General features: G+C 39.8%; 2 protein-coding genes across 5 annotated transcripts; one reads left to right on the top strand and one right to left on the bottom strand.

Moving 5' to 3' along the window:
• Window positions 1-13301: 13301 nt before the first annotated feature.
• zbtb34 (zinc finger and BTB domain containing 34) lies at window positions 13302-58035 on the bottom strand. Of its 4 annotated transcripts, none has more exons than XM_043720233.2 (3): window positions 56192-58035; window positions 55599-55916; window positions 13302-19698 (listed from the first exon to the last, which is right to left on the bottom strand). In XM_043720233.2, the coding sequence occupies exon 3, from the start codon at window positions 19671-19673 to the stop codon at window positions 18144-18146; it is 1530 nt and encodes a 509-aa protein (XP_043576168.1). In that variant the 5' UTR covers window positions 19674-19698; window positions 55599-55916; window positions 56192-58035; the 3' UTR covers window positions 13302-18143. The 4 variants fall into 4 exon arrangements, with proteins under 4 accessions (XP_043576168.1, XP_087854526.1, XP_043576169.1 ...); XM_087998400.1 differs by having other exon boundaries at window positions 55599-55689; window positions 55802-58035; XM_043720234.2 differs by lacking the exons at window positions 55599-55916; window positions 56192-58035 and adding an exon at window positions 43628-43703.
• A 1934-nt stretch (window positions 58036-59969) lies between these two features.
• On the top strand, window positions 59970-72085 carry cfap144 (cilia and flagella associated protein 144). Its single transcript, XM_043719699.2, has 4 exons — window positions 59970-60122; window positions 64618-64677; window positions 64789-64892; window positions 71838-72085. Exons 1-4 carry the CDS (start codon window positions 59990-59992, stop codon window positions 71928-71930), a joined length of 390 nt encoding a protein of 129 aa, XP_043575634.1. The 5' UTR covers window positions 59970-59989; the 3' UTR covers window positions 71931-72085.
• Window positions 72086-72089: the final 4 nt, after the last annotated feature.

Below are 72089 nucleotides of genomic sequence, written 5' to 3' on the forward strand. Positions count from 1 at the left end.
AATTCAAGGTCAAACTTTTTCGGTTTAAAAACTCACTGATTGAGACAACAGTGCCTTTAGCTCCTGATGTTTGTATCATGACTTCCTGGTATTTTATCGCAAATACATATAAGGACATCTGGTCTCATCAAAGCATCATTCTTATTACTATCCATTGTGTTCACCCAAACATATTTTTTTTAAATCAATCGGTTTGGGGATGTTACAACACACTTTTGGAGTAGGTCAGACTTGAACCTGGCTCGTCTGGCCCAGAGATTGAGACAGTCTAAAATGATTTAAAGTCATATCAATTTTGCAGCACAAATCAATGGAAATACAGCAGCAGTCCTACTTAGCGTGAACAGAGGGCAGCACTGAAGAACAGTCGTCATCCCCACGTTTTACACTTGCCAGTTTCTCATACATGTTAGAAAGAATTAATAACCTGCAGTTTATTCTGTTCATTCTCTCTCGCTAATTTTGATGTTATATTGATTTCATTCTAGATGTCTTTATAACTTTTTTGCTTAACAGAGATTTCATCATTTGTCCCACCACCAAATGAGCCGTTTAGATAGGAAGCATTTTTCTGCCGTTTTTGAATTGAAAACACTTGCAAATTAATTTTAAAAGCTCACTATTGCTAACAAAGTCACACAGTTGAGTACGAAGATGGGAAATTTTCAACGCGATTCGTGAATGGGGCGGTTAGTAACAATGAACCTCACAATATCAGCTCTTGGACAAGTTGCAGTTTCCATTGTGAATAATTGATTCAGATTCCGAGGACATCATAATTTAGAGAGATAATTGAGTATCTCACAGAAACCAGTGAGCTGCTTCAACCACGATGTAACAATTTCTGAGCGATTTCTATTGCCGAATAGGAAGTAAGTCTTCCTTGGAATGACAAATATTGACCGATTCTGATGAAAATTAACATTTTTTCAGGAACGTTTGGAGCATTCCGGTCACGCCATGCTTCCGATTTTTTTTTTGTTGATGGTACAATAGAGCCAGAGGGTGGTGCACTCGAGGTGATAAACTCTGCCTTTGGAGCAATTAAACCATGCTGACATGCACCAGTTAGAAAGTCCTCCCCTGCCACCCTCAGTCATTAAATGAGTAACGTGATCTGAAAATATTCCAAATGAGACGGTGCAAACATATTACTTAAAGCTCAATATTCGTGCGTGCACTGAAGTTAAGGAAACAATGCATGGAAGAGAGACAAATAAAAATCATTCAAGATTGCCTGTTCTTAATGCAAACGGGCTTCCCCTGCGTGACTGGCATTTAACGTGATTTAGTCCATGTGCCCTTTGAACACCAGAAATTACTATAACCGCTGCGGAGGGAAGGCGCATCATATGACATCGAAATACAGATAAGATGTTATGATACCCAGATTAGTGGTTAGGTGATTGTGAACGCTGATTAAGTAATTTCTTAGGAAAGTGAGTCATTTCCAATGATGTGCTCATTGCTGCTTCTAGTAGGGTCGGACCTACACCCTACAGGTTGCTGCAGTTCAAGGTAGCAGCTCATCTATTTAAGGGTATTCAATGTTAGCCTAGACAGTGATGCCTATATCTCATACCTGAATAGGGGAGGGGTGGGAATGCCGGAAATTCAGAGCTTAGGGTCATGGAAGATGAAAAAATATTGAATAACATAATCGGGGATGTACAAAAATATAACACTAAGATGGAAATACCCAATCTTGTTTTTAAAACTACAAAGCAGTATGAGTCTAAGACAGATTTTCATTAATTATCTATACTTTGAGTATTTTGCAACATATTGGAACTAAGAACGTTCAAAGTAAGACCTTACAAATTCATGATTTTGACGTTTGTCTGCAAATGGACCAACAAGAATTTTGAAACAAAAACTTAAATCGCAGGAAAGACCTTATAGAGGTTCATAATATCATGAGTGGCATAGAAAAGATGAAAAGTAAAGGTCCTTTCCCTATGGTTGGGGAGTTCAAAACTGGGGATATTAAGGGGAGAGGAGAAAGATTTAAAAGGGACCTGAAGGGCAACTTTTTCCAAACAGAGTGGTTCGTACGTGGAATGAAATGCCAGAGGAAATGGTAGATGCAGATACAGTTGCAACAGTTGAAAGCCATTTGGACAGGTACATAAATAGGAAAGGTTGATAGGGATATGGGCCAAATTCAGGCAAGTTGGACAAAAGGATCTGTTTCCATGCTGAATGATTAACTATAAGCAACCAGGGCTCCTGCACCCAGCCGTTAGCAAATCCTATTGAAAACGTGTACCTTTGACTTCACACTTCAAAAAGGCTTTTCCCTCTTGCTTAGAATTGTAGAAGCAAAACCCAAGAGTAAATAAGGCAACAGTGAAGACAGACAGGAATGTATTGCTTCCAACACAAGTATAGACTTGTCATACAACTACAGGTGATTTTAGTCATAAGATAATGCCACATTAAGTAGCAACATAAAAATTTAAGTGGTAGAATAAAGTCTTCAGGAACCAGAGCTATTGCTTGAATCACTTGACACTGAGCTAGGAACAAGATACAATGATAATTAATACTATTGTATATGTTCCAGGAAGGCCGGATACCCTGATTAATACGAAAATCAAAAGTGAAAGGTCAAAATATACTAAACCATAACATTTTCAAGGACAATTTCCAAAATACAGAATGTATGTAACAATTATAATAGTTAAACACTTCAATAAGCATACATAATGTCACATTATGAGAATAAACATTGAATAATTCAAAACCAAGTTACAGATAACACCATTTTGATTTAGTCAAGTCTTACAGTTTCGTCTAGGTTTATGTAAGTCTGTCTCATTGCTGTCTATGAGAGCACACAGGTAAAAATGACGACTGCAGATGCTGGAAACCAGATTCTGGATTAGTGGTGCTGGAAGAGCACAGCAGTTCAGGCAGCATCCGAGGAGCAGCAAAATCAATGTTTCGGGCAAAAGCCCTTCATCAGGAATAAAGGCAGAGAGCCTGAAGCGTGGAGAGATAAGCTGGAGGAGGGTGGGGGTGGGGAGAAAGTAGCATGGAATACAATAGGTGAGTGGGGGAGGGGATGAAGGTGATAGGTCAGGGAGGAGAGGGTGGAGTGGATCGGTGGAAAAGGAGACAGGCAGGTAGAACAAGTCATGGGGACAGTGCTGAGCTGGAAGTTTGGAACTAGGGTGAGGTGGGGGAAGGGGAAATGAGGAAACTGTTGAAGTCCACATTGATGCCCTGGGGTTGAAGTGTTCCAAGGCGGAAGATGAGGCGTTCTTCCTCCAGGCGTCTGGTGGTGAGCCAGCGGATAAAGGGGCGCAGTGGCAGTCTGGCGCACTGACCTCTACACCGCTGAAGCCAAAACACAACTCGAGGACACCTCTTCCTACCGCCCCTTCGACCATGACCCCACCCCCCATCACCAAACCATCATCTCCCAGACCATACAGAATCTCATCACCTCAGGAGATCTCCCACCCACAGCTTTGAACCTCATAGCCTGGGAACCCCACACTGCCCGGTTCTACCTCCTTCCCAAGATCCACAAGCCTGACCACCCTGGCCGACCCATTGTCTCAGCATGCTCCTGCCCCACTGAACTCATCTCTACCTACCTCGACACGGTCCTATCCCCCCAGTCCAGGAACTCCCCACATACGTTTGAGACACCCTCCACCTCCTCCAAGACTTCTATTTCCCCGGCCCCCAACGCCTCATCTTCACCTTGGATATCCAATCCGTCTACACCTCCATCCGCCATGACCAGAGCCTCCAAGCCCTCTGTTTATTCCTCTCCCGACGTACCCAACAGTACCCCTCCACCGACACACTCATTCGTTTGGCCGAACTGGTCCTCACCCTTAACAATTTCTCCTTCGAATCCTCCCACTTCCTCCAGACCAAAGGGGTAGCCATGGGCACACGTATGGGCCCCAGCTATGCCTGTCTCTTTGTTGGCTACATAGAATAGTCGATCTTCCGTAATTACACCGGCACCACTCCCCACCTCTTCCTCCACTACATTGATGACTGCATTGGCGCCACCTCATGCTCCCGCGAGGAGGTTGAGCAATTCATCAACTTCACCAACACATTCCACCCTGACCTTAAATTTACCTGGACCATCTCTGACACCTCCCTCCCCTTCCTGGACCTCTTCATCTCCATTAATGATGACCGACTTGACACTGACATTTTTTACAAACCTATCAACTCCCACAGCTACCTGGATTACACCTCTTCCCACCCTACCTCTTGCAAAAATGCCATCCCGTATTCCCAATTCCTCCGCCGTATCTGCTCCCAGGAGGACCAGTTCCACCACAGAACACACCAGATGGCCTCCTTCTTTAGAGACTGCAATTTCCCTTCCCACGTGGTTAAAGATGCCCTCCAACGCATCTCGTCCACATCCTGCACCTCTGCCCTCAGACCTCACCCCTCCAACCGTAACAAGGACAGAACGCCCCTGGTGCTCACCTTCCACCCTACCAACCTTCGCATAAACCAAATCATCCACCGACATTTCCGCCACCTCCAAAAAGACCCCACCACCAGGGATATATTTCCCTCCCCCCCACAACCCATCCTGGCACCTTCCCCTGCCACCGCAGGAACTGCAAAACCTGCGCCTACACCTCCTCCCTCACCTCCATCCAAGGCCCTAAAGGAGCCTTCCACATACACCAAGGTTTTACCTGCACATCCACTAATATCATTTATTGTATCCGTTGCTCCCGATGCGGTCTCCTCTACATTGGGGAGATGGACACCTCCTAGCAGAGCGCTTTAGGGAACATCTCCGGGACACCCGCACTAATCAACCACACCGCCCTGTGGCCCAACATTTCAACTCCCCCTCCCACTCTGCCAAGGACCTCCTTCACCGCCGCTTCCTCTCAACCAGACACCTGGAGGAAGTACGCCTCATCTTCCGCCTCAGAACACTTCAACCCCAGGGCATCAATGTGGACTTCAACAGTTTCCTCATTTCCCCTTCCCCCACCTCACCCTAGTTCCAAACTTCCAGCTCAGCACTGTCCCCATGACTTGTCCTACCTGCCTATCTTCTTTTCCACCTATCCACTCCACCCTCCTCCCTGACCTATCACCTTCATCCCCTCCCCCACTCACCTATTGTACTCCATGCTACTTTCTCCCCACACCCACCCTCCTCCAGCTTATCTCTCCATGCTTCAGGCTCACTGCCTTTATTCCTGATGAAGGGCTTTTGACCAAAACGTCGATTTTGCTGCTCCTCGGATGCTGCCTGAACTGCTGTGCTCTTCCAGCACCACTAATCCATGAGAGCACACAGACTCAAGCTCGCCATGGAAGTTTTGTTTTTGTGTCAGGTGTTCTGTCTATAATGACCAACCTCACTCCTCTATGACTGTCTCAGCATGGTCTGACTGCTTTACATGTGAGCTCAGGTCTCTTGCTCTGTCAGGAGCTTTTGAAAGCAACTCAAGAGACAGTATTTGAACATCTTACCATGACACTCGTACACAATCCAAGTCTCTTGTATATACAGCAGAATAGGCAGGACTAATGCCCTGTAGACTGATTGTACAAATTTGTTGAGCATTGTTGCAAGTTGAATACAGTACTGTTTACAGGGGGAGGTTTGATGCAAACCCAGTGCTCAGCAGAGACAAGCATGTCTTCAGTTTGCTGAACATGGATGTGAAGCAATTGAAATGCAACAGCTTGCCTTGACATCCTTGTTGGGGGTAAGTTATCAATCCACTTGTCTCAAAGTAAGGCATTATCCCCTGCAGAAACTAAACATCACCAATCATTTTACAACACTCAGCACACTTAGTTCATGCACCAATCTTATCCCAAGTTTCAGGCACCAATTGTAAGACTGTTGGGAGCACTTTAATTATTAGACCCAAGTTAATTACATTTATAGATTGAATCTGAAAGAGTCATTTAACAGTTTACTGTTCCTGACTAGTTATAAAACCATTCCAGGTACAAATGTTTTCAGAAGTTTTACAAAATGGATTAAGTTTATCCTAAGCACAAAAAGAACACTTAATAAAAATCAGGGTTTAATAGTCTATCCACTTCGCAATACTAGTTCATGACACTGGCTGACCAGGTACAGGTTTGTTGTGTTGACTGAAGCTTTATTTTTGGTCTTTGACCTACCGTTTGTTCGACATCAAACATTAAAATCCAGGCATTACAAACCCTTGCTAGCCACTACTCATGTGCATGATCAAAGGCATCCTGAATTGGTTTATTAGTGCATCAACAGTTCACAATCATTCTCAGACTGGCTAAACAGTATATGCTCAGTTCCAGATGGGTTTCTTTAAAAGTAATGGCCATCTTAATGGCACCACATTGTCTCCTGAATCATGCTTTGACATGTATAATATCATCCTTTTTATAGCAACTTATCCCACTTAATTTTACCACATACACAAGCTCTAATATGCTGAGTACTGTTTTGGGTACTGTAACAGGGCTGTGTTCAGGTATTATACAAAAGTTTATTTTCAATTTATAGGAGTGTTTTCAGAGTAATATGATTACACACTTATTGTGTCTGAAAATCTTTGAATTTGTCTAAGTTGATGGCGTGTTCATTCTTCTTCATTTTTGTTAATTTTTATTGTTAATATCATTTTATTGTTAAAGCAAAATCAGCATTTATGTTTCAGCAAGTGATCACTTGTCTTACAAACAGTACAAATCAAAACATGGATCGATCAAGCTAGGTTCCTATCTGGGATTTGACTGGTTGGGAAATAACATCAGTGGGATCCTAACAGACCGTAAGCCTGTTACAAAACTGATCCATTTGAAAACATAGCTAAGTCTGGGTGAAAGTTGCATCCACTTCAAAAGCATTCTCACATGTTCACCGAAGTTTACGTAAGCTTGAGTCATAATCAGCAATGAACCTGACTTATGACCTACACCATATGGCTTTCTTCTGTTTTACAAACAACTTCAATTAAACATAATATAATTTAATTCTTCACTGGCAAATCCAGTCAGAATTAATTATTGGCAAGTAACTTAATCTTATAACTCCTTCAGTTAAATATTAAAAGGGTGACTATCCATCAAGAATGTATCTTTTTTTAAGGTTTGCTAAAAATGCAAACAATTTGGCAAAGTACTACACTTACGTTGAAAATGTGAAAAACATACAATATGTTAAAAGTACCTTTCGGATAGGACTTACCATCTTACCACCAAAAAAAGACAACCCAGGAACATTGTTACCACTGAGGCCTTATTCAAACCTCAGTGGTCACATTTGCCCAATAGATTATCAAAGCAATCCTGACACCCTCTCTTCTCTCTCTCAAACAAAATTAGAAACCAAACGTGGACCATAAAATCATGAAATTAAATTGTATTAAATATTCAGGCCTTCCTTAGGATGAAAATGGCATAGGAAAGATAAGCAATTGTGGTCAGAAATGCAATAAACAACCAAAATGCTTTCTGACAATATCAACTATACAAAAACCTTAATCACAACAATTCAACATTACTTTCATCCATTTAACAAAGGTAAACAAAAATGGAGTCAATTCACACACAGTTCCTTGATATCATTACAATTCTGATAATTGGTCTAAATTCAGTGTCGAAACATCGGGATTGTGCTGGGAAAGTATTGAAGAGACCATTAAGGGATACACAAATTCAGAGTGGTGACAGTGAAATTGCAAAATCATTGCATCGCCTTGGTATTTATGAGGGAGATTAATATGGCACTCATAATTTTTGGAAGAGATCAAAAAGGATAGAAGGCCATTTAAGATATTAAAAGGGGTGGGAGCAGAGTAGATGAAATAAATCAAATGCATCTGGGCATATTAAAAGATACTCAGGAGAGATAGTGGAGACATCTAATAAACATATACAAATAAATTCTTTGGTAAAGTGAATACTACCACAAGACTGCCTGAGGCGAATATGATTTCTATATTTAAAAAGGAAAATATAACAAGTCCAGGAAACAATAGAGCTACCAGATTAATGTATGGTTGAGCAAAGATAATAGAATCCATATTCAAAGATGTAATAAGAAACATCCTGAAATAAAAAGAAGTGAAGGCAATTTTTGAACAATCTACTGAATTCCTTTGAAAAGAAGTGCTACCAAGGATAACATAGCCAAAGGAATGTGTTTGGTGTCATAACACCAAACACTGTACAGACTGATAACTTTAAAAAGAAATTCAAACTTCCAATAAATAGCTGAAAGAATGATATATCATGTTTTCAAATTTTAGGATGCTTACTGCAATAAATGATGATAAAAAAACAACTGTGGTTTTTGGAAATCTAAAACACAAAGTGCTGGAGAAGTCCAGCAGCTGTGGAAGCATCTGTAGAGAGAAAAGCAGAGCCAACATTGAGTCCAGTGACCCTTGTGTCAAAACTAAAAATTCTAATCATATCTTTGTGGGCATTAAACCAGAATCATTATCTCCACTTTTCTTATTCTTAGCCCAACCATTAAAACACACCTTAATAAGAGCAAAATACTGCAGGTGCTAAAGTCTGAAAGAAAAACAAAATGGGGAAAAAACTCCGGTCTGGAAGTATCATTGAAAAGACAAACATAGTTGATGTTTCAGATCTGATATGACTTCTCACTCCAGTGAGCTGTCAGATCTGCCGAGTTTCCCTAGACTATTGACATACACTTCACTGGTATACTTCATGCTGCCCTTTTGCAGGTATTTAGTTCTCCCAGGATTAGTTCTGGTGGGTTTATTCCTGCCTTTTTTTTTCAAATTGGTAACTTTCAATCTTAGATTTGTATTTCGCAACCACTAAAATGTACCACTGCGAACCTTGTAAAGAACACCTTTGTCAAAGTACAAATCAGGGAATTAATCACTTGTGATTGTGGTATTGGAATGCATAGACAGATAATTGAACATTGTCCTTTTAAAACAATACACAAAGTGCCATAGAATAGTGGATAATTTACCCTTTCAGAATGGATTTCAGAAAGCCAGGTGACTTCGGTTTGTGGTTTCTGCAAAAAGACTATACATCTGGGAAGATGTTTAAAAAAAAGTGCAATTGAGGTTTCCAAATGCAAATCAACTACCTCTCTCCATCTCAGTGAGAGACATTGAAAGGACGACAGCTATTGGGTTAGGTGGTCTCATGATAATGGAATGTCAAATAAAGTTTCAGTGAGATGATCATATCTGATAAGTAGATGGGTGTCATTCATGTTTCAAATCCAATCGTGAATCAATCTCCATACCTGTTGACTCCATAAGAAAACCCAGCAAGGTCATGTGTAACTAGCAGTACAGAAGGATCATAACCAGCATAAGGAATACAATCCACTTTAGAAGTGATGTTTTGAGCAGTAAAACAAAAAAAGATGCTAATTCAGTTCAACTACAAGATTATCTTCTTCTTCACTATAATTGTCTCTGAACACACCAAAAACCTCCATCCATCTCCAAGGAACCAAAGTTAAATCCTTCAGACCTGTAAGTGATTTTGTTTTGTTATGCTATTGGTAATATTGAGTCACGTGACATCTCACCTCTTCTGTGCATGTTCTGTATTTAGGAAGTGGGTGTTTGCTCCATACATTTTTGGTGTCACAAATAACAAGAAATAGGACAGATCAGTAATTCGGTGCCACAAGTACACATCACCATTCAAAGAAATCATGCTGATTTTCTACTTCAATACCACTTACCTGCATTATCTCCCTATTCCTTAAGGTTTTTAATACATAAAAATTTGTCAGTCTCAGTCATGAACAACTAGGCATTTGGTATGCTTTCCTTTATTGGTCAGAGTATTGAGTACAGGAGTTGGGAGGTCATGTTGCGGCTGTACAAGACATTGGTTAGGCCACTGTTGAATATTGCGTGCAATTCTGGTCTCCTTCCTATCGGAAAGATGTTGTAAAACTTGAAAGGGTTCAGAAAAGATTTACAAGAATGTTGCCAGGGTTGAAGGATCTGAGCAACAGGGAGGCTGAACAGGCTGGGGCTGTTTTCCCTGGAGCATCAGAGACTAAGGGGTGACCTTATAGAGGTTTACAAAATTATGAGGGGCATGGATAGGATAAATTTTCCCTGGGGTCAGGGAGTCTAGAACTAGAGGGCATAGATTTAGGGTGAGAGGGGAAAGATATAAAAGAGACCTAAGGGCCAACTTTTTCACGGAGGGTGGTACGTATATGGAATGAGCTGCCAGAGGATGTGATGGAGGCTGGTACAATTGCAACATTTAAGAGGCATTTGGATGGGTATATGAATAGGAAGGATTTGGAGGGATATGGGTCAGCTGCTGGCAGGTGGGACTAGATTGGGTTGGGATATCTGGTCGACATGGACGGGTTGGACCGAAGGATCTGTTTCCATGCTGCACATCTCTATGACTCTATGAACTGCTACAGCCTCCTGGGATAGAGATTTCTGAAGATTCACCCGAATGAACAAATTCTTCACGTCAGTCCAAAATGCACTTTATTCTGAGACTGCCTCCTCTGGTTCCAGACTCCCAGTCAGGGGGAAAAAAAAATCATCCTTTCTTTTGATTTTCTCACTTACAATAAAGAATGCATGTGTCCATTCCTTTTCAACAGAACACTCAGTTCCTTCTCAAAAACAGGTTAAGTCAGGTGAGAGGTGAGAAGAGGACCATTAACCTATCATCTCCCAGCCAGAAGATCCACTCAATACTAGAATGACAAAAACTTGGTTTTAAAACAAATAAACTCCTACACCATATATTCCGGTATTTGGAATAATGTGGATAATAGCTTATTAACGTATTTGTTTTTATGTGATAGCCGATTGAAGTGGCTCATTTCTCCTATGCTACAAATATTTGCTAATTAAGCATTGGGGGAAAATGGAAACCTTAGAATTTTAAAATATAAATAGAAAATGCTGGAAAAATAGGCCGGGTCAATGAATATTTGTGGAAAGCAGGTTACACTATTTCAGGAAGCAACACTTCAACAACATGCAGTTAAATAGCACATTTAATGCTGAAGGTGGTCCCAAAGCATTTCAGGAAGACATCAAAAAAGAGACCAAGCCATTGGAATAGATGACCAAAAGCTTGTCTGAGCAAAGATACAACCTTAAAACATTGTAATCTGTCTTTCCTCCATAGATACTCATCTCTTGCATATTTTCAGCATTTTTGCTTTTCATATTTTTGCTCATCCACTTTACTTGCTCAAATGCCACATCACGTGCAGAGTAATTTAGCATTTAAGTTTAAAAATAATTTGATTCTTCCACTTTGGGACACAGGTTAAAAATAAGGAGGAAAATCAGGTGGAATTTAAAATCTCAGAGGAATGGAATTGTGAAATGTATTATCAGTAAGGAATTTGAAGCAGGTCATTTATAAAGATTCAAAAGCTAATTAGATAGGTTTCCAAAGAGAAAAGGAATTCACATATCTATAGTGTGCATGGGCAGGTGGTGTTGCTCTAGTTAAATCTGAATGCCTTTTTCTGTTACAAATATGATGTAAATTAGAATTCAATAAAACAAAAGATAAATATTTGTGAAGTTTTAATCTTGTCTATTGCAATTTTCCTCATTATCACCAAGATACATAAAATTCTGCATCATAAGTTATATATTTAGAATTTGACTTGGGGAAGCTATTTAAATTGAAGATAGCATTAGAGTATTTAAGAAATTCATGGTTAGAAAATTGCTCACTTTTCTAATACATCATGCAGAACATAACTTCCAACTTCCATACTCTCAACCATTACAATGATTTAAATTACAGCACATTTATTTTTAAAACTTTGCAATGATTAGTAGTTTTATATATTGTTGCCTGATTATGTTCAACTTCATCCAAATAAAAATCCACTGCACGCAGCACCACCTCTGGACAGACTAAAGGACAGCTGAATTATCCGGGGGCCCAGATCTCAGCTAAAACATTAAAACTAAAACCGTATCTGCTCTTTCAGGTGATCATAAAAGGTCCTATTATGAAGGGCAAGAGGGGACTTCTTCCTGGCCAACATCTACCCATAAAAAAATTATGAACACAAAGTAGTAATTCGGCCCAGTGTGTATTCAGCAGCTGAATAAACTTACCACTCATTCGAATCCACTTTCCAGCAGGTTACAGTGCTTCAGGTGCAGATCTAATGAGCTGGTGAAGATTCCTGCCTCAACTACCAATCTGGGCAGTGATTCCAGGCACCCATCCATCACATTGCTGGAAACTGCTTTCCATTTGCAAAAGCTGGACCATTCCCTTTGTTTTCAGTGATTGAGCCACTTTTGGATCCAATTCACCACATTTCTCATGTATCCCAAAGGCTTTTTCTTATAGTGAATCTCAGCAACATCATTTAAAAGTTTTAGATATTGCTATGTTGGACACTGTGTGTAAATTGTCTACTGTATCTCCTGTATTACCACACTTAAGTTTCAAAAACTGGAAAGCAATCAAAAGGTGACAAAGTCAGTTTCTTTTCTGAGAGCATTTTATAACAGCTAAAAATGCTCACCAAAACAGAAAAAAAATTAACTTCAACTATCCAGTTCAGACGTAGTCTGAAGAACATGACAAGATTAAAAATCCATGATGGCATTATAAAGAACCAGTTTTGGGGATTCATCAACACTTATATCCAAATCCAAGTCTGCATATTCTCAGTATTTCTCTTTGGAAAAAAAACCCTTACATTATTAATATAAATACCAGAGATTTGTTTGTCATCTATTAATAAAGAACTATACTCATGTACCTTAATAAATCAAAAGTTAAATATTAAGCAAGTTTCTTCTAATCATATTACAAATTTTCAAGTTTACTTTTTACTGAAGTTTGTTTGAATTTTGCTCATTCATTACATGGCAAAGTGAGGTACTTGATCATGGGAAGAATGAATAGGCAGACCCATTTAATCCTTTATGTACCTCCCTGGTTAATATAGTATGAACTGTAACTGCATCATGCTTTCCAATGAAACGGAAGTGTCAACCAGTCTATATGAATCTCACAATCTATCTTCCAGTCATTTTTTAAACAAAGAAGACATTTTCACACTTCATCTTTCATTTCTCTTAATCAACAGGCTGCACAAGCTTGGAGACAACTGTGCATTGCTGTCACAGCTGATATGTTCACAGCAGTTGCTTCCTCACGATGCTTTTATGGCTTTGTGGCGTCTATGAAGCCTGGTTATACTTTGGGAAAAAAAGTGACTTTGAACAAAGTGAGCATGGGAGATGAACATAGATATTAATCATTCAATTTACCACACTATAAGCTAAGTGGAAACCAAACAGTTGGGGTTCTATAACAGCAAAAGGTTTATTTACAAAAACAGAAACTTTCCATTTAGTACTCTTCAAACAATACAAAAGCTGTTTACAAGCAACAAAATGGAAACACAGAAAAAAGGATTATCAAAACAATAATTAAGCAGCACTGAAATATTAATTGATCACAGACACAGCTAATAGGATAAGAGAAAACATATACTTTTGAATAAATATTGATTGCATTCATGCTAGAAAATACATCCATAATGGCTAGTTATCAACTGTCAGAGCATCAGCTTTACATAGCTTCATTATTTCACTCACTCATGGATTATGGCCTGCTAAAGAAAATCTCCAGAGTTTTAATAAGTGAACAGCACATTAATGTCCTCTCTAGATACTGACAATCTAGCAGCCATTTTGTAGCTCTTTGAGATCACATCCACAGAACTTAGAAAATTAACTTGCAAAACAAAATCTGCTCTGATGATGTCAAATCATTTCCCTTATATATAGCTCTGTTACTCTTTCTCAAAAAGCTCTGTTCTAACTTCTGCAATTGCTTCATGGAACAATCAAAAAAAGCTTATTGAGATATACTGCTTAATAAAACAGTGGAATACATTTTTGGTTGCTTCTGACACAATGGTCCTAAACAGATTATACACAGTAAATATCAAAATTAAAAAAATGCACTATATCATTTGAAAATAGCTTATTTAAAACTGTGTCTATTGTGAATGTGTGTTTATTGCACTAATATTGTCTGAGTCAGGGTGTTTAAGAAAGTGTTAGGTAGATGTCCAATATAGGCTCTGTTAAAAGTCTTTTTTATATTATATACATACAGCACCTCTTAAATGCTTAATGGCAGCTAATTTAACTACCTTCCTGCCCACCAATCCAGATTTGTATGTTGCACTATTCTATGTAATTGGTACCTGTGTCTCTGAACTCAGATCTGAAATTTACCCAAGTAATGCAATGAGTATGAAATATGTTCCTGCTTGTTTCTGACTTCATTGACAGTATTATACACATTTTTATTTAATGCAAAACAGGTTAACAATGAACATTTCAAATGTCATCTTATTATGATTTCCTTTGAGCATGAATGAGGGGATGGTTGGGAATTCATCATTGCTGAGTCCAACAAGCAATTCTGTCTGAGTTCAGGCAAAGTGCAATAGGGTGCCCATTTGGCATTGTAGCTCAGAGTCTGAGAAATTCAAAATGGCAGATCAGGTTAGGCTCATAAAATTTTAGCCATGCACAAAATATACTAGACAGAACAAAAATTTTAATAAGTCAAATTTGTGCTTTATCATGATTAATACAGTTAGTTCTGTTTTAGAAATTGTCATGACAATTGCGAGCTTCTTCAGAAAATAAAATTCCAGGAATAAACTAAGAGACAAAATGACATCACCAGTTTAGCTCTTGATTCATCCAAAGTGTTAAATCAGTATGTTCTATTAAATTATAATGGATTAGCTGGATTTTAGAACAGATTAAAACTCTATAGGTTTCCTTAAAGATTACATGCATTCTAGAAAACATCAACTTCAATCATCCCATCAATACTTTGGAGTTGACTAGAATTCCAGATTGATTATATTACAGGGTTCATATAAAGAATTTATATAAACAAAAATTTGAAACAGTACACACCCAAATATTATTTATATATAAAATTGTTAATGCTGGTTCAATAAATAATTCTAACCTGATCTAACAGCACCATTTGAGGGCAAATACCCCAAGGAAGGTAGGTGAGGCTATACATAACCTCAACCCTTTTGGAGTTTGTATCCTCTTCAAACTTTAATAACCTGAAAATCTGTATGTTAAGTGTCCACTGATCCAGGATTGATGGTAATCAAAAAGACCACAGTTGAGTACATACATTTCCAATATACAACTTCCATTTGAATACCAAAAAGGGATTGGACTATAACCAGGTAATAAGTAAACTGTTTAAGTTTAGTAGTACTACTTACTTTTTCTTAAACTAGAACATCACAGCATGTATATTATGGTCTGAGAGTGGATATGATTCCTAGATGATTCTATTACCTGGCTCGTATAAAGTAATATGGACTACAGAGTAATACACACCAACAACTTTCCTATTTGAAGATGGAGAAAATCTACAGTTCCTCCATTCATTTTTAACTTTTGTATCTGCTGATACAATTTATTAGCTCAGCATGGTTAATAGATGTAGCATGTGTTCCTCAATTTATTCAGTATTCTTGCAGATTAAAAAGGATGTAAATAATGCATTATTTGATTGACAGGATTGTAATGAATGATTAGATGAACTCATAGGTCTTCTTTTAAAATCAGAGATCCAAGTGCGAACAGACCCAAAAATCTAGAATGAATACAGGACCAGGTAATTTTTTCCAGGACTTATTGAGTATACACATCCTTGCAGAAAGCTTTTTCATGATTAAAGTAAAACAACTTTCTCAAATAAATCTTTTATAAAAGTGTTCCAATTAGTACCGACTCTTTTCAAAAAGGTACAAGTTTAGCAATTTTTTTCCCTCTAAAATCATACATCAGAAGCCTCAAGGTATTCATTTATAGGCCAGATTGGGAATATATGCAATTATACCCTTAAACAAATAATTCTAGACTAGTTCATTTAGCATACCGTATACAATAAATGTATTCAAAACACTATTCAGGAGGAGTGTGCGGAAGGGACATTTGCAGGGTGAGAAGGGTTATCTTTTTCTAATAAAGATGTTCTACAATGATCTTGTGTGAATTGCAACTGTTTATAAAGTATCTGCAAGTCACATATTTACTTACTTTTAATATTAGTTTGATTAATCTTTGATCCAAAATTCAGCTCTGACTTGGAACTGAATTTAACTTAAAAACCTAGAAACTTCCCTACTGATGTCATACGAACTGACAGTCAACCTTCTTAAAGGGTCAGAAGTAGCTGAATCCAAGTGTTTCAAACCCAATGCAAAATGAAAAGAAGTTTTCCAATGATCAAAAGACTAAGATTTTTTAAATTAAACTTAGTACGAGCATTTTTGCAGACACAATTATATTTAAGTGCTGGACCGAGAACACTACTAGCACAAGATACAGCATGGTAATTTGAAATATTAATTTCATAATTTAATGAATTGTCAATGCTATATTATGTTCCCATCAGCAATCCTTTAAATGAGTTAGCCTTTTAACAAGGACATGCAGAGAAGAGGGACTCATAAATATTGGTTGAGACTGAAAGACTTTGATCACAGAAGTACTTGAATTGTTTGAATACCTTTCTATAGTAGAACATTTAACAGTCTTCTGCTAAGAATTATAATGCGCATAAATAAAACTGTTGTTGAATGGCAAATACAATGCCTACATCTATCTTTTATTTTAAATATTGCCTTGATTTCTCTCCCTACAAAACTTCTAAACTGACAAAAGTTGTGTGTTGTTGAATTTAGTATTAAAAACCTGGAAGTGCACCTACCAACAGAATAAGCAAATGACCTCAATGAATAAAATGTGGCTCGGCAAAGTAAACATATAGTTAATTAAATCCGACCTCTTCGGTATAAATTGTAATTCCCTAAATGTGAAGATAAAAGAAGCATTCCTCAATAACCAAGTTTTTAAGATCAAAAGAATAACAGAATAACTCTCTAAAACACAGAAGACACCACTGGAGAAGAGGCAATCCTGCCCCTTCACCAGGCCTACCATGAGTGAAAATAATTGCTGTCCACTTGACAAATGCCATTGCCCTGAAGATGCTGGGTACATGCCTGATCAGAGATGGGCGTATGCTAAAAGTCCAATCCTAAAGTACATTTAAGATTGCATTCATTTGAATATATTGACACGGATACATTTGATTATAAACTAAAGCCTGAAGGGCTTTAATATCAGTCAAAAAATGTGTGTAGAGGTCTTTTGCAAGAATGAATTAAATGAATTAAAATATAGTTTATCGATGAAACTAGTAAATATGACCATTAAGCATTCAAACTATTCCACACAGCAGTATAACTGTAACACTGATCAAAGAGAGACTGGATGAATGGTGTACAATTTAATAGTGCAGGCTGAATCAAGCCAATTGTATAACAAAGTCTTGCTTGGTATCCATGTTATCACAGCTACAGATCCAGGATGAAATCTGACCTGAGAATGAGTTTTGGAATATTCTTAGAAGAATGTTACATATGGACTGAACAGTAGAGGGTGCTCATAATGTGTGCCAGCACAAACTGGAATCCTCAGTCAATTAATATTTCACCAAGTTATTGATTAAAAATAAATATCAAACTCATCACAATTGCAAAGTCTGATATCTGCCAGGCTTCCAATGCTGGCCCATTGAAGAGTTCAATTCAAACCTTAGGCCACTACATTGTCTTTAACCTTCATTGATAAAATCATTTTGTGAAATGGAACACTGGACTAAATAGCATTTCTCACTGCTGTGTGAAGTATTATGGATGCTTTGGCTGGTCACATGGACTTTTAGTTACTATAATGGTGCTTCATTGTATTATCTCACGCACATTTCTTCCTGTTACCATAACTAATTATCCTGATTCTTCTCCTGAACATGGTAATTTATTTTATTTTTTATATTTATATTATACACTGTACCTTTAATCAGGCAAATACTATCTTTTCTGAAGTACTCAAAATTATCAATTTTCAGGAAAAATCGATACAAGAAAAAAATAGAACTTGATTGGGGAAAAATAGTAGTTTCATAACCAGAAACATTATATAAATGCTGAATACTTGTGCTACAAAAAAAACCCCAAAATACGAATATTGTAGCATTATTTCTAGCTGTGCACGCTTCTGGCTTTGTTATGCCTAAGCTACTCATTCAGAAATATGTGACAACGGAAGAACATCCTGCACTGCAGTCTCCATGTTGGTTTCTTCTGAGGGAGAAGGTTCATCACCTTCTTTTTGTTCTATATGTGTGTCTGTTCGGTCAGGTGACTCGACTCGTCCTTTAATTTCAGCAGCGCCAGGATGGTTTTTCCTCAAATGTTGGTTCAGAGTGCCTTGGAAAGGGAAACATTTCCCACAGATCTCACAGCGGTATGGTTTATCATCCGTGTGCCCGCGAATGTGGTATTCAAGTTGGTCTTTCCGTGTGTATTTTTTCCCACAAAAACGGCAGACAAAAGGAGTTATTCCCATGTGGAGGCGCATGTGTCGGTCAAGGCTCCCTTTCTGGTTGAAGGATTTTCCACAGTAGATACAGATTAATCTTTGATTATATGGAAACCAGTGTTCCCTTGCATCATGGTCATGGGGATTACTCTCAAAACCTTGCCTGTTCGGCCCACTATCGCCATCAGAGGACTGACTAATCACATTTTGTCCTTCATTCTGTATCTGTATATTTCGTTTAAGTCGGCCTCGGCCTCTAAAATTACTAAGCATAGATCTAGAGGGACTTGAATTTGTGATGCAACCATAGGTTGTCGATAAGCCAGCTGACTGTGATGCGGGTTGAGATAGTGAGAAAGCCTGCTGCAGTACTGGTCCATACGAGCTGACATTCACCGCCACCATTCTGTCCACATGATCGCCATCTACCATTTCTGTATGATATCCATCATCACCCACTGACGAACTATCTGAACAACTTGGCCGATCGGATTTTTCCATTTTGACTTTGACCTCTGTAATCTGAGCGCCGATTGGATTAGTCTCCCTCACTATTAACTCTGCTTGTTCATGATCACCTTCAATTTGGATTTCGTGCTCAGAAATACTACCGCTGCTTCCAGGATCAGAGTGCCTCTCCTCCATAGTCCGATTCTGAAAACTTCGGTTTGGTGTGGCCTCCATACGTGGCTCATTAGCAATTGTTGTCTGCCGTACTTGACCATAATATGGAGGAGAAATTTCAACTGGATTTAAGAAGCGGCTATTGCTGTCCCTAACCCCATTGCGATTTCCCTGATTATCATCAGTACTGACAACTACAGAGTCAATACTCACAATACTGAATTTCGAGTGAATGCTCTCCAAGATCTGAGTACATTTGTCAATTATGCACTGCATCTGAAGAAAGCTTGCAGCAGTAAGAAAGCTAACAACATCTTTCAAGTGCAACGATAGTCTTCCAGTGTAACAAAATGAAAGTAACTGTTCAAATACATCTGGATTTTTAATAACTGATATTGATAAACCACTCATGGTGCTCAGTGCTGAATGATCACGGAAATATGGGGAGCTGGCAGCAAGGACAGCCTTGTGGGCTCTGAAAGGCTGACCCTGAATATGAACAATAATGTCACATAACTTTCCTTGTAAGCGTAGTTCATTAAGTTGGCTCAGGACACAGTTGCTATACTCAGGCACATCAAACTGGATATAACCACCGTTATCCATTTCTGCTATCGCCAATCTTGAAAACCTGTGAGGGTCACAAAATGGAACATATAAAACTATTGTACACAATCATTAGGGAAACAAAATCAAACATTTACCTTGCACTAAATGGAAATTAGTAATATGATGTCAAGGTATTAAACTGTTAAAAGGTACACCTTAAACTGGTTAGTTCATGCAAACTAATTGCTCAGCTCTTAATTACTACAACAGCATGTACAAATTACCCAGAAAAGAAAATGTCTCCTAAATGTACAGCATTACAAAAAAGAATGCATGAGGCCAGGTGAACAGCCAGAATGAAGCTTGAAAAAAAAAATGCTAAAATGAACAAAAGTAGAAGTAACACAAAATCAAGAGCAAACTGAAAATATTTTTTAGAATATTTAAATCTATCTTTTATAACTTGCAAGCAAAGATAATCTTTTGTTAAATATTGTATGTTTATGGTTAAGAATAAAGCTAATCTTTCCAAATGAACAAAAGCCACTTTTGCTGCAAGTCATTTTTTTTGTTTATTTTTCCCAAATCCAAACTTTTGGACATATGTGAGGATGTATTCTAAAGATTTATAATGCTGCAAAATAATTTTGGTTTTATATACATATCATAATACAAATTAGGCTTGTCATTTGACACTTTTTTAAGCAGTGGCATGACAAAGTGAAGTCTTATGCAAATTCTGTCTATATTTGTGTCAGAAATAGCTCAGACCTGTTTTCTTTAATAGTGCAATTAAAATCAGTTTCTTGTGGTTTTAAAGGTGTTGAGACCAACTTCAACTAAAAGCCTGGATAAGATTCTTTTTCTTTGTAAGGTAGTTGGAAAAGAGAGATCACTTTATACAGCTTGTGGTTAATATATGATGAGGTTCTTTTGTTTTTATGCATTTATTCATTCAGAGAATGAAGGAGTCTCTGGCTAGGCCAGTATTTCTTGCCCATCCCTTGCCCAGAGGGCAGTTAAGAATTAGCCACATTGCTACGGGTCTGGAGTCACACGTAGGCCAGACCAGATAAGGATAACAGTTTCCTTCTCTAAAAGACATGAGAGAACCAGATGGGCTCTTCCCCCAACAATTGACAATGAATTCACAGTCATCATAATTGCAGATTTTTACAGAATTCAAGTTCCACCATCTACCATGGTAGAATTCAAACCCAGTCCCTAGACATTATCTGGGTCTCCAGGTTAACAGTCCAGCGATAGTACCGCTAGGCTGTCACCTCCTGTATTAGCTTAATTCAACCATTAGACCATAAGGCATAGAAGCAAAATTTAGACCATTGAGCCTGCTCTGCCTTTCAATCATGACTGATTGTGTCTCAACCTTATACTCTGTTACTCTTGATCCCCTTGATACTCAAGAACCTATCTATCTCAGTCTTAATTATATTCAATGACCTGGCCTCCACAGCCTTCTGAATTCCACAGTGAATTCCACAGATTCTGGCTGAAGTAGTTTCACCTTAACTCCGTTCTTTACTCTAAGGCTGTGCCCTCGGATCCTTGTCTCTCCTACCAATGGAAGGACCCTTTTATCCTCACTCTGCTTTCTGCCAGACAGCCAAGCTTCTACCTGTGATAGCCTCTGACACCACGGGCCCTTATCTTACTCAGTAGCCTCCTGTCCGGCATCTTGTCAAACGCCTACTTGAAGTCTGGGTAGATAACATCCATTGGCTCGCCTTGGTCTAATGAGCTCGTTACTTCCTCAAAATATTCTAGCAGATTTGTAAGACATTACCTCCCCTTGGTAAAACCATGCTGACTTACCATACACTTCCAAGAATTCAGAAATCTCATCCTTCACAATGGATTCCAGGATCTTACCCAAGACTGAGGATAGGCTAATCGATCCGTAGTTTTCCGTCTTTTGCCATGCTCTCTTTTAAAATAGGGGTGTCACGTTTGCGATTTTCTAGTCCTCTGGACCCTCCCTGATTCTAGCGATTCCTGAAAGATCACCACTAACTCCTCCACTATCTCTTCAGCTATCTCCCTTGGAACTCTGGGGTGTAGTCCATCTGTCCAGGTGATTTATCCACCTTCAGGCCATTCAGTCGGTAATGGCCACCATATTCAGCTCTGCCCCTTCACTCTCTTGAATGTTTGGGATATTACTTGTATCTTCCAACATGAAGACTGACGCAAAGTAATTAACTAGATAGGTGGTTTACAATGCAGAGTGGGCGGCACGGTGGCACAGTGGTTAGCACTGCTGCCTCACAGCGCCAGAGACCCGGGTCCAATTCCCGCCTCAGGCAACTGACTGTGTGGAGTTTGCAAGTTCTCCCCGTGTCTGCGTGGGTTTCCTCAGAGTGCTCCAGTTTCCTCCCACCATCCAAAGATGTGCAGGGTCAGGTGAATTGGCCATACTAAATTGCCTGTAGTGTTAGGTAAGGGGTAAATGTAGGGGTATGGGTGGGTTTCGCTTCGGCGGTCGGTGTGGACTTGTTGGGCCGAAGGGCCTGTTTCCACACTGTAATCTAATCTAAGATCATTCTGCTATAATGGTACTGGTGTAACCCTCTGCAACCTCACACTATAGATAATGCGCTACAGCACAATAAGAAACTGCTACAGAAATCACACTGTAGAAGACTGCACTATGGAAAACCCAGTATTCCAGTTCAGCAGAAAGTTCATGTTATGCAAACAATGACCAAAATTCATCAATCGCATTATAGCCAATTTGCGCTGACAAAACATGTGTCAACAACATTCCTGCAATGGCTAGTGTTATCACGAAGGACTCTCTTCCTCAACCTTTCTCCTTCCTGAGATTCTCAGATTAAACCACCAACTAATGAGAAGGCAGCCCTATAGTCCAGTTTACCAGTGCAAATGATTATTTCAACTAAATATTTGAATGGCACCACAAAACTATACTACATAAAAAGTGCACAAGGTAGAAAATAAACCTTATCACATATTTAGCATTAGCATTATACCAATGCATCATAAACAGCACATCTAAAATTTAACCACAGCCTTGAAGAAACCTTGACTGCTAAACGCAGCACTACTTTAAATCTCTGTTCTGTTCAACTGTCGCAAAAGTTTTTACATAATTTCTCAAGTAAAATTCTCAACCGAAATAGCTCAACACTGAAAGTTTACTGTTTGGAAAGTACAAAGGTTATATTGTATAAGGTATTTGCTAACTAGGATATATCTACACAGAGGAAGATGTTGCGCCTCAGCAATGATAGCTCAAGTGAATAGTACCAAGCAATCTCAAATCAATTTAAAGTAGCCTGGCAGGCAGTTCTTCCAAACGAAGCACAATAATTTCATTTCTGGCCATTCATTCCCCCCCCCCGGGGAATTCTGTACCATCTAGGTAATGTCCCATTTTTAAACAGCTTTTACTCATTGCACAGAGATTCAAGTTTGAGTTCTGAGGAAGGATCATTCGATCTGAAACGTTAACTCTGATTTCTCTCCACAAATGCTGGCAGACCTACTGAGCTTTTCTAGCCTTTTGCTTTTGTTTCTGATTTCCAGCATCTGCAGTTCTTTTAGTTTTGATTCAAGTTTGAGGCTGTTTTAAGTCCTTCAAACTATCAAAATCAACTGCAGATGTGAGCACTGGCAAAAGATGAATCATCAGGCAAAAAGAACATAAATAAATGCAAATTTAAACCATGTAGCCCTTCTCACCTGCTCCGCCTTTCAGTACGATCATGGTAGGTTGTCTACTTAAATCTCTCACTATTGCCACACTCCCCAAGTTCAAGAAACCTGCCTTGCATAAGCACTTCTCCAAAGTGTTCACATAGCTGAAGTCTCTCATTCTTGACACCACAGTGAATCTTCTGCATAAAAGTATTAGAAATGGGAACATATCCCTCTAGGTCTGCTCTATCATCCAATGTGGCCATGGTTGATAATCTGCCTCAACTCTTTTCCCACCAATGTCCATATGCCTTGACCTCCTGAAGGCCAATAATTTGTATCTCAGCCACATCCTCAATCCTCTTAGGCAGAGGGTTTTCAAGATTCACAACCTCAATTTCTCATTTCAGTCCTAAATGATTGGTGCCTTATCCTAAGCCGTACCCACTTGTTCTAGTTACCTCAGCCAGGGAAACAACCTGCACATACCCTGCCAAGCCACTTCAGGTATCCTTCATTCCTATGCATTATGCTGAATTTCTTACGGTAAATCATAAGACAACTCTCGCACCTTTGTAACCAATCTATGAATTTTTATTTGTCCCACCTCCAATGTAAAAATTTCTTTAGATATAAAGGCTCTATGTATGGTCTAGCAAAAATCCCAGCATGACTTCCATATTTTTGTAATCTAATGCCTTTGTTATAAAGGCCTACATGCCACGTGTCTTCCTAACTGCTTGCTATATCTGAATGCTATCTCTGTGCATATCGTTTGAATGCATCCAAGTCCATCCAAATATCTTTCACAACTACTTTTTCTATTCTGACCACTAATTCACATTATGCTCCAACTGTAACATTGTTGCTGACTCAGTAACCTTTCTATATCAGTTTGCAGCCTGTGTCCATCCTTACTTTCAGAGATACATTAGCACTTGGAAGCAGCACAAAAAGAGAGAGACATGGGGAAGAGGCAAGTGTCCAGGTGAAGATGATATAATCAGAATAACCATAAATCAAAATACACTTTTTCTTTGATAATACTCTCCTTGAAAGAGATAATTAAGAATGTCTTTAGCACTCCTTTTAAGAGCATCAGAACAAAGCAACTGATTCTGCCATTCAACTTGATCACAGCTGATGCTACCTCAACATCAACTCCACTTTCCTGCCCTCTCACCATAACCCTCTAACCCATTACTAATTAAAAATGTCTATCTCTTCCTTAAATTTACTCAATGCCCCAGCATCCATGCTGGAGTAGTGAATTCCAGAGATTCATGATCCTTTGAGAGAAGTAACTTATCTCTGAATTAAATCTGCTGTCCCTTGTCCTAAAATTATGACCGCTCATTTCAAATTGCTTTTATACTATTCCTTTGCAGTATATGCCAAAATTCCATTTGCCTTCCTTATAATCTGCTGTAAATGCTTGCTAGTTGTCTAATTTTGGCCCATTCACCTAAGGATGTCTATTTGTAATTTTTTTTACTGCAACTTATTTTACTGTCACCTGGCCAGCAGTAGATTAATAACTTGAAAGAGGCCTGTGTTTCCGAACAACAAAAATACAATGTGTAGGCAGAGGTGTTATGTAGGATGGATTATCAAATCTACAAATTAAACTGGCACAGAACAAGATGCACAAAGGACAATACAATGCTTCCACTGTGAGCCACGTCAGTCAGCAGAAACATGTTTCCAACTTCAATATAAGGACCCATCCAATATTAAATGTCGACATTATTGCAGTGAGAAACCAAATAAATTTAATTACAATTAAATTGTCTTGAAATTAAACAAATATTGCACACTCACTTTCTAGAAAAGTTTTCCTCATACATTTTTTTACCTTTAGTTTTATGATATGCAGTTAATAATTGGCCAAAAGTTAACTTGCCAATTGATCTGACCACCTGACAAAGCAATTCCCTACCCCTCACCGACACCAATCCAGCAGACCAGTTCAAGTTACAACTCAGGAAGGGGGAAACGAAACAGAACTGAAATCCAAATGAAGTACATTCATAGCACAATACCACAATAATTAGCAAATTGCTAAAATATCAATTTGGTTTACTATAGACTGGTTAGCCTGACCTCAGTCATTGGTAAGATTTTAAGAGTCCCTTATTAAGAATGAGACTCTGGAGTATTTAGAAGTGTGTGGTAAAATAGGGTTGAATCAGACGTCTGCATCAAGGGACATTATGCCTAACAAATCTATTAGAATTCTTCAAGAAGGTATCGAGCAAGTTATGAAAAGGGGAGACAGTGAATGTGATCTATTTGGATTTCTAGGCAGCCTTTGACAAGGTCCGCACAGTGGCTGTTAAACAAGATAAGAATCCATTGTGTTAGGGGCAAGGTCCTGGCATGGATAGAGGATTAGCTGACTTAAGTGTGAGGTTATGCATTTGGCAGGAAGAATAGAACCATAGACTATTTTCTAAACGGGGATGGACTTTGGAAATATGAAACACGAAGGGACTTGGGAGTTCTAGTTCAGGATTCTCTTAAGGTTAACATGCAGGTTCCGCTGGTGGTTAGCATTCACTTCAATAGGGCTAGAATACAAGAGCAGAAATGGACTGCTAAGGCTGTATAGGCTCTGGTCAGACCAGAATATTGAAAGTAGTTTTAGGTCCCTAATCTAAGGATGAATATGCTGGCATTGGAGGGGATCCAGAGGATGTTAACAGGAATGAACCTGGGGATGAAGATTTTGACATATGAGAAGCGGTTGAGGATTCTGGGTTTGTACTCCATGAAGTTTAGAAGTATGAGGGTGGATCTGATTGAAACGTACAGAATATTGAGAAGCACGGATGCAGTGGATGTAGACAAGATGTTTCCATTAGGAAAGACTAGGACCCGAGGGCACAACCTCAGAATAAAGGGATGATTCTTTAGAACAGAGACGAGGTGGAATTTCTTCAGCCAGAGGGTGGTGAATCTGTGGATCTTATTGCTAAAGAGAGCTGTGGAGGCCAAGTCATTGAGTTTATTTAAGACAGAGATAGATAGGCTCCTGATTGGTAAGGGGACCAAAGGTTACAGGGAGAAGGCAGGAGATTAGGTTTGAGAAACCTATCAGCCATGATCCAATGCAGAGCTGAATTAATGGACGGAATTGTCTAATTCTTCTCCAATATCCTATTGTCTTACAGTTCTTTCTTGATACCTCAGTGGATACCAGCCTCACCCTGTATGTAACTTCGCCACAAAGATCAGAAAAATCTCATTCAAAACCTCATGTGTTCTGGTTTACCTTACCTAAGCTGGGATACTGCTTAAGTCTGCCAAAATTGTCCAAGTGTCCCTGACCTGAGGAGATGAAGAACAAACTCAACCATTTGTTGACAACCCTGGTGGAAGTATGCACATGGGATTTAGGTAATTGGCCTCTAATTGGACGCACAATCCTGTAGCTTACAGATTCTCATTTAACTAACCTCACCGAGGAAGGATAATCACTCAGATTAGTTAAAAATGTAATGGGAAACACAGGGAGAGAGAAATTTGGGGAAAAATCAATTTACTTTATAATCTTTTTTAAACTGACCACTTTACATTTATATGCTCAAAGAATGACTTAGTTTCATTCATTGACAGTGCCTCGCAGATGGCTCTCTTCCAGTCTTGGTGAGTCCCTAGTTGGCTGTAACAGACACTTTCATAGGCTCTGTTACAGCTGGTGCAGTAGGTGGTCATGGAAAGTGGTGGGTGGAGTATTGGTATCGCAGTGCACTCCTTATATTGTTTTCACTTGGTCTCTGCTTCTCCCTGACAGCAAAAGTGCTCAACACCTTTCCGGATGCACTGTCTTGGGCCAATGATTCCCACATGTCTGTGGGAATGCTGCACTTCATCAGTGAGCCTTGACAGTATCACTGAAGCACTTTCTCTGTCCACCTGGGGCTTGTCTGCTATTTCTGAGCTGGGGGTACAGCACCTGCTTGGGGAGTCTCGTATCAGTCACTGCAGCCGATCAAGGGCGGTCAGTGCCTCAACGCTGGAGATGTTGGCCTGGTCAAGGACACCAGTGTTAGCGAGTCTTTTTCCCCCCAGCAGATTCACAGGATCTTCTGCAGGCAGTGTTAGTAGTACTACGAGGTATCCGCTGCAGACTGTTTTATTTAGTTTTATATTTAACATGCAGCCAGCTTCACAATATTTGCACTGCTGGAAACAGCTCGAATTAGTCTAACATTTAAGCAGCTGGAAAAGCTCTCATGGCACAGTTTCAGTGTCCCTGCTTCTGAACTTCTACTATGCCTTCGAAGGCCTGATCAGACTTGGTATTGTTGCCTCCACTGTTAAACAGCATGTATATGCTCACTCATGGAACTGTAATCAGTACCTTAAAAATAACGTAGACATACAAAGATTGTATTGGAATAAAACAAAACAAAAACTGATAATTGTTCTAAATTGTTAACCAGCTTGACAAGGGACATGAAAAGTACTGTATACACATTTGCTGTGATCACATAGTCCTCAGAAACAAAATAGGCCAATCTTCAGGAACACAATTTATTTTTCTAATTATTATCCAGAATTTATGTATATTGTAAAACCAAACAGAAAAGTGCATGATTGGCATTCAAGGTTAGATCCATGTTTCAAGTTAGATTGTTTATGTCATGTGTTATTAAAAAGATGGTTTCTGATCATTTTTCATCACTTCAATAATTTTCTTTTTCTTTTACAGTATTTATTTAAGCAATAACGAAGCAAAGTAATTTTGTTTTTACCATTAAAAAAATAGCTTTGTCATAGTGATATACAAAGTTGGATTTAACAAGGCCCATCCAACTAACACCAGCTCTATGAAAGATCAGTACACAATGCAATTTCCTTGCCTATTCCGTATACTTTCATATTTTTGTTTTCAATTATTTACATGCTTAAAATAGATCGTAGATTCTGCTTCCCCTCTTCTATACAAGAACTTTTCTCCTAATCTTTCCTTTGGCAATGATCCTGAACACAAAACATGACAGCATTCAAGCATGTAATGAGTAAGTTAGTTACTGAAGCATTGACCAGTGGCAATAGTTTTTTGTTTACTTTAGCAAAACCATTTGAGTTTTAACACTTATCATATCTCCTCTTAACCTTCTTTGTATGGAACAAAGGAGCCCTAGTTTCTCATATGCATTTTCCTCAATGAAAAACTGAAGTATCTTCTCTGTGGGCTTGACATCCTTACAAAAGTAGGGCACCTAAAGCCAGACGATGTTCTAACTGTGATACAAACAAGTATATGGCAATTTTGTATTGGCTTTTGTTTTTGCATTCTTCTGTCCCATTTATAAAATGTTACGTTCTTTAAAGATTCAAATGCCTCATATATTGAAGACTTTGGCTATGTGAAGCCTAAATCACTGCTCCTTTCTAACCATGTACTGTATGTGTCATTTTCTCTCTCCATTTTATTTATTTGCATTAAATTTCATCTGATCTTATTTCTCTAGAGGAACTCAGTTTTATTTTCTGAAAATAAACCTGAAATACTAATGTTTACTGAATCACAACCATAGAAGTAGCAGGAAAACAGCCTAGATCCCTTTAGTCCATTAAATCACCACTCTTCTTCTAATAACTTCCTCTCAACCTTGCTGCTAGATTCTCTTTAAACAGCATGTGTACGAATTTTATTAAACAAACGGGCCTCCGCTTAACAAATGTTCTCCGAAACATCCACTTCATTTTCTTTATCAATGTACTTGTTATTTCCTCAAATAGCTCAATTAAACTGGCTGAACACAACTTTCTTTTGTCAAATTTATGACAGTCACCCGAAATTAATCCACATTTGTGGGTGAGAATAACTTTCTCCCCCCAACACATTGGCCCCCAGTAGCTTAACAAATACCAGATTAGACAGAATACCGAAAGTCAGCTTTCTGACAATGCTGTTTTGAATTGACATGTTGTTACGTTGGCTATCCTCTAGACCTCTGTCATAACTAAGAATGCTTAAAGGATGGTGCTCAAAATCTCTGATTAACATCTCTTAGCATCCTAAAGAAACATGGTGCCCTTTTGCTCGAGTTCTCAAGTTTCCCCCAATTTTAGTTCCTTATCTAGAATTGCATTAACACACACTCGTGTGAAAACGATGTACCTAATTACTCACTTGCATCATTGTTATGCCCTCTCCCTTTTCTTTTCTATTAAACTATTCCTTGTGTTAAAAAAGTGAATAGACTGCGGCATTGCCCAAAATCAACTATGAAAATAAGCTTGTAACTTTAAGGGAGGTGAAGAGGTGAAAGAAACATGAGAAACTAACTCCAAAGAGCCACCTAGTGATCAGTACATACAACTTTGGTGATAACTGATAATAAGATTGGAATGGGAAAGTTGGTAGAAAAATTAAATGTTGGCATAAAATACATCCCGACAACCGGAAATCAATAGATTATGGATAGGTAGCACAAGCTTCTTGCAAAACTTGTCAGATCATGTGGATATTTCTCAATTTTCTATGCTTAATTTCCTTGTGTTAATAGGCTAGAATGACTTTTAAAAAAACATTTTAATTCAAATTTCTCTGCTAATCCAAAGAACACTATAATTTGTGCTATGTCACCTTAAATTACTACAGCATGGAAACGAGGAACCAGTTGATTTGTGTAAATATTTCACAAAAATCCCCAGTGCTGGGAATACATGGATGGAATATTGGATTTTTAAAACCTTTATAACTGTGGAGGGTCTGCAAAAGGAGTAAACCACAAGCAGGTGGTGGGATTGACGAGCGAATGAGGGATTGGATATTCTGAATACTCCTATAAGGAAATGGCTGTCTTGTGGGGAACATTGACTCAGACAAACATTTTACACTTGCAATTAAAACTTTGCATCCCTGACAAGTAGCCCAAAAACCAAAAGGGATCCAACCCCAAGCCTCTTTTGCACCTCTGGCTACACAGCTGATAGAAGATTCTGATCCACGGAGACAGGGTGCAGCCAAGCGGGCTACTGTGACAAATCATCCAGTATTCAAATCCATCTAAACCATCAACACCTCTTTTGGTTAGCACTGCTGCCTCACAGCGCCAGGGACCTGGGTTTGAATCCAGCCTCAGGCGCCTGTCTGTGCGGAGTTTGCACATTCACCCAGTGTCTGCGTGGGTTTCCTCCCACAGTCCAAAGATGTGCAGGTTAGGTGAATTGGCCGTGCTAAATTGCCTATAGTGTTACGTGCATTAGGGGAAAATATAGGGTAGGGGAATGGGTCTGGGTGGGTTACTCTTCGGGAGGTCCGTGTGGACTTGTTGGGCCAAAGGGCCTGTTTCTACACTGGAGGGAATCTAATCTAAATCTGATGAAATCAATCGAGCCCATAAAGGAACATCAATGAGACAATGAGCCTGGAGATTGGCGCAAAGATATGAAGAGGCCCTGCAATTGGCATTAACTATAGGTGGTGATCCAGGGTGTGTGGAAAATGTGCTTGCAAAGAGTGTGGAGAAAGAAAAGGCGGCGAAACTCAAAGAATATTGCAAACAACCACACCAAGAAGAAGAAACTAAGTCTGACAAAATCCAAGGTAACAACAAAGCTAACAGACACTATGTCCTCTGGGAGAACTGAGGTGAAGACAACCAAGCAGAAGTAAAGAAAACCAAGTACTCACCTGGCAAAATCCAACATGTCTAACTGCTTCAGTGGACTCAACCCAGCCTGATCAGCTGCACAGCAAGACGTTCTTTACCACATTTGGGGTACGGTGAGCCAGGACAACGGCGTCTGATGAATCTCAAAACTGTGTTTAAATTGGTGAGCACAATCCGAAGACCTTAGAGTCCCAATTTAGTTAGTGGGAGACAGGTGGTATCAGTGCATTGCAAGTCTGCATAGTTGTGTATTGTTGTTTTACTTTTTAAAACAAATATTAATAAATAGAGATTCTTTGCCCTCAAACGATTGTCTGCTGCCTTTTCATTACATCCTAATTAATTAGTCCAATGCCTAGAACCAAGATTAGATTCCCCAGAGTGTGGAAACAAGGCCCTTGAGCCCAACCAGTCCACACCGACTCTCTGAAGAGTAACCCACTCAGACCTATTTCCCTCTGACTGATGTACCTAACACTATGGGCAATATAGCATGACCTGCACATCTTTGGGACTGTGGAAGGGAACTGAAGCACCCCAGAGGAAACCCACACAAACACGGGGAGAATATGCAAACTCCACACAGACAGTCGCCCACAGCCAGAATCGAACTGTGAGGCAGCAGTGCTAACCACTGAGCCACTGTGCCGCCCCCAAAGGCTGGGAGTGATTCGAACTGCTTAGAAGTCAGAGGTAAAACTAACAGAAAACCAAAATCCCAACAATTGCTGCACAGCATACTGCCAAGACTTGAAAGAACAATCCGCAAGAAAGATTGTGAAACATTCTCATCCTTTGCAATGATCAAAATGTAGCTTTCTCAATTTCATTTGGGCCTTTAGGCATTGATTACTTTTAGGCAAAGTTACTCCTGCATAAATGGCAAAAGAATTTATGGGAACTCAGCTAACCATTACGATTTGAAATGTATAATCTGAAAGGGAGGTGAAAGCAGATTTAATAGAAATTTTCAAAAGACAATTGAATATTTACTTGAAGGACTAACTTGGTGCTATGGGGGGAAAGGTTGTGTGTGATGCTAAATCGGGTAGTGCTTTCTACGTGCAACAGACAAAATGGCTTTGTTAGTGTAAAGTTAAAATTATGTAGTCCCGTGTTTCTTTTGATACCTTCTTGAATTGGTTAATGTAAGACCTGGAATATGAACTCCTCCATCTCAACTACAGGCAAAATCCAGAAATTGGTGAAATAATAAAATTATTGTATTTTATTATGGTATAAATTATGGTATAAAATTTTTATTCTTACCAGCACGTTCCATTAACTCCACAACCCCTAAGTACTCCTGAACCTTAGTTTGACATTTAAGTAAAGGAGCATATGACATATGTATGCAAATCTACATTAAATTGGTATTTTGACATCTTAACCATATAGCCTTAAGACTACAAATTAGATCTCAGACCATTACAACGCATACTCTACATTCCATGTGACCATGAGCCACTTTTCACAATGTACAATGGCACTATTGTAGTCATTTTCACACACTGGCTGCAAGTAAATGCTATGTTTCAATTGAAAGAAACAGAATCCTTTATTGGTGCAAGATCAAAACACTGAAGAGGTTGGCAATCTGAAACAAAATTGAAAAACGCTGCAAACACTTAGTAAGTCAGGCAATATCCGTGGAGAGAAAAATGGGAATAATGGCCTTTCACAGAACTGGAAAAAGTTTGAAGTGTAACACAGTCTTGAAATACAGTGTCAGGAAAAGTGGACTGCTGAAGCAAGAACAAAAGGAAATGTCTATGATAGGCTGAAAGACAGGATTCAATGTCAAAACGGATTTCGGGACAAGGCTAGGAAAGGTGGCAACGGAGTGGGGTAGAGAGCTAATGATGGGACAACTAATGATATAAAACAGCAGTATTAAATGGGAAAAGCAATTAATATTTGCTGTCCAAAATATCATGAACTGTGGCTGTAATCCAAAACTAGTGAACTCATTGGTGAGCTAAGGCTGTGAAGTGCCTAATTGAAAAAAGAAGTGCGGTTCATTGAGCTTCACTGGCACCATGTAGGAGACCAAGGACAGGGAGGTCAATGTGAGAATTGAGTACAGAATTAAAATGGGACAACAGAAAGATCGAGGTCTCATTTGCAGAATAAATGGAGGTGATCCATAAAGCAATTGCCCAGTCAGTGATTAGGTTTCCCAGTGTAGATGAAGTTACATCATGAGCAAAGAATGCAACAAACTACATCAAAAGTACTACAACTTTCAGCTAAAAGGTATGTTTGGGGCCTTGAATGGTGGGAACTGAAAAGGCAGGTGTTACATTTCCTGTGCTGGTACAAGAAAGGTGTGCAAAATTTCAGGAGATTTCCTTTGAGAGGGGAAGGTAGAAAACAGGAAAGTATACGGGCTGGTTAGCTTGATGACCATGGGAAAGATGTTAGAATTGATCTTTAAAGAGATTATAGCTGCACAATTAAAAACCTAACATAACTGGAAATAATCAGCATGTGTTCAAAGGGAAATCAGGTTTAAACAAATTTATTAAGATCTTTGAAGAAGTAACTTTGGATAAAAGGAGCTGTACATTATGGATTTCCAGAAGCATTTCTATGGTGCCACATCAAAGATTATTGTGAAAAATAAAGGGTATAGTTTAGGGGGTTACATATTAGCATGGATAGAAGATTGGCTGCCAGGCAGAAAGTAGAGTATGTATAAATGGGTCTTTATCTGATTGGCATGATGTGACAAATGGAGGCACACAGGGCCTCAACGTTTTACTATTTACATCAATGACTTAGATGAGGGGAGCAAAGCCATGGTACTAAATTTGCAGACAATGCCAAGAAAGGTAGGAAAATATGCTGTGGACACGATATAAGGAAGTTGCAAACAAATAATAGGTTGCATGAGTGGGCAGAAGTCTGGTATAATGCAACAAAATATGAACTTGATCACATTGGTAGGAAGAATTAAAAAAAAATTCGTCAGACAGATTGATGGCAGAATTCTGAGGTGCTCCTTCGAAGGTGTTGTGGTATGAATCACAAAACATTAGTATGCAGGTATGGCACATAATCTAGAAGGCAAATGCAATGTCATCTATTATTGCAAGAGGAATTGAACATAAAAACAAGGACATTATCCTTATACGGGGCATTCGTGAGATCACATCTTGAATAATGTGTACAGTTTTGGTCTATTTATTTAAGGAGGTAAATGTATTAGGTGCATACCAGAGGACTTTTACTATAATGTTTACCAGGAATGAGTGGGTTTTCTTATGGTGATAGGTTGAACAGGCAGGTTTGTTTCCACTGAAGTTTAAGAGTGACGGGTGACTTGATTGAAGTGTGTTAGTTCAGTTGGCTGACAGCTGGTTTGTAAAGCAGAGTAATGCTAACATTATGGGCTCAATTCGCACACTGGTTGCGGTTACTCTCCTTCTCAACCTCACCTGAGGTGTGGTGACCCTCAGGTTAAACTATCCCAGTTGCCCTATGTTCTGGTAGGACAATAGTGACTTTGCCTTTATAAAATCCTGAACTGTCTTGACAAGGTGGACTTGGAAGATGCTTTCTCTGATGATCAGTCCAGAACTGGAGGTATTGCTTTAAATTTAGGGTCATCCTTCAGAGCAGAGATAAGGAGCATCTCCTTCTCTGAGAGTTGCATAAATTTGAAACTGTGCTTCAGAAAATGGAGGAGGGAGGGTCATTGAATATTTTTAAGGCAGAGGTGATAGATTGTTAGGCAGAGGAATCAAGGGTTATTAGGGTAGCTATGAATGTGGAATTCCAAACAAACAGATCAGCCACGATCTTACTGAATGGTGGAGAAGGTTAGAAATGCCAAATACCGTAGTCGGCTTCTGCACCTATTTTGTAAGCGTGTTGCACTTGTATGTTGGGTAAAGCCACCAAAGTCCCAAAGGGCTGTTCTCTCAAGGAGATAACTGGTGGTGAGCTTAATCTAAGGTTTACCAAGCTTCAGGCAAGGAATGAGGCACGACCTTCAAGGTGACCTCAACAGGGAAAGCAATTGAATTGCATTGTAGGCGTCACTCTGCAGCACAAACCAGCTGCCTGTTCATATGTATGCCCAGTTAGAGCCTGGAGAATGACTGGAACTCAGTGATAATTCATGGTTCAATGGAGGTAGAAGAAGGTATCAGCAAATTATTTTCAACCTCCTTGAAAGGTCAATTTGTGAAACAAGAGGAGGAGATTAAAGTGAATGCATGCAACAGAAGAATTTGGCCAGCCAACATCATGCCTGTTTTCCCCCAGTCAAAAGATAAAGGGGGCAAAAGTCCACATTGAAGTCCATGTGCAATATTAATTGTGAAAATTGGGTTTGTTCTATTTTGGGACAATGTCCCGGCTAAAGAAGTGGATTAGAGGCAATGGAAGAAAAGCTCAACCATACAAAGCTCAAAATTCATCCTTTGCTCAGGAGTGATCGCTGGGGACTATGGAGGTGTAGTCTGAACAAAAAGACTCAGAAGTTGAAGGTGGAAGATTCTGTCTTTTCCAATGATACCTTCACTCTCACACATTAAGAATCCTTTGCATCTCCCTTTCATGTCTTAATGTTATGTGTTGCTGCTTGCAAATGCAGGATAAAACTTATGCACAATGCGAGTAATGTCTGCAACACTGAATGAGATGAATGACATCTTTAAAGTCATGTGACACTGGTGTGGCGCATAGTATCATAATGCAGAAAGCAGTGTATGCTCAAAATACCTTTCTTGGTTGTCACAATATACAGTAAACTTAAGTTGAACCCAAAAGCATGTTTCTGCTGATACAAAGCAAAAACAATAAGTTATCTACCTGTCCAAACTATATTTATTGGAAGCGATGTAAAGGAAACAGGACTGGATGAAACTATTTAGTGACAAAGTTAGCATAAACAGCAACTGCCATGTGCAACTACACTGGAAAACAATGCAAAGCCAAAACCCTTTAAAAAATCCTTATCAATCTTCTCCTCTGAAATCACTGATTCCTTGCTGATAATATTCCATTCTAGTAGCAGTACTCGAGCTGATTTTTCATAACACAAAGTATTAGTAGACTACTTTATTTTAGAGGTAGATCCCAATTCTTTCTTCACCTAGTCCTAGACATGCACAACTTTAGCAAGGCATAAATAACTCAAATCACAAATCGATCCCTTTTCCTACCTGGAACTGCTGCCATCTTTTGTACTATTTTTGCTGCTGGCACTTCAATCAGTATTAATTGACTGAACAGACACCAGAATTCAGGCTGTCATCTTGCTTGTCCACGTGATCTACTTTGCAATGGTAGTTGAAAGTGTTACATCGTCTCCATTGCTGTACCATTACATGGACTCTCTTAGCCAGGATCAATCCCTAACTTTACAGAATACTCGCTATCCACCTGAAAACAACTATCGGTAGTTATGCACATTGCATATCTCTTGATCATGCCTCATCGAATGCAGGTATGAATGCACGAACGAGTATTCAATGGTGCTAGGTCTCACATTTGGACCAATTTCAATGAAACTTTTATTTTGGGACTGGCTTATAAAAACTCAACAGGGCTTAGTTTTTGTTAATTTTCAGCTCAACAAACAATACAACTGTACAAGAATGAACAGAGGTAGGCCATACAGCCCCTTGAACTAAGATTATGGTTGGTTTGATCTTGGCCTCAATCACTTTCCTGTCTTTTTCCTATAACTCACGGTTCCCCAATATTTCAAAAATCAGTCTATCAGCCTTTAATACGTTCAATGACAGCCTCCACTGTTCTCTGGGGGTAGAGAACTCCCAAGATTTGCAGCTCTCAAGAGAAGAAATTCTCATCCCTTAAATCAACGCCATCTTCTTCTGTGACATGACTCCTAGTTCTTTATACCACTGCACGTGTGAACAGAATTAGGAACTTCATAGAACAACATAAGTGCAGCGTTTAGTTTATTTACGTTCCACAATGAGTAATGCTATCAGTTGAAGTAGTGAAAAATTAACAGGAAAATACTCTAACTGTAAGACAAGCTCAACATGTCTAAGTATAGGAAATATTTCAATTTCTAGCCCACACAAATGAAGAGGAATCCTGCACTCCTGAAAAAATTATTTTTCACGCTGGATAGCAGACCCCATGCGGCAAAACATTCTGCGGTCTTCTTATGTCAAAGTGAGAGATCACAACTGTGCTTTATACACAAAAAAATTTTAAACCAGCTAAAAAGTATTCTTCTTTTTGACAATCTAGAAATCATAATATTCTTATGTCTTTTTACTATCTCTTAGTAAGATACAGTCCAGTCTGATCTAGATTGCCTTATCAGCTGGTATTTAGATGTTCAGCTACTTTTTGTTGCTGTATTAAAAACCTCCCAAGGCATAACCTTAGGAAGAATATAATGCAGATAATGTGATTGTGCAGAATAAATATATCCTTATACAACAGAAAACCATTTCCAACCTATGTGAAAGTTTTCCTTGAAAAGTTATAAAGTCATGCCTAACAAACCAAACTAGAGCCATTTAATATCAAGAAGTGGAACAGAAGGGTAAGAGACTATTTCATTACAAATGTGACTACAGCTTAAATCTGACACCATGTACAGATTCAAGATCTTAGGCTGACATTGAAGCTTAAACACCAGGTGAGGACTCTTCCCGAAAATGAAAGATAGTCCAAATATCATTCTGATGAACCAAGAAGCCCCAGGTTGACTAGGATAAAGAATATCAAACTGCTTAATTTCTCTCTTTTTAGCTGGATCAAAGAAGGAGTAAATTTATCACCAATCGTTATCAGAAATAGTGCATTTAATACACAAGGTTTATGCCCTCTCAAATCCTGTCCAATATCTCAGGTCCTGAACATCTGGCTTCATGGAAGCTTGGTTACATTATTAGGGCATGTTGTTAAAAAATGAAGACTTCTACTATTCAAGTTAACTTTACAAACGAGCATGATTTGGAGATGCCGGTGTTGGATTGGGGTGTACAAAGTTAAAAATCACACATCAGGTTATAGTCCAACAGGCAGCACTAGCTTTCGGAGCGCCGCTCCTTCACAACCACCTGATGAAGGAGCGGTGCTCCGAAAGCTAGTGCTTCCAATTAAACCTGTTGGACTATAACCTGTTGTGTGATTTTTAACTTTTCAAAGTCAGCAGTACTGAAACCTATTTACAGCATGATTTAAATATTTCGATAATTAACACTACTATTGGTTGGAGTTTTTGCTTTCAAATGGTCAAGAATGTTCCGAGTTCAAGATCCACTACAGCCTTGAGAGCATATTCGAGAACCAGCACAATTCTGAAAGACTGTTGCACTGATTTTTGGGAGACAGATTAAAATGAAGTCCTGTCTGCTGCCTTAGTTGAACCTAAGAGATCCTATAGCACAATTCAACGTGGAGTAAAGGATTTCTGGGTCACCTGGCTAACATTCATCTTTCAATGAGAATAGATTGTCTGGTCATTTATCTCATTCATATTTATTGGAACTTGCTGTTTCCCAAATGATTGCTGCATTTCTCTTGAACACTGACTACATTTCAAAAATATCTCATTAAGCTGTGAAACACCCTGGGAACCTTCTGAAAATATCAAATGCCCTATATAGATGATAAAGATTTATCAGGCCAGTTCCTTTAAAAATCGTTAAAAAAATGAAAACTTCCATTAAAATTAATTATCCATTAAAACACAGCACAACAGACTAGAAATAAAACACTATTTTGCACCACTGATAGTGTTTCATATGGTGACTTGGACCCATGGTGTTCTTGCCTTATAGGCCTTTCACACTTCATCACTGCTATAATTAGCTTCATCACATTGCTGCATAGCAACATTTCATTTACAATGGTTCAACCTTATTTCCAAATGCAAGACATTGAGGATACTTCAGAAAAATTCCTGTGACAATTTTATCTCAAGTTGTGAATCTTCCTGTAATTCGCCACTTTAATACTTTAGATGTTAGATCACATGTTTAATACTTTTTCAATAGATCTTACTTCAAATGCAACATTCTTTTCAGCTCTAAACCTTTTTTAAATTATATGGGGAAGGAAAATTAAAATCTGGCATCACAAAATTGAGAAAAGTAATAGATCTACAGTGCATAAAAATAGTAAATGGTAACAGCTGCTTCAGTCAATTTAGGCAATAATCAAATTGCAGGATTTAGAGGTTCCACGTTAACTATTTGACCTGTGCTCTTGGCTTTATGATTAGATAATTCAGGAAGGAATCTTTTTTTTCTCTATTTCCAAAGTGACACTGTACCTACAAAGAGTGACAAAATTCCAAGAGCAATGACCAGCATTAAAAAAAATTTGATATGGTGGACCACATGAAAAATCTTGCACTTAACCAGTACCTTAGTCATTGATAAATACCTGAAAAGACATTCACAGGAGGCAGCAAGGGATACAGAGTGAAAAATAATATTAGGGCAGGTCATAGAGATGTATAGCATAGAAACAGACTCTTCGGTCCAACCCATCCATGCCGACCAGATATCCCAACCCAATCTGGTCCCACCTCCCAGAACCCAGCCCATGTCCCTCCACACCCTTCCTATTCATGTTCCCATTCATGTTGCAATTGTACCAGCCTCCACCACATCCTCTGACGGCTCATTCCATACATGTACTTTTGTCTATTTGTCCTATCCATGCCCCTCATAATTTTGTAAACCTCTATACGTTCACCCCTCAGCCTCCGACACTCCAGGGAAAACAGCCCCAGCCTGTTCAGCCTCTCCCTGTAGCTCAGATCCTCCAACCCTGGCAACATTCTCGTAAATCTTTTCTGAACCCTTTCAAGTTTCACAACATCTTTCCGATAGGAAGGAGACCAGAATTGCATGCAACATTCCAATTGTGCCCTAACCAATGTCTTGTACAACCGCAACATGGCCTCCCAACTCCTGTACTCAATACTCTGACCAATAAAGGAAAGCATACCAAATGCCTTCTTCACTATTCTATCTACCTGCGACTCCACAAAAGGCAGGTTTCAAGAAGGAAATACAGAAGTGGGAGGGTTTAGAGCTTAAGGCCGAGATGGCTGGAAACATGACTGGTAACAAAGAAGAAATGGAGTAAGGCATACAAGAATTCTGTGTGTTTGAAGAGGCTACAGAGTTCAGCACAATTGTGTGACATTCAAAATCAAGTGGTGGTGGAACAGGTGGCTCTCAAATCAGTGAATACAGGGCAACGTTCTACAGATTAAGACAATACAGCTGTGGATATGGTCAAGTTTATGGAGAGTGGATGATAAGAGGCCAAACAGAAGGCCTGAGAATAACGCAGTTGGAAACTACTTCGTACCCAGTACAATACATCAGGCAAACTTTTGAAGCAAATGTAGACTAAGAGGAGATGGTAAAGCCAGCCATGTCAAAGGCTGCATTATTGTGACTTAATTAGGACCATTTCAGTGCCCAGAGGGATCGAAATATCATATTATAACAAAGAGGAGCATGATATTGGAGTAGACAGTACATTCAAGTATTTGAAAGGCAAGTGATTATGGAGCTGGGGAGTAATTTGCAGGATAAAAAACAAGTTTTTTTTCCCCAAAATCAGGTGATAATAGATCTGAAAGTGGATGGTCTATTTATGGTGTCATCAAACAAGGAGGCTAGCTAGGAAGGAAAGTGGATGATCAGAAGTTTAACATGATTAGGATTGAGAGCAAAAAATTGGTCTCAAGGAAAATATGATTTCATAGAAGGCAGGAGGGGAAAAAAGGGAGAGAAACTAGGTTAAGGGAACGTTATATTGATGAGCGAGTGGAAGGAAAGGAAATGATAAAGACTACTGAATGAATGGTTTCAACATTACTCAAGTTATTGCAGGCTTTGCATTAGTTGAAGGTAGAGGTGGGAAAGGAATTTAAGTAGATGAATGAGGATGGAGAAAAGAAAGAGGGTATTGTCTTTGCATTTTAGAATGTTTGGATATTTAACAATTCAGATAAAGAGCAGGACCAATAAAACACACCAATACGCATTAATACTGGTTTCCTTAATTTCGCTTCTGACACTCCTATACTTGCTTCTAGACCAACCCTAAGTGTTTAATTTTCACATCAGTTTAAATTACAGTATGGTGAAAGTCAACAGTACTTTTTAAAACTCAAACCTTAGAAGATGTTTTATATTCACTCTCTTGTTCAAGTGAGAAAAGCTATTTCCCAACTCAAAACAACATTTCAAAAATTCTGCCTTATACTTATGTTGATCCTTCTCAAAGATTGGCCACCTGGCTGTCAATTTGTCACAATTTACTCAGATTTTGTAAGTACGCCTGCCCCTCACACGTTCAGCTCAGTTCCATACCTACAAAATTATGGAAATGTAAAACTTGAAGTCCACAGATGCAGAATCAGAAAGCACTGAAACATCTGGAGGTTTGTTTTAAAAATTTAATGTAATTACAAATCTAAGTGTTCATTTAGCATAATTTCCTTCTACATGCCCAGTCTTTCTAAATTCCCTGGGTTATCTACTATGTTGTGAGAACATGCTCAATGCTACATTGTAAACTGGTGTCAAAGGTTACACAGGAACAGACAAGTGGTGCTTCATTCAAAACTATCTCCACCATGAAGCACAAGACTTCTCGCCACACTAAATAAGCAGAGTCGAGTTGAGGAACTCACCATGTGGGAAATTGAGACTATATGCTGCTCAGTTTAGAACATTGCATTCCCAGCATAACAATGCCAAATGTATAATTTTATGATTATACTTCCCCAGAATGTGAATGTTAGGGATAAGTGAAACAAAGTTCAAGGGTGACAGAAAACTGGAATCTACTTAAAAGCAGCAGGGAAGTAAAATGTAGGTAAACCAAAACAAAAAACTTTAAACAAAAAGATGATTAAGACACTGACGTTTGATTAATTATAATTCTCCCTTTTTAAAATATGTCCAATAAAAAAACATATACACAGGGCTAAATAGCTTTAACATATGAAGTCAAAATGGTGGCTTACACTACAGCTTGTAATATTTATTGTGAGACCAAACACCGACAGAAAATCAAAAAAGATCAGGTTTTCAATCAAGAAACCACAGACATGGTGAAGCTGCTACAGTTGCCTCTGATTCTGAAAACAGCTCACCAGATATGACCATGCTCAAATTACCATTTTGATTTGAAATTAAAAGTTATCCAAAATCAAAGTGATATCATAGTCTTGGGATTGGGGAAAACGAAAGATTAAATAACGTCTTTTGTGTTATATCATTCGATGATATAGCGTGAGTAAGGGAATGTGAAGAAAACATTCCAGCAAATACTTGCCGGGATAAGTGCCTATTCCATACCACAACATTCTATAGTGCTAATCAGGATTCTGAAAGCTCAACTGTGAATAACACAAAAACAATGTCATTGAGGTCACATGAGTATATTTCGAAAGCACAAGTGACTTCAGATGAAAACAAACATCCATCGTGATTTTAAATAATCATAAATGCTTCCACAATGACAAAAATGAAATCTCTATATTGGTAATTTCTTAGCATGAAAAATCACATACAAAACAGCAAGGAAGATGTGGGAAATAATCTTAATTTTGCAGTGCACAACTCAATGCTAGCTTCACTTGGGAATTCTACTTTGAGCTTTTTATTGATTAACATCCTTCTCAAAACGTTTTTCAAATCTGGACATGAGGACAACAAAACGAAACCCAAGCCTCATACATACAAAACAAAAAATGCATTTTACCACAATGTAACGGGGAAAACAAGGTTAATCTGTTTTTCCAGTTACAAACTTCTGTTCTCTGTTGCAAATGAAAATGTTCATGGCCATGTACTTTGAGGAAACTGCGATTACAAGGTCAGCTTTACTGAGAAAGGGACGAGCTTACTTTAAACACTTTAGGTACGGGCAGCAGTTAGGACAGTGTTGATCTTGGCCGGATGATCTACACTACGATCAACAAATGGCCACTCGTTTCACTTTTAAAACGCGGAGGGTCTCCTGCAACTTTGTCGTTTTGGTGAACAGAGTTACAAACAGATATGCTGATAATCGAGCAGATTTTGTTTTTGATCAGAGCGCTTGCGAATGTTCTGAAGGACATGTCTAGGGCCTGGAAATTGCCTCGTGGGTGTTTATTTCCCTTGCAAATCGCAGGGCAGTTTGCTTTGAAAAACAAAATGCAACTGTTGTCAACATTTCCTCACAAAGGACAGGAGCGCGTCATGAACAACCCCTTCTGTTATTTAACTCTCCCCAATTGTTACGATGATTACAATTCAGAGCTTCAATAGTTCTCGCCGGGCACGGGTAACGAGCTGAGTGGGGCATTTTACCAAACAGAAATAAACTGCTTTAAACTTGAAGTGGGGGGGGGGGGGGGGGGGGGGGGGGGCACGACACTGAAGTGACAGAGTTTATTTTTTTTGGGGGGGGGCACCAAATTAAAAATAGGTTGTCAATGAAATGGGGGGGGAGAAGCAGACGGGAATAACGAAGGAGGAAAGTTGTGCTGCGGTGCAGCCTGTGTATGGAGTATGTGAGAGTGGTGAGGGGCTCCCGAGCACAGAAACAACTCAGGAAAGCACTTACTTGGTTCCTAACTTCACATACAACATGGAGGCCCCGGCCCTGCTGTGCTCTCGCTCAAACCAGCCGCTCACTTTCTCGGTAGCCGGCCGCCACCACGCATTACATACTTACTCCGCCTTGCCGTGCTGCGAGGGTTGCCTGGGTTTGTTTCTCACATCTTTTCTTTTTGTTTTTCTCTTCACTTTCCCACCCACCCCCCTCCCCAACCCGGCTCTGGCGCTGCCCAGGCCTCACACACAGAGCCCTTCCCTCCCCCCCACCACCACCCCATCCAACTAACCGTCCCGACCCCGGAACTGAATCCGCCGAAACACCGTCAACCCCCACATTTCCGGTAGGGGACCACCCCCACACCCACACCCACACGAGTGCGGAGCCGAAGGCTCGGGGTGCCCGAGCTCGGAGCCGAAGTAGGTGGAGCCGAAGACGGAGGCGCCCGAAGGAGACCGAACGCAGAGCTGAAACCGATGGAACCCGAGCCCTGGGCCGAAGGAGCCCGAGCTCTGAGCTGATCAGTGGTAACCCCAAGGATATTGATAATCTCCAAAGAATCAGTGATGGTATTGTCAAGGGACAATAGTTATATCTCATATTAAAAAGTCATTGTCCTGCACATCTGTATCTCAAATGTTATTTGCAATGTTTTAGCCCAAACTTGGATATTGTCTAGATTTGTTGCATTGAACATGGACTGCTTCAATGTCTCAGAATGATGCCATACACTTTGCAATCTTCAGCAAACATTCCCAATTCTGACCTGATGGTCGTACCTATGATGCGTCCCCAAGGAAATATTGGGCTCTTGTCAGAGACTGGTAATGTCCCAGGAGGCCCATTTTCAAGTCCCACTTGCTCCAGAGAGGTGTAAAAATATCCCTGAACAAGCTGATGAGAAAATATTTACATTGAGAAATTCCACCAGTGATGTCCCAGAGGTTAGCTGACTGACCTCCAACAGCTGCGACTATCTACCTTGATGCCTGGTATGACTCTGAGAAGCAGAGTTATTCCCATTGACTTCAGTTTTGGATAAGCACCTTGCTATTCAAGACAGTAACTCTCACCTCACCTCTGGAATTCAGCTCTTTTGCCCCTGTTTGACTGTAAGCCAACAAAGCTGTAATGTGGCTTTGGCAGAATCCAACCTGACTGCGAGTGAGCAAATCCTGCTTGGTAATACTGTTAATGACACCCTCCATCATTTTACAGATGATGAAAAGCAGATTTGATGGTGTATTTTTCCATGTTTGTACAGATCATACCTAGGCAACTGTCCACATTGTTGGGCAGCTACCAGTATTGGCCAGGGGTCCACACATTCTGCAGCACGTCTTCAGAACTACTGCCACAATATTATTGAGGTTAACAGTTTTTGCAGTGTCCAGCACCTTCAGCCATTTTTTTGATATCATGTGAAGTGAACTGAATTGGCTGAAACCTGGCATCTGAGAGGTTAGGGACCTCAGGAGAAGATTGAGATGGATCATCAACTCAGCGTTCCTGGCTGACAGTTGTTGCAAATACTTCAACCTTACCTTTTGCACTAGTGTGCTGGACTCTGTCATCATTGAGAATGAGAATATTTCTGGAACATCCTCTTTCAGTTATTTGTTTAATTGTCCAACACTATTCATGACTGAATGAAGCAGGACTGAGATGATAGATTTCCAGCAGCTAATACAACTATGCTCTTTATGCTTGAAATGATTCAACTAGTGGAAAACTTGCCCAATTTCCATTTCTTGGGCTCCTCGATTTCACTCTTGGCTAATTGCTGTGTTGATGTCAAGGGTTGTCACTCTTACCTCACCTTTGGAGTTTAGCTTTTTTGTTCATGTTTGCATCAAGGCTGTAGTGAGGTCAAATGCTGAGTAACACTTGCAGAGCCCAAACTGATGTGAGTAAGCAGATTATTGAAATATAAAGTGTCACTTGATAGTACTGCAGATATCTTCCATCAGTTTGCTGATCATGGAAAGTAGGCTGATGAGATCTACCTAGCTGGGTTTGATTTGTCTTGCTTTTTGTAGACAGGACATATCTGTGAAACACCCTCTTGACTGTATATTTCTGTGCTAACAGCACTATTGGGTCTTGGAATGGTGATGGTGATAACTGAAACAGTGTCTGCAAGGTATGATTCACTGAGCAGGTCTATAAGAAAGTTGTTGCCTGATGAAGCTATAGCACAGGTCTCCCAATTGTGGCACAAGCCCCAGATGTTAGTAAGGAGGACATTAGAGGGCTGGGATCGCCATTGAAGTTTCTGGTGCCGAGGTTGATGCTGGGTGAACAGTTCTGTTTCAAACAGACCCCAGCACCAAGGATATATTTCCCTCCCCTCCCCTATCAGCTTTCCGTAGAGACCACTCCCTCCGCGACTCCCTTGTCAGATCCACACCCCCCACCGACCCAACCTCCACTCCCGGCACCTTCCCTTGCAACCGCAGGAGGTGCAACACTTGCGCCCACACCTCCCCCCTCACTTCTCTCCAAGGCCCCAAAGGAAACTTCCATATCCTCCACAGATTCACCTGCACCTCCACCCACATCATCTACTGCATCCGCTGCAGCCGGTGTGGCCTCCTCTATATTGGGGAGACAGGCCGCCTATTTGCGGAGCGATTCAGAGAGCACCTCTGGGCCACCCGGACGAACCAACCCAACCACCCTGTAGCACAGCATTTCAACTCCCCCTCCCACTCCACCGAGGATATGCACGTCATTGGACTCATCCACCGCCAAACCACAACAACGCTACGGTCGGAGGAGGAGCGTCTTATCTTCCGACTGGGAACCCTCCAACCACAGGGGATGAACTTGGACTTCACCAGTTTCTTCATCCCCCCTCCCCCCACCTTGTCTCAGCCGAATCCCTCCAGCTCGGCACCGCCTTCCTGACCTGCAGTCTTCTTCTTGACCTCTCCGCCTCCATCCTACTCCGACCTATCACCCTCACCTTGACCTCTTTCCACCTATCACATTTCCAACGCCCCTCCTCCAAGTCCCTCCTCCCTACCTTTTATCTTCTCCTGCTGAACACTCTCTGCTCATTCCAGAAGAAGGGCCTGTGCCCGAAACGTCGAATCTCCTGTTCCCTGGATGCTGCCTGACCTGCTGTGCTGTTCCAGCAATAAAGTTTCAACTTTGATCTCCAGCATCTGCAGACCTCACTTTCTCCTCCAGTTCGGTTTCATACCCTTTTGACTTTTCTATAGAGCATGGTACCACCTAGTGGTGTACAAGGTCATTTTTGGGGCAGTTGAGCATTGACCAGAATCTGTAGTTAATTTTGACCAAAACAATATTTCCTTCCCCACAGGACATAAGAGAAACAGTTGGGCTTTATGACAACTGACAATGGATCCTGCCACCATTGGTTGGCCTAGCTTCTTATTCCTGATTTATTTAATAATTGAATTATCATAAATTTTTTGTCATGACCAAACTTCACTTAAGATGTGAGGTTCCCTGGAATGCTGCAGAGTAGATTTATCAAAGCAATTCTAATGGATTTGAATGACAAGATTAAGTTGGAGAAGGTGAGATTGCCATCCTTGGAGGAGAGGATAGAGGTATATAAGATTATGGACCGGTTTTCAAAAGACAGACAAAAGAAACTGTTTCCATTAGCTGATGGTACAAGGACAAAGGGGATTCAAATTTAAAATTTTGGGCAAGTGATGAGGAAGAACATTTTTTTAACATGGCAAATAATAAATAACTTGAAATTTGCTGCTTGCAAGGTTGATAGAAGCAGAGATGATGAATAATTTCAAAAGAAAATTGGATGAGCACTTGAGGGAAATCAACTCACATGGCAAAGGATAGAGAGTGAGGGAATGGGAGTAGCTGAATTACTCTACCAAGAGCCACATGGACCTGAGGTGCTGAATAAGCTTTTGCTTTTTTTCCAGTCCAGGTGGAAAATATTTGGCCCATTAAATCTGTACTCCTCTCTGAAACCACAACTCTGCTAGTCCCACACCCCTATCTTTTCCCTACACCCCAACAAATATTTTCCCTTCAGTTAATTAGCAAATTTGTCTTTTTGAACCAAATTTGAATTTGCCTCCAACACACTTTGTGCATTCCAAATCCTAGCCACCAGCAGCATGAAATGTTTTTCCTCATGTTGCCATTGATTCTTTTGCCATTTCTTCGATCATTGTCTTCTGACTTTTGACTGTTCGACCAAAAGGAATATTTTCCCACTACTCTGTCCAAAACTCTCACAAAATTGAACATCTCTTTCGAATATCATTTCAATTTTCAATAAGGAGAACAGCCCCAGTTTAGATTAGATTAGATTACTTACAGTGTGGAAGCAGGCCCTTCGACCCAACAAGTCCACACCGACCCGCCGAAGCGCAACCCACCCAGACCCATTCCCCTACATTTATCCCTTCACCTAACACTACAGGCAATTTAGCGTGGCCAATTCACCTAACCTGCACATTTTTGGATTGTGGGAGGAAACCGGAGCACCCGGAGGAAACCCTTCTCTAATCTATTCATGTAACTGGAGTCTTCTATGCCTGGAACCATTAGCACATCTCTTTTCTCCATCCTCTCCAATGAGTTAACATCCCCACTAACGTGGTGCTCAGAATTGGGCACAGTAGTCCAGTTGAGACAGATTCTGTTTTAAAACACTCATTGCAACTTGCTTGGTTTTTGTACTTGCTGCCTGCGAGCATAAAATCCATAATCTCACGTGCATTTCTGGTTGTAATCATTTGTACAAAATATAGGCAACTCATGGACTTATAGAAAACAAAAGGAAGATATAATGCAAAGCTGATTTAATTGAACATTTTCTTCCAAAACTGCTGTGAGGAAACAGTTTGCTTGCTGTCCAGTCCATAAGACCACACAAGATATAGGAACAGGTCATTCAGTCTGTCAAGTCTACTTCACCAATCGTGGTCAATCTGATGGTCCTCACCTCCACTTTGTTGCCTTTTCTTCATAACCTTTAGTTCCCTTACTAATTAAAATTCTATTTCAGCTTGAATATAGTTAATGACCCACTTCCGCAGGCCTCTGTGATAAAGAATTCCACAGTCACTATCCACTGAGAAAAAAATAAATCCTCCTCATTTCTGTCCTGGCTTGGGTGAGTCCTACTCTAAGATTATGCCTTCTGGTCCGAGACACTTCCTCAAGCAGAAAAAGACCTTTTTGCAAATCCTAAGAATCTTGTGTGTTTCAATAAGAATGCCTCTCATTCTTCCAAATTCGAGTACAGGCCCAACTTACTCAACTTTTCTTCATAAGACAGCCTCCCCCATACCTGGGATTAATCCAATTAACCTTCTCTGAACTGCCTCCAATGTCAGTATATCTTTCCTTAATAAAAAGAGAGACCAAAATTACCAAATCTCAATCCAGATGTGGACTAATTACTGTCTCTATATTTTTGGCAAGACTTCCCTACTTTTATACTCTGTTCTGTTTGAAGTAAGCGTATCATGCATTTGCAAAAAACAAAAATCTGCACAGCTCTTCCCAGTCACACTCTTCCAGGGTCCATTCCTACTGGTTCAAAGAGCTACTTTCTCCAGCATTATTACTAAAAGTGCAACCTCTGGATATTTTGGTTTGGAATGCTCCTCTGAAAGGGGCATTTCCTTTGTCTCTTGGGCCATTTTACAACATTCAACAATGACAACATTGCTATGGAAATGCAATTTATTGTTCAATCATCGCAAGAGAATAGTAATATTTGTGCAAAAGGAAATGGAGTTGGAAGAAGTGCAGACTGTGTGTGCAAATTAAAGTTTATTTGTTAACTAAGATGGCAGAACATTATTGAGAAACAGTCACTGCTGATTTAACATGGGTAGATGATGTCCTATTGACAATTTAAACATTGATTTCTTTTTATTGTCATCAACAGAATATATGGGTGCCATCTTCTGATATTTTTGTATATGGGAGAATTGGATGCAAGTTCAGAGGCCACCTCCTTGTCCACTATCTGTGCTTCCAATCGCCCCCACCCCACCCCAACACACACACACACACACATAAATATTTGCAGGGGTGACAGATAATCAGAGAAGGCAAATTGAGGCCTTTCAGATACCATTAACTGACCGTTTAGGTGTCTTAATTGCTGTTAAGTGAAGAATTCAGCCATGGGCATTCTTGCACATCATCTAATTGCTATGATCGTGAAAAAGGGGTGATTTCTGACTGGAGGAAATCTACCCAATTATTTCCCCTAATATCCATCTCCAAAGAGGAAAATTCTATGTCTTATTGTTGTCTATATTTAATGTGTTTTATGTGTGAGATCAGTGTGTTGGCTTACCCTTAGAATGATCTGACCCAATTTGTTCATGGAATGCCCTGCCAGTAGCAGTGGTGGACTCTCCCTCTTTATGGGCATTTAAGCGGGCATTGGATAGGTATATGGAGGATAGTGGGTTAGTATAGGTTAGGTGGGCTTGGATCAGCGCAACATCGAGGGCCAAAGGGCCTGTACTGCGCTGTATTCTTCTATGTTCTATGTTCTAATTTAAAACAGGACGTCTTGTGCACCTCATCATGCATATGGGGCAATCTAGGATCAGAGGGCATCATCTCAGAATAAGAAGTTATACATTTAAGACAGATGAGGAGGAATTTCTTCTCTCGGGGGTAGTGACTGTGTAGATTTCTTTACCACAGAGGGCTGTTGAGGCTGGGTTGTTAAGTATATTTAAAGCTGAGATAGACAGATTCTTAATCCATAAGGAAATTGAGCGTTATAGGAAATAGGCAGGAAAATAAAATTCAGGATCATCAGTTCAGCCATGATCTCATCAAATGGCAGAACAGATATAATGGGCTGAATGGTCTATTCAAAGAGTCATAGAGGTGTACAGCATGGAAACAGGTCCTTTGGTCCAACCCGTCCATGCCAACCAGATATCCCAACCCAATCTAGTCCCACCTGCCAGCACCCGGCCCATATCCCTCCAAACCCTTCTTATTCATATACCCATCATGATGCCTTTTAAATGTTGCAATAGTATTGGCCTCCACGACTTCCTCTGGCAGCTCATTCCATACACGTATCACCCTCTACGCGAAAATGTCCCTTATGTCTCTTTTATATCACTCCCCTCTCACCCTAAACCTATGCCCTCTAGTTCTGGACTCCCCCACGCCAGGGAAAAGACTTTGTCTATTTATCCTATCCTTGCCCCTCATTATTTTATAAACCTCTATAAGGTCACCCCTCAGCCTCCAACTCTCCAGGGAAAACAGCCCTATCCCATTTAACTTCTCCTTATAGCTCAAATCCTCCAACCCTGGCAACATCCTTGCAAAAAGGTTTCACAACATCTTTCCGATAGAAAGGGGACTAGAATTGCATGCAATATTCCAAAAGTGGCCCAACTAATGTCCTGTACAGCTGCAACATGACCTCACAACTCCTTTATTGGTCAGCGTACTCAATACGCTGACCAATAAAGGAAAGTATACCAAACGCCTTCTTCACTATCCTATCAACCTGTGACTCCACTTTCAAGGAGCTACGAACCTGCACTCCAAGGTCTCTTTGTTCAGCAATGCTCCCTAGGGCCTTACCATTAAGTGTATAAGTGCTGTTAAGATTTGTTTTCCCAAAATGCAGCACCTCACATTTATCTAAATTAAACTCCATCTGCCACTTTCAACCCATTGGCCAACCTGATCAAGATCCCATTGTAATCTGAGGTAACCTTCTTCGCTGTCAACTACACCTCCAAATTTGGTGTCATCTGCAAACTTACTAACTGTACCTCTTATGCTCACATCCAAATCATTTATATAAATGATGAAAAGTCGTGGACCCAGCACAGATCCTTGTGGCACTCCACTGGTCACAGGCCTCCAGTCTGAAAAATAACCCTCCATTACCATCTTCTTATTCCTATACCAATCTGGATATCTTTGAAATGTTGTAATTGTACCAGCCTCCATCCCTTTCTCTGGGAGCTCATTTCATGCACACAAAAAGTTGTCCCTTAGGTCCCTTTTAAATCTTTTCCCTCTCACTTTAACCCTATGCCCTCTAGTTTTTGACTGCCCCACCCCAGGGAAAAGACCTTGTCTGTTTACCCTATCTATGCCCCTCATAATTTCACAAACCTCTAAGATCACCCCTCAGTCTCTAACGCTCGAGGGAAAATAGCTGCAATCTATTCAGTCTCTCCCTATAGCTCAAACTCTTTAACCCTGGCAACATCTTTGTAAATCTTTTCTGAACCCTTTCAAGTTTCACAACATCCTTTCTATAGCAGGGAGATCAAAGCTGCATGCAGTATTCCAATAGTGTCCTAACCACAACACTAAAGGCAAACTTGCTAAATGCCTTCTTCACTATCCTATCTACCTGTGACTCCACTTTCAAGGAACTGTAATGTAATCTAATGTAATCTAATCTAAAAACTATGAACCTGCACTTCAAGGTCTCTGTGTTCAGCAGCACTCCCCAGGACCTTACCATTAAGTGTATAAGTTATGTCCTGATTTGCCTTTCCAAAATGAAGCACCTCACATTTATCTAAATTAAATTCCATCTGCCAATCCCAGATATAACTGGGTTACAATTGCATATCTTAATCCAGCAGCACTAGAAAGAAATTCCATTGTAGTCTGAGGTAACCTTCTTCATTGTCCACCATAGATCCAATTTTGGTGTCATCTGCAAACTTACGTTCACTCTTATATTCACACCGAAATCATTTATATAAATGATGAAAAACAGTGGACCCAGCACTGTTCCTTATGGCACACCGCTGGTCACAGGCCTCGAGTCTGAAAAGCAACCCTCCACAACCACCCTCTGTCTTCTACCTTCGAGCCAGTTCTGTATCCAAATAGATAGTTCTCCCTCTATTCCGTGTGATCTAACCTTGCTAACCAGTCTACCATGAGGAACTGTCGAACACCTTACTGAAGTCTATATAGATCACATCCACTGCTCTGACCTCATCAATCCTCTTTGTTACTTCTTCAAAAATAAATGAAACAAGAAAAAAGTTTCCCTCTGCACTTCATTTCAGATGATTTATAGAAGTGCTATACTTTCAAAATAGAAAATAGTTTTATCAAAAACTGATGAGATATAAAAATAGACTATTTAATTTTTTTTAAATTAAAAGCATCATATTCTGTGTGTGTTAGGTTTAGAATAAATAGTATGGCTGCTCGTGTCCTCACCTTCTCAGTCTGATTCACCCATCACCATGGTCTCTGAACCACACTGCCTTCGAGTTAAGTAATGCCTAATTTTTCCATAGTTCTGAAATATCCTGTCGCTTTAGAATCCTCACATATTCGCATTTCTCTAATTCTGAGCATCTCTGACTTTAAATGCTTTACCAATGTACACCTCTCTGCCTTTCTACTTTTAAAAATACTCAATACCTACCTCTTTGAGCAAGCTTTTGTTTATCCGTCCAAATATCCCATATGGCCTGACATCATCTTTGGTATTATAATGCCCAAAGAGATTTGACATGTTTTAGTGTATTAAAAATATACAAAATACAAGTTTTTGTTGTGTTTTAAATAATCTAGAAGACAAATCTAAAATTTAAAATAAATAAGACATTTCCTCCTGATTTATCTCATTTTCCTTTTTATCATTTAAAACAGTGACATTTAGACAGATGTACCAGATTTGTTATCTTATTTTAAATTCAAGTCAGCTCTTTCTGCTGTGTTACTTTCTAAGTGGAACTGGAGCCATTTCACTGCCAAACAGTGTTTTGACAGATATAACTGGGTTACAATTGCCTATCTTAATCCAGCAGCTCTAGAAAAAGAGAGCAAGTCTCTTTAAAAAAATAAGATTTATTTGCTCTGTTGCCCAATAAAAAAAATTATTAAATTTGAAGAATTTGAGACTTTCATGACAAATCTTTCTAGTATCAAGCAAAAACTCCAATCAGACCCCATGTTGCTCAGAATATGACTTTTGCAAGTCAATTAGGTAAGTTTACAGGAGGACCTCCCGAAGAATAGGTTTCATGTTGTTATGAATGCACATAAACCTGTAATTTAAATGTTATTTATTCATTGAAAAGATGTCGGTGCCACAGGAAAAGCTGATGTGTACTGCTCTTCTGCAGTTGCCCTCAGCTCTATATAACTGTCCAGAAATTTCTAGACTGCTTAAGTAGCCAACCACATAAAAGGCCATAGTGAGTGAGAAAAGTGAGTTTCCTGGCCTAAACTGCATTGATTATGTTTATATGACAGCAGACAGTCTCAAGGTCAATTTACTGATGCTATCTTTCTTTCTTCAATCTTTAAGTAAAGATACTGAATAAAGATCTGTCGATGTGACATTTTAACTCTGAATTTACTGTGCAGAAACAGGCCATTCAGCTGTGCCAACCCACACCAGCCTTTATGCTCCATTCAAGCATCATATCCTTCTTCACTTATCAGGATAATGCTCTATTACTTTCTCCTTTGTATTCTTGTCTGGCTTCTCCTTAAATTCATCAATGCTATTCATTTCAACTGTTCTCTGTAGTTGAATTGTAAACTGGGCGGCACGGTGGTTAGCACTGCTGCCTCATAGCGCCAGAGACCCGGGTTCAATTCCCGCCTCAGGCGAGTGACTGTGTGGAGTTTGCATATTCTCCCCGTGTCTGCGTGGGTTTCCTCCAGGTGCTCCGGTTTCCTCCCACAGTCCAAAAATGTGCAGGTTAGGTGAATTGACCATGCTACATTGCCCGTAGTGTTAGGTGAAGGGGTAAATGTAGGGGAATGGGTGTGGGTGGGTTGCGCTTCGGTGGGTCGGTGTGGACTTGTTGGGCCGAAGGGCCTGTTTCCACGCTAAGTAATTTTTAAAAAAATGAAGATTTCATCATTTTAATTTTTGTGGAGAGCCATTTGCACTCTTAAAATTTATGTGCCTTTCTTTCCTGTTCACTGTGCAGTAGTGTCATATTTACCATACTAGCAAACTAGAGGCAGTAAGAAGAGGGGTTGGGGAAAAGAATGTCTAGTTGAGCTTTTAATGAAATTAGGACAACTAGGGACAGGCAATATATGTAGAATTACCAACACTACCCACACACACTGAAAACAAAATCGAAAAAGGACCTCAATATAAAATTGTCATTTTGGATCTGTCGTCTCCATAAAATGGTATGTGGAGTACCGTCTTATGGTCTGAACTTGCAAAGCAGTAAATGGCTTCCAATTGATTTTCTCATGTGCCCTTTTCAAAACAGCAAATCCTCATTCTTCCCACTCCTGAGAATTTCGAGATTGCTACAAATTGTAGGCCACTCAAAGAGATATCTTATTACAATTTTTATAAAAGAATATTATATTTATTGATCAAAGGTTACAAGGATTTCAATGAATATGCAAGATTTCATAAGTCATTTGCAGATATTGTTTTTTGTGAATGAAAGAATTCTGATAACATGAGTGAAAGAACAATTTTTTTTATTGGCTGCCTTCCCAGATTTATTCTGAAAAGATATTGGGTAGAATCTTATAGGGGCCTGGGCTATGATGAGAACCTGGGAGAATTGTGTGAGAAGTTGAGCGAGGCCTTCCTGACAATGAAAGCTGCATTTTCCAAATAAAGAGATGAGATTCTCACTAGACACTGGCAAGATGCCGATTAAAGGGGATTACTGCTTGTTGTCTGCCCATTTCACTGCAGATTGTACCTCAGTAATATGCAACTTCTTATTCTACCACCTGCGCTGAACAAATTAGACACTAAGAAATCTTGACATGAAGTCTGAGCAGTTACCTAGCAGCTTCTGCTCACTACTTCCTACCAAGGCCCTCCATCTAGGACACCCAATATCAGTATCTCAGGGCACACATCCATGAACAGTGATTGCATACACCATATCCACTGACTTTGGCACTGGATATTTGCCAGCCCCTCCACATTGTCATGGCACATCTCTGATCCATTTACAATATGTTTCTGCACTTTAAAAGGTACACCTCAGGGTTCACTGACAACTAACAGGATCAGGCATCCAGCTTAGGGATTGTACCAGGCTGCATCTCAGGTATGTTCACTTGCTGTTATAGTGTTTACTCACTTTGAGCCTACCTGGATGCTTATAGTTTCCCTGCGTTGCCTTTTCGTACTTTCCAGTCTGAATCAGAGCTGTCAGGTTCATGGTACTTCAGTCTTGCCTTGCCTTTCAGCGCAGACACAAAATCAAGAAGTTTAACATGGTTGACAGCTGTTCTCAGTTAAGGGAAATAGCCTTCCATCAAGGACCCCGGCACAGTAAGGGCAACCTCCAATACCTGTCTTGGATGCAGTCAGTCAGCCTCTTGGGGTGGTCAGGATCCTTTCCTTGTGAGGGATGAGGAACTGAATATCAGAACATGTTCGTTCTGCCTTCATGTGGGTTGTTTTCTCCTGTAATGAGAGAAGAGGAGGAATTGAGCGAGATGAAAGTGGCTGGCACAACTGTTAGTGTTGTGCTGGAGCAGGTAGGGGAAAATGGTGATGTATCCCAAGTGAATGAGTAAGAGTAGAGGCATGCAGGGTTAGCGGTGTGGGGTTTGAGGTGGGTGACAATGAGTGAGAGGAGATGTTGCATGCAATAGTAAAAAAGGGTTGAGCCTTGAAGGGAAATTGGTGAAGAAGAGACAGAGTGATAAAGAGGTAGCAGAGAGACAATAGCAGCTTACCCTGGTAGATCCGAGGAGGTCAATGACCTTCTTCATGCAGTGCTGGGCATTCACTGGATGGCTGGGCTGGGCATTCTCTGGATGGCTGGATTGCACTGATTTGTGTGGCAACCAAGGACCAGGTTGGCAAGGCCTGTTGTCATGGCCTCCTTTGGCAGTCCTGGAGATTGAGGATGGTACTCCTGTGCACCACCCCATGGAAAAGAACCTCCAGCCGCCTGTCCTCAAAGTTAGTACAAAATGTCCCTCTATGCCATGACATTTGCCATGGGCAAATATCACAAACTGTGCAGGGCAGTTTGGGTTTGTCAGCGTTGTCCAGGTGCAAAATAATCTTTAAAAGATGGCACTGTCAACAGGAATTCTGGTCTATTTCAAAATATGTGGTCAGCGGTAAGTTTTTCCAGTTATGGCAAGTGTTAGAATAAAGCAAACATTGAGATGCTATTGGATTGGGCAGATAGATAATGAGGTAGTTTTGGGACAAAACTTACTAAGCCTCACGGACATGAACCTTCTGTGAAATTCAATTAAGCTGACATGTAGCCGGAAAAAAATTTTAAGGTTCAGCCTGTTGTCATTGCAGACTATTAAAGAAAAAGTTAAAATCCATTAGTTTAGATTTGAGCTTTTGCTGTAGATAGTTATGACAATCCGAAATCGTTAAAGTAAACCTTGCATCCAAAAAAAAAGTCTGCTTTATTTAGTTTTCATTGGAACAGAGGGCGAGTCAGTGAAAAAAATGCATGCTACTTTTGTGAAAGAAGCAATTTAGGGGAAGCAACGGCCTAGTGATATTACTGCAGGACTATTAATCCAGAGACTGAGGAAATGTTCTGGGGACTGCTGGGTTTGAATCCCGCCATGGCAGATTGTGGAATTTGAATTAAATAAATATTTGGAATTAAGAGTTTAATGATGACCGTGAATCCATTGTCGATTGTTGGGAAAAACCCACCTGGTTCACTGATGCCCTTTAGTGAAGGACACTGCCATTCTCAACTGGTCTGGCCTACATGTGACTCCAGATGCACAGCAATGTGGTTGACCCTTAGTTGCCCCTTTTGGGCAATTAAGGATGGGCAATACATGCTGGCTTAGCCAGCAATGCCCTCATCCCATGAATTAATAAAAACAAAATTACCAATGAGTTCTGTACAATACCAGACTGATTTCAACTCGTAGCTTTAATGTAAAGAAATTGTTAAGTGATGATGTGGGATTCTCTTAAATTGTCCTAAAACAAAATGCATTTACAGAATCCAACCATTCATGTTGCTATATTCAATCCCACCTAAGCAAATAATTGATAATGTAATATTTACATGGAAAAACCAGTGCATTAATTTGAATGCTTCTATAATCCGTATCCTGAGATTAGAATTAACAAACATTGTAAAAGCGTGTGTGTGGACAATTAGATTTGAAGTAAGGGACTACAATGCTCAGGCCAGAAGCCTTATGCTTCAGGTCAGTCTCCACAGTAAAGAGTAATCTGAAAGAATGATCATGCCAGAAACAATTGTCAGCCGTGCAAATTAGAATCAGCACTGACTGTTCGCTCGCATATTAATTTGCTGTCTATGAAATAACACTACTTCATGATCATATTAGACTTAACTTTATAGCATCTTAGTCAGCCCACTTTGGAATAATTGAAAAAATGTGTATGATAGCATGTGTGAAAGATGTAATATATAATCTACATCTTAAGATGGCCCTTTGCTTGACCTTAGTTTGACTTTGGGTGATATGAGCACATTGCAAACAGAAGATGCTCAGATTGCTTACAGGAATCATCAGCATTACTACATCACAGCACATGAAAATATCTAAAGCAGATATAAAACCTACCCTTTATATCTCTCATGGTCCTCAAATGCAACCCTCTCCCTTCTTTGATGCCCTTTTATCGCCCAAGTTGCCTCCCAATTCCTTGCGCTCATTGTTAAGCTTATAACTCCTATTTTCCACACAGCACTGAGATCTGGAACTGCACCAGACAATGTTTCAACACCAGGGAGTGGGGAGGGGGCTACTGCTGGTCAGGTGCATAACCTCAATCAGGCTGATAGAATCATAATATTGAGATTTTCCATGTTCCTATATAAATAATATGGAGCTGTCTGGGAGCAGTCCTCTCTTGCAAGGGTGGATTGGTTGAATTGATGGATTTACTGGTCAATTCCACTTGAAGAGGTCATTAGGGGACAAATCACATGCCTGAAAGAACACATAAGAGATTGATTTATTTTTAAAAGTTGCACTTATCATGAACAAACATTGCAGTTACATTACAATGTCTTGAAATTATTTTGTAAGTGTTAAAATTTCCTGAAAATTAATTAAAACATATTTAATTTTCAAATTTAAATTGAGTCTGAAATTGAGCTATAATCCAGAAACTTCCTAGGGAATAAAATATTAAGCAAGAATCACTAGGTTACTTTGACTTCATATCTCAACCGAACATTTGAAGGATCATTCATGCCTCTTTGCTTTTGGAGATCAACTCATTGACATGTGATTACTACTCTTTTACTAAAATTCTTTCCCACCATTGATTATAGCTCAGTTGGCTGTACAGCTGGTTTGCACTATAGAGTGCTGTCAACAGGGTGGGTTCAATTCCCAAATCAGCTGAGGTTACCATGAAGGACCCTCTTTCTCAACCTCTCCCCTTGCCAGAGGAATAGTGACTCTCAGGTTAAAACACCACAAATTGGCTCTCTTTAATGGATCAGCAGTTCTATGGTTTGGAAGACAATGGTTGTGGAAGGTTCCCTATAATATGTTCGGGCCGTGGTAAGCCTTTTTGTTTTTTAAAAAAACTGATGTTTTCAAATCAACCTGTTTGGAAAACACATGTCTGGGGCAAAATGGTACTTGAACATGACTTCTGGCCCAGAGGCAGTGTGCCACAAGATCCTTCCATTATTGATGATATTTTTATCTTAACAAACTAATAAATCCCATGCCATTGTTAATGGCAAATCAAAAAATAAGTATTTCACAACAACAACATGTTCGATAGTAGAATATCCATTTTATTTGGCTTAACCAGTTATGGTCATAAAATCTAACATGGCCAGAACTGAAATATGATCTACTACTTGCTCTCTTCTTTCTGGGTAAACACTATAATTAGACACCAACTCTTGTGCTCAGGGAAGTCTTATATTAAAACGAAGATGTTTCAGCGATATTTAGAATTCTCAGCCAAATAATCGTTTTAACTGAAGGAGACATTTGGACAGCTTTTAACTTTTAGTTTCAGGCACTCCAGCCAGCTCTGAACAAGAACGGGAGTGAGGAAGCATTGGACAGAAGGGAATCGGACAAGAACGGGGTGCTTGAACTAGCCCCAGCGTCCAATGTGAAACAAAAACAAAAAAAAACTTAAAATGCAAAATTATGTAAAATACAAATACCATGAAAAGTAAAAGGAAATCGAATTTCCGAATTTATTCTGGTTTGCTTTTCTCGAAAAGCATTTTGGCTGCCGGAGGCAGTTTGTCATAAAAATATTCCCAATTCTTTTTCCACTAGGCGACTCCCACATCACTGATAAGACAGGCATTCACTCCATTTCTCAGGATTTCTGGTAGCGTACATAGTTTTTTTTTTAAATACGTTTTTTGTTAGTTAAAAGTTTGTGTCCTCTATCGGTTACAATCCAACCTCGCAGACAACTCGCCGACGTGTGTGTTTCTTTGTATTGGTTGCCCGGCAACAGTGTAACAATCTTCAGGAGCAGGCTTCGGGGAGAGTCTCCACAGTGGGGAGCAGAGCACCAGAATGGCGAAACCTCCAGCCGAGAAGCCGCCAAAAGATATGGTACATCAATTGGCATTTGATCGTGAGTCGATCAGGAAAGAACTGCGCTCTCTGAAACTGAAAACCACCTTTAATATCAACCCCCGCTCCAAATGTAAGTGATCGCTGTTACTTGTGACTCGGGAATAAACTGTGCGTCCAGTTTTAGTAGCCTCCAGATAGGAAACAGCCTGTGAATCCTAAACATATTCCAATAGCATCTCATTAATTGGAACTCAAGTGAAAAGTAGTGAACACAAAATTGGGAATTTTAAACGAGAAAATACTGAAAATATGTTAACCAAAAAGGAACATAATGATTGTTAGGAGAAAGTGCATCTCATCCATTTCCCCATCTCTGCCCTCGAACCCCAACCGCAACAAGAACAGACTCCCCCTCTCACCTTCCACTCCATCAATTTCCGTATACATCAAATCATCCTCCATCATTTCCACCACCTATTAATGAACCCCACCAGAAGAGTTATATATTTCCCTCCCCTCCCTTATCAGCATTCCATAAAGACCATTCCCTCCGCGTCTCTCTTGTCAGGTCCACGCCCTTCACCAACCCACCCTCCCCTCCCTGCCACCACAGGAATTGCAAAACCTATGCCCTCACCTCCGTCCAAGGCCCCAAAGAAACCTTTCACATCCAGAGTTTTACCTGCACTTCCACATTTACTGTATCCATTGCTCCCAATGCGGTATCCTCTACATTGGGACGCCTACTTGCAGAACGCTCCAGATAATATCTCCAGGACTCCCACACCAACCAACCCCACCACCCCATGGCTGAATACTTCAACACCACCTCCCACTCCGCCAAGGACATGCAAGTGCTGGGCATACTCCATTGCCAAACCCTAGCCACCCGATGCCTGGAGGAAGAATGCCTCATCTTCTGCCTTGGGACCCTCCAACCACATGTGATCAATGTGGATTTCCTCATTTCCCCTCTCCCCGCCTTATCCCAGATCCAACCTTCCAACTCGGCACCATTCTCATGACCTGTCCTACCTGTCCATCTTCCTTCCCTATTCCACCCTCCTCTCCAACCTAGCACCATTACCCCCAACTTCATTTACCTATCGCACTCTCAGCTACCTTACCCAAGCCCCACCCCCTCCCACTTGGCTCACAAGTCTCATTCTGACGAAGGGCTTTTGTCCAAAATGTCGATTCTCCTGCTCCTCGGATGGTGCCTGGCCTGCTGTGCTTTTCCAGCACCACACTCTCAACCATAATGATTGTTACCCAATCAATAATCTGAGACATGAATTTGCTCAACACAGTAACTAGAGAATTTAAATGTAATTAATTATAAAAATCTTAAAAGAAAAGCTAGTATCAGTAATGGTAATCTTGTATCCATCATTGTCCTAAAACCCACCTGATGTACTGAGGTCCTTTCATGACAGAAATTTGCTGGCATTAGAGAGTCAGGCACACAAACTAATCCAGACCTATAACAATGTGGTGGACTGTGATCTGCCCACTGATATAGAAGTAGTAAACCCTGAATTGGCAAACCATTCTGTTTATTTCAAGCACATTACTCACCAAGCACCTTCTCAATGTGGTGGACAATAAATGCTGGTCTTGTCACCATCATCCCCATCCTCTGAATGAATAGAATAAAACAACAGGGTTGGTTTGCATCAATCTGGTTGCTTAGGGTTTTCATGACCAATGGATGTTTCAAAGTACTTTACAGCCAATCAAATACTGTTTAAAGTGCTGTCACTATTGTAATTTAGAAAGCACAACAGTTAATTTGCACACAGAAAGCTGTCACAAATAGTAAAGGAGTAGATTAGATTAGATTCCCTACAGTGTGGAAACAGGCCCTTGGGCCCAACAAGTCCACACCGACCCTCCGAAGAGCAACCCACCCTGACCCATTCCCCTAATATTTACCCCTGACTAATGCACCTAACACTACGGGCAATTTAGCATGGCCAATTCACCTAACCTGCACATCTTTGGACTGAGAGAGGAAACCAGAGCACCAGAAGAAACCCACGCAAACAGGGGGGGAAAATGCAAACTCCCACAGACAGTTGCCCGAGGCAGGAATTGAACACGGGTCCCTGGCGTTGTGAGGCAGTGCTAACCACTGAGCCACCGTGCCTCCCAGTAATGAGCAGCTAATATACCTTTTATGATGCTGATTGAGATATTGGTCAGGATATCTGGGAGAATTGCCTTGCTTTTTGAAATTGTGCCATGGGATCTTTTATATCCAGTTGAGCAAACTGTGAGTCCTAATGTTGTACACAAAAGACAGCAACTCTGATAGTGCAGGCTCTCCTTCAATACTGAACATTGAGTGTTAGCTTTGGTTTAGAGCTCAAGTCCCAGAATGGGATTTGAACCTGTTGCCCAGCTGCAAGCATCCTACCCACTGAGCCACAGCTGACACTATAGAGAGAACATGTCAAAAGGTTTTAGTTCAGGCCTTTGCAACAATCAAAAAGTAATTGTGAAGGAGTTGTGATGGAGGAAGCAAAACTAGTGGAATAACTCGTAACTGGCTTTAAAGTAGAAATGGAGAATAAATGATGTGAATGATTTTCTATTCAGTCAAATGAAAAGCAAAAAAGAAATCAAAGAAATAAACCATAACTTTTAAAAAAAGCATTCAAACAGCCATACCAAAGAGATTATTTATTCATCCAAGCAATGCATAATGGGACAACTTGGAAAATACAGACTGGGTCAGTCATGCGAGGTTGAGTGTTTGTGGATAAAAACACAATCTAACCAACCATCACTTTAAGAATTATACTAGACAAACATAAGAATGAGGTGTAGGCCTCCAAACCTTCAACATTGTTACATCATTCAATAGTTGATCTTTTATCAGAACTCCACCTTCTTGCATTATCCCCATTTTTCTTAATTCCCTTAGTTCCCAAAAATCTATTGAAATTGGTCTTGAACAAATTCAATGACTGATCATCCACAGCTGCTTAGAATAGAGAATTCCAAAGATTCACAATCGTTTCAGAGAAAATTTCTCCTCATCTCAGCCCTAAATGGTTGACCCCTTATTCTGAGAACAATTCAGCTTATGCTACCAGTAGCTAGGTAAAACAATTATTCTTTATTTACAAATTCCTTGCAACATACTAATTGATCAACAGTTAAAATTTAATTCATATATCTTAAGTATCAAATCAATGCAGTATTTTGGAAAAGATATATGTATAAAGTTTGGGGAAATATAGGTAGCATTTCCAGAGAAACTACACACTCACAAAACTAAGTAAATTAATAGCAATTATCATTAAAGAGGAATCTGATGCTGGTAAAGTTTAGATTATAAAGATATTATTAAAACTTTCTGTTTGGATTTGGAAGCGCCTTACTTCTTTCTTTTCCATCCTTTTTATCTGAGCAACATTGAATTCAAGGTTGTTAAATGTTCAAAACCTTAAATAGGTCATCTGTGGAAGAAGGACCTCTTGCAGCAAGATGAATTTTAGATATTAATTCCAATGTGTGACAAAAAGGATACTTGGAATTATTAATTACATGAGTGAGCTTCAAGATATAATAGGCAAAAGTGAGGATTGCAGATGCTGGAAACCAGAGTCTAGATTAGTGGTGCTGGAAAAGCACATAAGGTCATGCAGCATCCGAGGAGCAGGAAAATCGACGTTTCGGGCAAAAGCCCTTCATCAGGAATCTCAAGATATATTAGGTCAAAATAGAGGAACTTTGGAACTGTGCTCCACTATCATGTGCACCTTACAAAATCTGTCTTCCTCAGAAAACTGTCAAACATCTTGGATCTATTTCAGGGTTTAAAAAATACAGACTCTCTGCTAAGTGATCAAAATTCTTATGGCTGGGAAATTCTTGACCAACTGGTTTATCTTGAGGAACAGTGTCCAATCCAAAAACAATTATTGGCTAGGGGCTATAATTATTGTTATAAGATATTATTGGCCGTATAGAAGTCAACTTATTGCTCCCTTTTTACTGAAGAAAGTACATGTTTGGGGTGCACAGTTTTCCAAACTTTTGTCCATGAGAACAAATAACTATGAAAGCCTGTGCTACAGCCAGTCCCTCTATGTCTGTATTTGATTCGGTGAATGCTGCCTACTCTTGAATAATCTTTTTTGCCGAAAACATTTAGCTTTTCCAGAAATTATTGGCATCATTTCCAAACGGTCAAAAAAAAAATGGGGCAGGCAAATTGACAGTAGAAATGGTGCATATTGGCCAGTGGCACATTGTTTCAAGATGTCTATACCGCCAAGAAATTTATACTAACAATTCAGATTAAAGTGCTAAAAATATGATGCAGCAAACTTTTAAGAAAAAAAAATATTGTTTTCAACAGCATAATAGTGACGTGGGGGGAAATATCTTACTTTTCATCACTTCTACAAGGAAGAAGTCTCTTAAAAAGGACATGAAATCTGACTTTAAGCTTGTCAGGCTGTTTCACAAATGGTGCTTGGAATATAAAAGTTGTTTTGTTGGACAGAGAATATTAACTTATTTTCAACTTTAAATAATATCAATAATATCTGTCTGTGATCAGTATATTATATACTAGCCCAATGTGCATAATATATATATTTTATCAACAGTTCATTGTATAACGGGGAAACCTAATGTCCAAGATTTAGAAATGGACAGCAAAGAGGACCGTATGTACTGTATTATTTATTTTGCATTTCAATTAGTATAGAATGTTTACATGTTTTGTGAACATTATTTTGCGCTTTTGAATCTGAAGATTGTTTCTATTTTGTTTCTAGAGAATTTAGCAAAAATACTCTGGCGTAATTTTTTGGAACCAAGGATGAAATATACAGTGCCACAAACAGAAGCACAGGAGATTGGCTGGATAACTACTCCCCTGGTAAAGACATGACCATCATAGAGTCACAGAAATGTACAGCTCGGAAACAGATCCTTTGAACCAACTTCTCTATGGCTACCACATATCCTAAACAAATCCCATTTGCCAGAACTTCGCCCATATCCCTCCAAACCCTTCCTATTCATATGCCCATCCAGATGCCTTTTAAATGTTGTACCAGCCTCCACCACTTCCTCTAGCAGCTCATTCCATACACGCAACACCCTCTGCTTGAAAAAGTTGCCCCTTAGGTCCCTTTTAAATCTTTCTCCTCACCTTAAATTTATGCCCTCCAGTTCTGGACTCCCCCACCCCTGCGAAAAGACCTTGTTCTATTCATCCTATCTATGCCAGTCATGATTTTCTTAACCTCTTTAAGGTCATCCCTCAGTCTCTGATGCTCCAGGGAAAACCGCCCCAGCCTATTCAGCCTCTCCCTGGAGCTCAAATCCCCAACCCTAAAAACGTCCTTGTAAATCTTTTCTAAACCCTTCCAAGTTTCACAACATCCTTCCTATGGGACGGAGACCAGAATTGCATACAATATTCCAAAAGTGGCCTAACCAATGTCTTGCACAGTTGCAAAATGACCTCCCATTTCCTTTATTCAATGCTCTGATCAAAAAGGAAAGCATACCAAATGCCTTCTTCACTATCCTATCTACTTGCGACTCCACTTTCAAGGAACTGTGGACCTGCACTCCAAGATCTCTTTGTTCAGCAACACTCTCCAAAACCTTACCAGTAAGTTATACATCCTGCCCTGATTTGCCTTTCCAAAATGCTGCACCTCATTTATTTAAATTAAACACCATCTGCCATTGGTCCAACTGATCAAGATCCTATTGTACTCTGAGGTAACCTTCTTCTTTGGGGAAAAAAAAATTCAAAGGGGAAACGTAACTGTTAAAAATCTATCAGGAAAAAGTTGGTTGAATTGAGTAGTCCACTAATGAAGAAATTTAAAACTTATAAGATGGCATTTCAGACAAGGCTAAAGAAATGTGTATAAAAATTCCAGATTGAATGTAATCAAGTTTCTGTAACAGATTAATGAGTTGTAAAACAGTTCTTGAAATGATCTGTTATTTTGTATTACGACTATGTTGTAGGTTATTCGACTGTGGGTCCACTGTTTCTGGAAAAATGGTTTTGATGCACTTAGCCACTGAAAATCAAATCACCAGTTAGGGTAGACAGAAACTTACAGGCACCCCATTTTATCACCTTAAACATTCATTTCTCATACTGGCACACGATTGCAGACAGTACTATCTACATTATGCACCGAAAAGCCTTGATAAGGTTTCTTCGACAGCTGCCAAATCTGTAAAGTACCATAAGACCATAAGAAATAGAAGCAGAATTAGACCATTCGGCCCACGTTTCACCATTCAATCGCTGATGTGTTTCTCAACCCAGTTCTCCTGCCTTCACCCCATAACCCTTAATCCCCTTACTAATCAAGAACCTTTCGCTTAAAGACACTCAATAACTTGGCTTCCACAGTCTTCTGCGGCAATTAGTTCATAGAGTCATAGAGATGTACAGCATGGAAACAGACCTTTTGTCCAACCTGTCCATGCCGACCAGATATCCCAATCCAATCTAGTCCCACCTGCCAGCACCTGGCCCATATCCCTCCAAACCCTTCCTCTTAATATACCCATCCAAATGGCTCTTAAATGTTGCAATTGTACCAGCCTCCACCACTTCCTCTGGCAGGTCATTCCATACCCGTACCACCTTTGTGTGAAAAAGTTGCCCCTTAGGTCCCTTTTATATCTTTCCCCTCTCATCCTAAACCTATGCCCTCTAGTTCTGGACTCCCTGAGGATTCACCACCATTTCACTGAAGAAATTCCTCCTCATCTCAGTTCTAAATGGTCATCTCTTCACTCTCCTACTAGTGGAAACATCTTCTCCACATCCACTCTATCCATTCTGTAAGTTTCAATCAGATCCCTTTCATCCTTATACATCCAAATACAGACCCAGAGTCCTAAATGTGACAAGCCCTTCACTCCCAGGATCATTCTTGTAAGGGTCCTCTGGACCCTCACCAACAGTATAACATCCTTCCTCAGATATGGGGCCCAAAACTGCTGACAATATTCAAATTGTGGTCTGACCGGAGCATTATGCCGCCTCAGCAGTGGATCTCTGCTCTTGTATTTGAAAGGCTAACATCGCATTTGCATAACATCGCTAACATTGCAACTGCTAATTAATCCTGCATGTTAACTTGGAAAAGAATCCTGAACTAGGACTCACAAGTCCTTTTGTGCTTCAGATTTCAGAAGAACCATCACCAAGAATAACAAAGGTATCAAGCACTTGGGAATGGAATTACCCAAAAGTTATTTCCAAGTCGAACAGCATTCTTTCTGGGATCTATACTGTCTCTCTTTAAAATGCTGGGTTAAAAACCTGAAATCCCCTCCCTTACATCACTGACAGCCTGACTTTATTATGTAAAGTGCCATGATTTAAGAAGTTAGCTCTTCAGCAGCTTCTCATGAGTAATTAGAAATGGGCAATAAATGCTTGCCTTGGCAATAATGATAATAGTTGAGAGTGTGTTGCTGAAAAAGCACAGCAGGTCAGGCAGCATCAGAGGAGCAGGAGAATCGACATTTCAGGCAAAAGCCCTTTCCTGACTAAGAGTAAATTACTGATAAAAATTAACGTTTATTGTAATATATTCAATTAAAACCACTTTGTACATTACTGAAATTAAAATAAATCAAAACATTCACAAGTTACTAATCATATTACATTTATCAAAAGTTGTTATCAATTATACTAACCCAAGCTATAGTTCTTGTGTTCCAGAGCAAGTTCTTAACCATGATTTCGTGCATTTCTGAAAGCCATGTCAGGTGAAAAACAATACAGTATGTTGGTCATATATTAGTTACTCTGTTCCAAGCAAGGTGTTAAAGCTATTACTTCACAAAATAATTTATTCAAACATCAGTTTTATGGGGTGTAGGTTTGCTCGCTGAGCTGTAGGTTTGATATCCAGATGTTTCATTACCTGGCTAGGTAACATCATCAGTGGCGACCTCCAAATAAAGTGAAGCTGTTGTCTCCTGCTTTCTATTTATATCTTTCTCCTGGATGGGGTTCCTGGGGTTTGTATTGATGTCATTTCCTGTTCGTTTTCAGAGGGGTTGATAGATGGCATCTAGATCTATGAGCTTGTTTATGGCGTTGTGGTTGGAGTGCCAGGCCTCTAGGAATTCTCTGGCATGTCTTTGCTTAGCCTGTCCCAGGATAGATGTGTTGTCCCAGTCAAAATGGTGTTTTTTTTTCATCCGTGCGTAGGGCTACGAGGGAGAGGGGGTCATGTCTTTTTGTGGCTAGCTGGTGTTCATGTATCCTGGTGGCTAACTTTCTTCCTGTTTGTCCTACGTAGTGTTTGTGGCAGTCCTTGCATGGAATTTTATAGATGATGTTGGTTTTGTCCATGTGTTGTACTGAGTCTTTTAAGTTTGTTAGTTTTTGTTTGAGAGTGTTGGTGGGTTTGTGTGCTAATAGGATTCCGAGGGGTCTCAGTAGTCTGGCTGTCATTTCTGAAACTACTTTGATATATGGTAAAGTGGTTAGGGTTTCTGGCTGTGTTTTATGTAAACATTAATTTGTTGACTAATTTCACATAAAACACTTGGCATAGTTGAAAACAATTTTAAGTATTGCAAACATAATTATTGTTACCATTTATTGCAATACCACCTCCAAAATGCCTCTCTTGTCTCTCCACTTTCCATCCTAATTATAGATACATTGCTCCTGAACACTTGCTTATTATATAATCTGTTGTGTCTGCTATGGACACTGCTTCACTTTCTCTCATGTGGGAAGCTGTACATCTTAACACCAGTTGTAGCTGAGTTGGAAGACTGCTGTACTAAAGTTCTTCTTCCTCACCTGGAGGAAAAACGCCTCATCCTCCGCCTTGGGACCCTACAACCACACTGGATTAATGTGGATTTCACCAGTTTCCTCATTTCCCCTCCCCCCAATTTTCCCCAGTCCCAAACCTCCAAATCATCGCTGCCCTCTTGACCTGTCCATCGTCTTTCCCATCTATCTGCTCCACCCTCCTCTTCAATCTATCACCTTCTCCCTCACCTTCATCTACCTTTTGCATTCTTAGCTACCTTCCTCCCCAACCACATCCCTCTCCCAATTATCTCTCAGCCCACAAGACTCCTTCCTGATGAAAGGCTTATGCCTGAAACATCGATTCTCCTGCTCCTCTGACAGAGCTAAGCAATGCCACAACGAACACATATCAAAGCTTCACTGTTCTTTGACATCCAATTGAAAACAGTGGTGAGCAATTAAACAGTTATTAGGAATTGGAGTTTCCATGAGCATTCCTTTTCCTCAACAATATCAGAGCCCAGCATATCTAAGCAAAAGGCAAAGCGGAACCATTCACCACTACCTTCAGCCAAAAGTCCGGAGTAGGTGTTTCCAAAAAAACACTTGCACTATCACAGATCTTCAGCTAATTTGATTCACCCCTTGGGATATCTAGAAACAGCTGAAGCCATTATGAAGGTAATAGGCCCAACATTATTTGATATTTATTACTGATTATCATTGCTCTGAAACAGCAGCTTTGCGAGCTGAGATGTTTCATTAGAACCCAACAAAGTGGAATATTGCCCAGATTTATCCCATCCACAAAAGCAAGAATTAATTACTTATCGATTACTCACATATCATTGGCAAAACAATGGAAGGTCTTGACAACAGTATTATTAAGCACCACCAATAACCCCATCACCAATGCAAGTTTGGGCTATGCCTGGAAAACTTAGCCCGAAATTATATCATAAATATAGTCCAAATATGGATAAAAAAATCTCAATGAAACATATGCATCTTTGATATCAACAGCATTTGATTGAGCATGGCATCAAGGACCCGCAGTAAAACTATGGTCAGTGCGTTCTGGAGGAAATTCTTCACTGGTAGGTTGTGCCTTGCAGGAAGGAAAATGATGGAGTTTGTTGGAGTTCAATGATCTTAGCCCCAGGACATTGTTGCAAGTATGTCTTGTAGTAATATTCTAGACTCAATCTGTTAAGCTCAGTATGCAATTCCTTAGGTATTGAATGAGTCGGCACCCAAATGCATCAAGATCTGGACAAAATTCAAACTTGGGCTGATATTTAGCAAACAAAAATCATGCCACAAAAATGCCAGGTAATAATCACCTTTAAAAGGAGAGAATATAACCACTACCACTTGACATTCAATGTAGTATGATCATCAAATCACTAAAAAAAACTCAATATCGCCAATGATCAGAAACTTAACTAGGTGAAACGTTCAAACTCCTACAGCTATAGGAGCAAGTCGGTGGCCAAGTCTTCTGCAGTGAGGAGTTACCTCCTGACTTTCCAAAGCCTTCCCATCACTTACAAGGCACAAATCAAGACTAAGATGGAGTATTCTCCATTTGCTTGGATGACTGTGGCCCTAACAGCACTCAAGATTCTTGACATCATGAGAGACATAATGGCCTATTTGATTGATACACTACCTACCTCCTGAAGCATTCATTACCTCTACCATTCATGCAACGTGGCTACAGTGTGTACCATCCACAAAATACACTGCAGCAACATGCTGAGGTTTCTTCTACAGGAGTTTGCAAACTTGTGACCTCTACCAACTGGAAGAACCTGGCCAACATGCAAATGGAAAAAACCAAGTGTCATACTATCCTGACTTGGACATTTATCCCCATTCTTTCATTAAAACTGGAGCAAAATCCCCAAACTCCCAACCGCCTGCACTCTGGGAATACCTTTACCAGATATACAAACATACAAATGAGGAGTAGACAAATCATCCCTCGAGCCTGCACCACTCTTCAATAAGATCATGGCTGATTTAATTGTATCCTCAAATTTGTATTTCTGCCGATTCCAAATAACCTTTTGTCCCCTTACTTAAGGATCTATCAACTTCTGCCTTAAAAATATTTAAAGTCTCTGCTTTCACCATCTTTCCAGTTCCAAAGACTATGATCTTCTAACAGAAAACATTTCATCTGCTGTTCTAGATTTTCACACAAGGGGGAACATCCTCTTCACACCTACACTGTCAAGGCTCCTCAGGACCTGATATGTTTCAATCATCTCTTCCTCTTCTAACCTCCAGTGAATACAAGCCTAGCCTGTCTAACATTCCCCTATAATTCATTCCACTCCTATTAGTCAAATTAACCTTCTCTGAACTGCCTCCAATGTATTTACATCCTTTCTTAAATAGCATGACCAATACTGTGTACAATATTCCAGATGTCGTCTGAGTGCCCTGTATAATTTAAGTGTAACCTCCCAGAAAGACTACATCGATTTAAGAAAATGGCTTATCACCACTTTCCAAAGAGTAATTGGGGTGGATAATAAATGCTAGCTTTGAATGTACTAAGAATCTCATAAAGGAGCTGAAGCTCCCGGTTTAATTTAGCAGGGGTGAAAATCAAAGTGCGTTTTTTTCACCCTGGAAGGAAAGCAGCTGAGAAACTTTAAGAATTGTACAAAATTGTACTAAAAACAAAAACCTTAAATATTAAACTAGTAGTCAGGCTCAAACTGGTAAAAAGCACAGATACACAGATATGGTACTAAAAGCAATATCGTTGGGATAATTTAATGTTTGGATACTCTGATTTGAAACAGAGGGCCAAAAGATTTATTTCTGGATCTTATTCCTCATTTGTATTTCTTTTGAGAAAAGTCTTTAAGATATTATGGCTTTTGGTCAAGATAAAGATGCAATATGTGCTTTAATAATAAAATAAGGCTACAAATATATATTCAGTTTAGTTTTACATCATTTTCTCTTTAAATGTGCAAAATTTACAAGTCTTTTAATACTTTGTATAATCCATAAAATTGTCAACTTCTCTTATAGATTGATACAGATCCAAAAGATCGGAGACTGAACTTTCATCGTCGCAGTAATGAAATTACAAAATTCGTGGCACTTTCATCAAAAACAACGTAGAGAGAAAAATGACATTAGGTTTATGTTAATGCTGCTAGTTGTTATTTTACCTCATCCTTGGCAAAGGGAGATGGGGCATCATGTAATTTTAAATACGGGACAAGATAAAAACATCCTTGTACAGTGGTGAAGAATAAAGTATACAATATGCCTTAGCAG

This window comes from Chiloscyllium plagiosum, unplaced genomic scaffold, assembly GCF_037043375.1.
Source record: "Chiloscyllium plagiosum isolate Xiang-an unplaced genomic scaffold, Cpla_swu_hap1 HiC_scaffold_21, whole genome shotgun sequence".
NCBI classification, from domain to species: Eukaryota; Metazoa; Chordata; class Chondrichthyes; order Orectolobiformes; family Hemiscylliidae; genus Chiloscyllium; species Chiloscyllium plagiosum.

What these genes read in the sequence shown, in the direction of transcription:
- zbtb34 (XM_043720232.2), bottom strand. Translation starts at nt 43,542, where the DNA reads ATGTTGTATGTGAAGTTAGGAACCAA. An exon ending in TATGTGAAGTTAGGAACCAA is followed by an intron (nt 19,699 to 43,516) that starts GTAAGTGCTTTC and finishes TGACCCTCACAG; the next exon opens with GTTTTCAAGATTGGCGATAG.
- cfap144 (XM_043719699.2), top strand. Translation starts at nt 59,990, where the DNA reads ATGGCGAAACCTCCAGCCGAGAAGCCGCCAAAAGATATGGTACATCAA. An exon ending in TATCAACCCCCGCTCCAAAT is followed by an intron (nt 60,123 to 64,617) that starts GTAAGTGATCGC and finishes TTTTATCAACAG; the next exon opens with TTCATTGTATAACGGGGAAA. An exon ending in GCTGGATAACTACTCCCCTG is followed by an intron (nt 64,893 to 71,837) that starts GTAAAGACATGA and finishes CTTCTCTTATAG; the next exon opens with ATTGATACAGATCCAAAAGA.